At 37.5% G+C, this 52,741-nt stretch overlaps 1 protein-coding gene across 2 annotated transcripts; it reads left to right on the top strand.

The window, feature by feature from the left end:
• The first annotated feature begins 19,182 nt into the window (after nt 1–19,182).
• LOC120085906 lies at nt 19,183–44,581 on the top strand. Of its 2 annotated transcripts, XM_039042195.1 has the most exons (10): nt 19,183–19,486; nt 24,840–25,304; nt 25,471–25,636; nt 26,883–27,047; nt 27,147–27,180; nt 28,087–28,159; nt 40,818–40,908; nt 42,185–42,264; nt 42,365–42,710; nt 44,221–44,581. In XM_039042195.1, the coding sequence occupies exons 1-9, from the start codon at nt 19,418–19,420 to the stop codon at nt 42,698–42,700; spliced, it is 1,479 nt and encodes a 492-aa protein (XP_038898123.1). In that variant the 5' UTR covers nt 19,183–19,417; the 3' UTR covers nt 42,701–42,710; nt 44,221–44,581. The 2 variants fall into 2 exon arrangements, with proteins under 2 accessions (XP_038898123.1, XP_038898122.1); XM_039042194.1 differs by having other exon boundaries at nt 26,883–27,180.
• Nucleotides 44,582–52,741: the final 8,160 nt, after the last annotated feature.

Below are 52,741 nucleotides of genomic sequence, written 5' to 3'. Positions count from 1 at the left end.
AGAGAGAGATGTCTAGAAGAGTCATATGCCATTTTACATCATACGAAGGAAGTGTTTAAAAATGAGAATCCAAGTACAAAATGTTTGAAATCAAACCTTGAAAGATGATGTGCATTTTCGAAGTATATGTTTATGGCATTAGGTCCTCGTATTAAGAGGTTTTGCAAGTTGTCAGCTGTGAATAATTGTTGATGGGTCGGCATTTGGAAAGGAAAATACAAAAGGGACCATGAGTTGGTCGGCGTTTTCATGGATGTTAACAACCAAGTTAATACACTAGCATACGTCATAGTGGATAATGAAATCTGATCATGCATGGAATTGTTTATGTCGAATTTTGAAAGTAGAGCCATTGAGACCGCCCTAGATTTGGGTGTTCGTGTTTCGATCAGAGCCAGTATTATTAGTAAGGTCATAGTCATAGTAGTTTTTCCTACATGGGCATTTCGTAGGTGCAACGGTAACCGACATAGAAAATAATATTATTTTAAAATTTAAGGACAATATGGTTGTTTATAAATGTTTACCGGATATTAGCCCAGGGCATTCCAACATGTCAGAGTTTTAATCACCACTTAGAAAAATTAGGTTGAACACGGGGCGGGGGGAAGGGGGGGAGGGGGGTGTTATTTTCTCATAAATCGATCTTATGTCACACAACCCATGGATGCATATGATGCAAGGTTCAAATCCATGTGATACCACTTCTAGAAATGTGTTAATTAACAATGTTCTTGTAGTATGCCGTGCATTGTCACAAGTTTCCTTGCGTTGAAACCAAGTATAATTTCACCACAAGTTTCTCGGTGTGATTCGAGGTCGAACACAGGGACTGTTTGAAGTTATTGCGTTGTTCTTGTGATCATGCGACTAGGGGTTTTCAATTAATAAAAGTTGTTGTGTACAATAATATAAATGTGCAATAAAGTAAAGTAAGCGGTAAAGTAAATCTAAACTAAGATGATACAAGATACAGGTCTCATGATGCAAGATACTGAGGTCAAGGCTGGCTGTGAAGGTTATGCAAAGATCGTGTAATGCGGTGACAAGACTTATGTACGAAGCATAAACAGAAAAGATAATTAATACAAACATCACAAGTTCCTTAGTTGCGTTAAAGGCATAAATACGGTTCTGTTTTTCCCGTGACGTACACCTTTCAATGATCGGTCACGTTCCCATATCTTTGTGGTGAAACAGGGACAAATGTAATGAACGCAAAGTTGCTTTCATCTCTGGAAGTTCTTCTTGCTTTAGTTAACGCATTCTTCTAACCTTCTCTCGATGAATCAGAATGGCATCTTCACTTCTCCTCTCATAGGTGAAGATGTCGTCTAGCATGCTTTAGCTAAACGTTCTTATTTCTTTAGCACAAATTAAGTTATTTGTTTAATTCATATTAATTAATAAGGGATTAAAAAGACTTTATGAAGAAAGCGATAAACGGAGGAACGGAAATAGACAGAGAAGGGGGTATGAAATCGATCGAGACATTCAACATTTCTATTCAGCGTCTGATACATGATGTGTGAATGAAGAGATTAAGAAGGTGAAATACACTTGATGAAAATAGAGTTAGAAACAATTACAAATGAACGCCAACGTCTTAACGCCGATCTGGATGGAGATTTGCTTGCCGGTGTGGATGGATCGTGCGGAAGGATGAACTTCCCTTTCAGGCTTGCTCAACCGGTAGTAGGGATCTAAGCACAGAGCTTCGCGACGGGGATCTGGCAAGTTTGCACTGAGACTCACCTCTCGGGCTTGTCTCTTTTCTTCCTGAATTTCTTCCGATCAGTACTCAGCTCAGCCTCTCTTTCAGTAATTTAGCAGCAATTAGCCCTCGTATCAATTATATCTATATCCAGTATATTTTTTGTGAATTCTATGGGGGTATTTATAGGTGAAAAGCTTTGACTCTTGGCTGTAGACCCCACTTCTTGTTATAGAAATTATGAAGATGGAGGAATAAATATTCCTTCTGTTATGCAATCAAACCGTCAAATCTGCACAACGGTTAGTTGTACACGTGTCGCAATCCTCCGCCTTTGCATTGCTCATTTGCATCTTTCGATCGGTTGCTCGCATGCGGTGTTGTTTTTATTACCGCATGTGGTTGAAATTCAGCTCGGGATCGACTATCGCATTACGCCGTCATTGCGTTAATCATCTCTTCATTGTTGATTGACGGGTGCAATGTAACAGAGATGCGTTATTCAGTTTCTCGTTGAGCCTTGATCGCAAGCGATGACTTGGTTTCCTGCAAAACAAAGTAAAAATATCTTCTTCTACCATCTTGACGATGTTAGTGGGTGTAATTGCGTTAATTCATAATTATTGTATTTCTGAGCTAATTTTCATACAATCAATGCATATTCCTTCTCTTTTGGCCGCAATATCTAGATAAAGCAGCATAAATAACTTATATTTCTACAAGTTATCAGGCGTCCCCCGTCCTCGGCCCCGCGGGGGAAATTCTCCCTCATCCTGGCGGGGATTCTCCATCGGGGAAATCGGGTCCCCCCAGGGCCCTATTCCTCGTTTCCCCACGGGGATTCCCCATTTTTTTAATTAGATTTTATTTAAAATTTGATTAGCTCACAAAAAAATCCATTAAATAAGTTTATCGAATTCCTCATTTTTTTATTCAAGTGATTTTATTTGAAATTTGACTAGTGCACAACATCTTATACATTCAAAAAAACACAATTTAAAAACAAATCCATTAGATAAGTTTACAACTTGAAATTCAATAAAGTTTGAACAAAGAAGTCAATTAAAGACAAAAAAACGTCTTATACATCCAAATAAGTTTACAACTTAAAATTCAATAAAATTTGTCTTTCTCTCTTCAATGATGACTTCACAATCAAATCTTTCTCCTTTATTAGCATCATTCCATCCTTAGTTGTGAGTATTATTCATTCCTACATTTAAAATGTAATAAACAAATAATGTTACAAAAAAAAAAGACCACAAAATAATGTTAATCCTTGAGCATACCTTAGTCACCACGCCATCTTCATCAAAATCGTCTGCATCTTCTAAAGTGGTTGCTAAATGTTTAACCATTTCTTTTCCCATGCTAGTACTTTATATTATCAAATATTTGTAATAAAAGAAAATATTTATTATTATATTAAATGCTAAAAAGAGGTAAAACAAAATAAATAAACTAACTTGTCAAAACTTCAGTTGCAATCCAATTTTGAGCGCACATCAAAGCCTCTATCGTCTTCGGATGAAGTTTGTTATGATGTGGGCTTACAATCCTACCACAGGTACTAAAAGTAGACTCTGATGCAACACTAGATAATGGGATGGCTAATATGTCTCTTGCAATTTCTTGTAAAATTGGATACTTGACACCATTCAATTTCCACCAACTCAAAATGTCAAAATCGGATGTTCAATGTAAGACAGATTCGTCCAAATATGCATCAAACTGTTGCTTCTGATTCATATTATTGGAATTTGATACAAACAAATCATAATCACTAAAATCATCAAATTCTATATGCTGTGAGGTTCCATCTAAATTTGTAGCGTGATAATTATCACCTTCACCTTCATGCTTCAGCTGATATTCTGTTTCCAAATTGAACAAATTTTTTTAATCCTTTCCACTTCAAGAAAAAAACTATCTCCATAAATTCTAGGGAAGTTAAAACTTAATCAACTTCAATTTGTAACGTGAATCTAAAACTGTAGCTATGGCCATTACCCCATGAATTTTCTTCCAATACTTATCAAACTTTGACATCATATTGAAGCCATGTCTCTTATCTCTTGAATGCCAGAATTAGTCCACTTAGAAATAGCCAATTTCAATTTACAAATTTTTGGGAAAAAAAGGATTGGCAGTGGGATATTTGGATCCAGAAAATATTTCAGTCACGTGATGAAATATTTTCAGTTTCTCACATATCTCTTTTGCTAATACCCAATCTTGATCTAAAGGCAAACACTTGTACTTTGGTTCTCGTTGTTTTAATTGATAAAAAACAATCTTATACTTTAATGCAGTGGCTAACATAAAATATGTAGAATTCCACCTAGTACAATAATCAAGACTCAACATCTGACCATCATAAACGTTCAACTGTCGAGCAGTTTCCTCAAATTTCTCCTACTTTTTTTGTGTATGCACCCAAAAAGACACACTACTACGTACTCTCTCAATTCCATCTCCTATCACTGGCAACCCATCTTTAACAATCAAGTTCAGAATATGAGCACAACATCGCATATGAAATAAACTCCCATCCAATATTAAGTTTCCACACAGACTATCAACAAGTATATTAACCATGGAGTCATTTGTACTACAATTATCTACAGAAGACAATTTTCGATCAATATTCCAATCTAACAGATATTTCATTATTTCTTCATGAAGCATCTCAGAAGTGTGTGGTGAAAGAACATATATAAACCTGATTATTTTGTTTTGCAAAACCCAACTATCATCAACAAAATGAATAGTGACAGCCATATAACCTTTTGTTTGGTGGTTGGAAATCCACATGTCTGTTGTAAGGGCAATTTTTCCTTTGATATCATTCAACAATGTCATGGTTTTCAACTTTTCAATCTCATAAATTTTCAAAATCTCCTTCTTTATTGTCGTATGTCCTTTTGTCCTTTATATGGACATATCTTAATATGATCATGCAAATATTTGGTTCCATTTTTACTTTCACCCTCTAATTTGTCTACTCCATCTATTTTTTGTTTCTTAAAATGGTTCCAAACAACCGATGTCAATCTCCTCTTAAGATTCCTTCTTAACATCCTCACCAAGAATAACACAATTATCAACATTCAAATTATCATCATTCGAAGAGCATGGAGTTAAATTTAGGGTTGGATTTGGGATTGGACTTGGAATTGGACTTGTAGAATCTTTATTTGTAGAAGGTGATGAAGACATTGTTTTCAACCTACCAAAGATTTAATTTAAAAACCCCTCTTTAGTCTTTAGGTCACATCTTGAACTAGAGAATTGAGAAACTTATGTTAAAAGGAATCCTTATAAGAGAAGATGTATACTTATACGTAAACCACTCAATTTGTCATTGATTTTGACATGAAAGATTTTACAAAATAGTAGTATTACAAAAAGTTTCAAAGTTGAGTGAAAAGGTTCTCTATTACTTGGAAAGATCAAAATTGAATAAGCACTATATCCTTTTATCTTATTGTGAGAGATCTTTCTCATTTCAACTTAGCCATCATCTCTCCTTCAAGAGTCTTTTACCATTGTGGACTTTGAAACCAAACATACAATCAAACCAAACACAAACAAATCTTAATTAACACACAAATAAACCAAACACACAAATAAATCTTAATTAACATATTCATACTTTTACCATTGTGGACTTTGAACATATTTATACTTAATTAACAAACAAATGTATCTTAATTAACAAACAAAAAAATCTGAAGAAAAAAACTAACAAATTCATGGTTAAAAAAGAAACTCGAAAGGAAAATGAAAGGAAATTTTTACTGGCTTCACGACTGGGCGGTCGCATTAGAGATTAGAGAACTATTGAACTAGAGCAAGAGTCGGGCTCAACTGGCGGATGACGATGGCTTCACGTCTAAACGGTCGTGGCGTTTTCGGTAGTGGACCCAAGTTTTCTATTAGAAGAAATTTGGACTTTAATGTCGGTTTTAAACCGATATTAAAGGGCTTTAATGTCGGTTGGCAATCGACATTAAAGATAGTGTTATTAAAGCCCTTTAATGTCGGTTTAAAACCGACATGAAAGGGCTTCAATAACACCAATAACACAACCTTCAATGTCGGTTGCAACCGACATTAAATGTCTTTAGTGATTAAAGCTTGTCGGTTGCAACCGACGTTAAAGGTCTTTAATGTCGGTTGCAACCGACGTTAAAGGTCTTTAATGTCGGTTGCAACTGACATTAAAGCCTTTTTTTTTTATTCTTAACCGACATTGAAGCCTGAATCTGTCCGTTTTATCAATTATTGTCCGTTTTTTAAAAGTTCCCTTGCCAAATCCATTTTTTGGGTAAAAAAGTATAACATGACACATCATCATCGAACAATATGGCTATGACATTATTCATGTATGGATTATAAATCTGTTACATTTAATCCACAAATTCTACTATAGAATTATAATTTAAAAGGCGTACAATAATTCAAGCCTTGAAAACATAAATTACAAGTAATACAAAGATCATGATTTTACAAGGGCAACAAAATCTTCCGTGTAAGGGCAACGCAATTTTATTTGCCTACAAATTTGGGAGGGTTTGAGATTAAGAGATGTAATATACGTTGTTGAGATGGATTTCATTATTAGGATTCTTCTTCTTCAGCTCATCCAACAACTACAGAAGAATTGGAAAGATTTAGAATTTAACTTCAACTTAACAAGTAATGTGCCTGAGATTAAGAATTTAACCTTAGGCAGACTCTGATCTAAGGAGAAAAATTAATATTATAACCATAACCACATTTATATAATCATATGAAAGGCCAAATGTTAATGAAACTTCAATCTATCACGTACATTGAAACGTGTTATAATGTGATCAGAATGCAGAAAACATAGGTGTCAACTCATATGTAACAGTAACACAATCAAGATAATCAGCTTCTGTAGATTGCAAAAGTAATCTCCATTCAACAGAATGAATGCATAATCTGATTATATGAAACAGGTTTAGCCAGGTAAATATACCTTATCCGGTGTCATGCCAAGCTCTCTCTTGAATACTTCACACACTTGATTGTAGGGGATACTAGGCATAAAACTAACCTACAAGAACATAAGGACTAGTTTTCAGTATGAAATCCAAAGCAACAGAAGTTTTTGGATCAATATTAAACTGCATACCTTGAAATATGAGGACAATAATGGTGTCGAAGACTATCAATTTCCCAAAGTGAACTTCCTGTACCAATAATTCTTGTAACAAGGATTAATCACCAAATATTAAACCACCATACAATAAACATAAAGCGGCCACCAGTAGGATTAACTCAAAAAGGCATGATTCAAATTGAGCACACATGGACTATTGTGGAACAAACAACCACGACACGTAGCTAACTGTATTTTCAGCCATGAAATTTGACAAGACTTATGAATTAAAACATATTGTGTAAATTATTGGAAAGTAAGTCAAGAAAGCAATTTTGATAAGTGATTGTGATATTAACAGTTCACCACAGGAATACTAATTAATCCACATGTCCTTATCCCCTTCCCTCCAATAGAGAGAAAATCCAAATAGAAGGCATGGAATAAATTATCAAATGTATGATGATAAGAATATAATCCAAGAAATTAAAGGGAAAAAACCACAAATTTACAAAGTCAGAAGGAAAAAAGAAAAAAGAAAAATAAAAAGACAACACTTACTCAAGGCGCTAGATTTAATAGGATCAGTTTCCTCTAGGGTTGGCAACAGGGCCGGTGCAGGGCGAGCAAGAGGGGACTTTATCTGTGAGAGCGAGAGTGGAGGTATGAGCAAGAGCGAGAGTAGCGAGAGCGGAGGTATGAGTGAGGGTGAGAGTAGCGAGAGTGGAGGTATGAGTGAGAGTGAGTGGAGGGACGAGCGAGAGGGCTGCGCTGCAGAGACTATTAGCGAGAACGGGTGGACTTTATAAGCGAGAGCTATGGATTTGGGCGAGAGGGGAGGGATTTGGGCGGAGATATATATCTAAATATATAAATAATGTTTATGAAAACAAGAGAAGTTGATGCACAGGTTATAAAATCTATCTATAACAATTAGATTAAAAATAGTGCTACCTTCAATCATAACCAATATATTATGATTTCTTTCTTCCGAAGGAGCCTTAGCTTGACATCAGATTTCATTCTCCGAAGTAGAAATGGTCTCAGTCTTCCATGCAGTTTTGCTACCATCTGCAGAATTGGAATATCTGAATATGGCACACTTATGTAACAAATGGTGCTGGAAAAAAAATGTCAAAAGAATTACCAACCTTGGCCTTTCTGTTCTCTTGTGTTTCTTCTTTTTCTTCAGCTTGACACTTTCCAGAGAGACATGAACTAACAACGAATCAAACATCAATAAAGTCTTTCTCTAAATCTCTAATGCTCTAGTATTCCTTTCTCACCTAAGAAGTACAGATGAATGACGAAACAAAAAGTGTATCGCATTACCAAAACTCTTAGAACTTTGTGGTTTTTTTAGCTGGTTTATATTCAGAAACACTAAAATGTAGCCAAATAGCATTACCTTAGAAACAGATTCAAATCCTTCACATTACCTCAGAAACAGATTCAAATCCTTCATATTCAAATCCTTTATTACGGCTGGTGACAATCTGCAAGGAAAAAGCTCAAACCTAGATTAAAATTGACGCGAAAAAAGATCTAAAAAAGGTGGAATGAAATTGCAAATTGAATTACCTCAGAAACAGATTCAAATCCTTCATATCTCTACCGATCTCTCTATTCTTTGTTCAATTTATTTTTTCAATCATCGTTGGAATCTTCTCAAAGCATCAACTATGACTCTTGTTGCTTGTTTATCAATGGCATCGAGAGTGCAAAAAGATGCAAAATCGATTTCAAATCGGTACTACATGGACCGATATTTCCAACCTATCTACAGGTTCTGCCATTTCTCGTTGGTTTCACATATCTCTTACTTCTCTACCTCAGAAATAGATTCATCGAGTAGGTGTTTGAAGGAGTGATGATCCAAGAGATTGGCTTTTTTGGCATTTTTGGTCGCCATTTTTGATAGCTTTCGGTTTCAGTTCTCTTTGCCGTCTACGAAGGTTTGTCTGAAATCTGAGAGAGAAAGGAGAGAAACAAATGTAACCTAATATCATTTTCGTAAAGAAACAAAACTGGGGGAGGGGGGGACTGGGAGGAGGTGGGCTGATGATGGGAAAATAGGGTTTAGAAAAGGGATAGATAGGATAGATAGGGATAGAAGCGGGAAATGAAAAAGAAAAATTAGGGGGGGGGAATGGGTTTTGTTTTTTTTTTTTTTTAAGGAAAAAAAAAAAAAGAAAAAAACTGGATCTTTGATGTCGGTTTTAAACCGACATTAAATGTATACCTACAATGTGGGTTTAAAACCAACATTAAAGATCCACTTTTTATATAAAAAAAAAACCGACATCATACATCTGGTTTCACTTTTTCCAACCGACGTTAAAGCCCAAAATTCTTGTATTGTACGAAAGGGAACTAGGGCATTTTCGCCCGTGGCTTCACTTCATGGCTGACGGATTCAAGTTTTCGAAAGGAAAGGTAGGGCGACTGGTTGGGGAGTAGTAGGGAGGGGACTCAAGTTTTTGAAAGGGAAGGGAGGAAAGGTAGGGGCGGGCGGCTGGGGACTCAAGTTACGGTCAGAATCAGAATAGAAGATAAGGGAATTAGGGAAAGGGAAGGAAGAGGAAGGAGAGGAGAAATGGGCTTTTCCTTTTGGGCTTTTTAGTTTTTAATTTTGGGCTTTTTTTTAGACTTTCTTGACTCCAAACTTTACCTATTAATATTATAGACACATATATAAATTAATTATTTTATATTATTCTAAATAAATAAATAAGTAAATATATATATAATCAGGGTCGGGGATAGGGATACTATCCCCGTCCCCGGACGGGGTCCCAATTAATTTCCCCAGTTTGACCCCACCCCTGGTTAAACCGGGGAATCCCCGACCCGAACGAGTCGGGTCCCCGCGGGGTTTTTTGCCAACTCTAGGGACCAACTTCATAGTTTTTTAGATATTGTTGTAATAAAATATTTGGAGGATATTGGTTTTGAAAGGTGGGCACGTGTTTACCAAATAGAATAAAGATACGACAACATGACATCCAATAGTGTAGAGTATTTCAATTCATTAACTAAAAAATATCGATTACTGCCATAATGTGCTTATTGGAACATGTTAGAGGCCTCATCTAGTCATGGTTTTATGAACAGAGAAAAGGCATATCGAACGACGTTACACTCGAACTATTGTGAAAATCAATTAGAAGTGAGTGTGATCAGGGCAGATGATATCGAGTTGAGTCAATTGATTGTTATAGGGTCCATCACGAGATAATTGATTGAACGGTATTGTGAACCTTCATACGAAAGAATACACGTGTAAGGAATTTGACTCACTTGGTATCTTGTGTTGGCATGCAATTGTGGCTGCTCGGGAATGAAATATCCCCATCCAAAGTCTTTTCAATCGATTTTATAGCGTTGACCCCCTTATGGCTTGTAACACTCCCTCCCGAATTCACCTTTGAAACCCAAAATGAGGTGTGAGGACAACATATACCACCTTTTGAGATATGTATTGCCCGAAACTTCTCTTAATTTGACTCAAAATTTAAGAAAACAATTGAAAAATACATCTTATTTGGAAATCATTACTTAATTCAAGTTGAATTAGCGTTTTACAAATATTTCCCATCCAGAATACAACTTAGTAATAACATTTTAGCTCATGGCAAAATTTAACTTATAGTAACGTGGACTTTTCTGTTACCTGCAAAACAAAACATAAAAGAAGAACGTGAGCCTTAAGCTCAATGAGTGGCAACAATTTAAAGAAATTCTTTCAACTCAAACAAATAAAAGCATATCACATTACGAGGTTAATACTCAAATTTCAACCTCAATCGAGTCAATTCTCCGCCCTACCTACACACATGGTAGATATTTAAAGCTAGTATGTATCATGATCATTGTATCTCCCATGTGTACATAGATACTTCTCTATGGGCTCAGAAGCTAGGCGTATCGGCCATCTGACCATCCCATATGAGGTTCCTCTTACAGGATCAGGAACTATGCCTAATGGCCTTCTGACCATCCTGCATGATTCTGCCCCGGGCACAGGAACTAGATCTATTGACCCTCTGACCATCCCAACATATATTCTCATTCTCGTTATGGCTATTCATTCACAACATAAATATAGAATTTAAAAGATATGTTTAGAACCTTAAAAGAATACCGCTCACAGTTTATTTGTTAGAACTCTCATCTCCTCGCAAGTTTCCTGGTTCCTTCTAGCTCATTTTCGAACCCTTAAAATTGGAGCTTCAAATTCCATCTCAAGAGTTCAGGAGCTCAAGATCACTCCACCTAGCTCGGTCGTCACAGAATCTGTGAGCATCTCTTGATTTCCTTCAATTCTGACAACCCTTCTCTTAGAATTTCCTCACAGCAGCCTTTACATAGAAACTACACTCAATTTGTGAGTTTTGGCTCAATAATCACCTTATTTGCACGAGTAGTTTGAGAGAACTTCTCGTTTGAAGTTGGTGCAATAGTCTTTTATGTTGTAAGAACTTCTCCCAACACCTGGGTGTAATCTCAATGCCCAAACATCACTTTGGACGCCTAGGGGATTTTCCTCAACGCCTAATGGACTTTTCTTGAGGCCTACATTGGTCTCCCCTTTCTCTCCTAAGTCCTTTTTTTTAGAGAATTTTCGAGTTACATCATGGAATGAAGGCCCTTCGGGTATTTATAGGCTAAGGGAAGCTTCTTGTCATCAATGCCTAACCCTCAGTGCATGTCATCTGTACTGCATAAAAAAATCTAAACATCAGCCTCATGCATTGTCCAGCATAAGGGTCCTTGACACCACCTACTTACACGAGTTTGAGTTGTTGATCCCAACCATGTCCAATGCATATGCTTCCATTGCATGTCCTAATATGCATCCACCTTCTTCTAGGGTTGTTCTATTCTCCATCTTATAAAGCCATGTATCCATTGTGTTGTCACTCAACTTTGTTCTCCAAAACTCCTCTCATCAATGCATATGTTGAGTGCATGGTTGCTACCTCATGCGTCCAACTTTCCTCACACGTCCCACCTGCCCATTGCTTAGACCTTAGCCAACATTTAACCCTCCTAAGTGTGGATTTTGGCTTTGGGCATCACATAGACTCAACGCATAGTTCACCCTACTAACGCATAGCCCAGCCTAATAGCCTCGGCATCACATGGTCCCACTAGCCTTGGCATCACACGGTCTTGTCATTGCACATCTCACAGCTACACGCTTTAACGCATGTCCAATGCCTTGCGCTCGTATTCGTGCAACCGTGCATTCACCCTCACACAACACTTTGCGTTAACCGATATGCTCTTGCGCATCCGTCAACTCCTTTTCTGGCCGCATGCCCCTAAACCAACACCTGCCTAGCTCATCGCCTTGCCTAAGGCTGTTACCATCGCTCAATCTCATGCCATCATGTAACAACCCACTCACGCTAATGCCTTGACCAGCATCCTCATGTCATCGTATGGCCACTAAATGTTCATCCGTTGCCTTGACGAGCACAACACCACAATGTTGGGTGCCATGCTTAGTCGCACACCTCAACGCATGGTGTCTTCGTGCGTCCAACGTTGTCACCTTGACTTGCACATTTCCATTCCCCATTGTCATGACATCGCCTAGGTTGCATCTTCACATCCATGCTCGCCCACCATCACCTAGCATCTTTTCATGGCCAACACTTAGCCATTAAATGGACTTGTCTAACCTCTAAAGACAAGACTAACGCCTATGACAAGGTCCACGCCTATTCCCATACTCAGCCAAAATTTCCATTGCTAAGGCCATCCCCAACTCCACCCTAGGCTCACCTCATAGCTTCCTTTTGAGTCCAAACTTCAAGCTTGCGCCCATGTATCTCATTATGCGCCCAAACTTATCCCCTAAGCACCTACCATAGCATAGTTTGGATACTTAGCCAAATTTTGGGCTCTTAACCTATTATGCTTCCAACACTCAAAAAATTTTCTCCTTTTAAAGCATAGCTTAGATAACCTTCTTAAGGAATCTTATAGAGGTGAGGGTATCACGTGGTTGCTTATGTAGAGCCTGTAAATCCGATCTGTTACACATCTTAATGGAAGAGACCTCTGGGATATGTTGAAAAGAATATTCTTCATCCAAGAACGGTGGAACAAGTCAGACAACAAAGAGTACGAAGAATACCATATAGAGGAGAACATCGTAGACAAGTAAAATGTGGTAGGTGTAGGAATTGTTGTTGGAATACAAAACAGGCAGCGGAAGAAAACAGGATCATTAAGCATTCCAATTCCTTAATTTTGACATCAAGTTAATCATATTCATAGGGTATTAAGATGGTTTTAAGAAACATATACCTTTGAAGAATTCCTCCAATCTAAGTTGCTCCTCATGAATTCTCAGCTCCAAATCTTCAGTGAACTACCAAGAGATATTCTCTACTATTCTCAACCTTGAATTTGAGTGGTGGAACTCACAAATGGAGTGAATTTGTGAAAGGATGTAGGGGATTTTGTGATGATGAAGAACTCAACAGGAACAAATTTTCCAGCAACTAATCAGCCTATAATTCTACCAAACTGGAGTGTTTTTATTCTTCAACTACATGCATGCATGATTGAATTTAGTCAAAGACACCTCAAACTTGAAGATTGAGTGGGAAAAATATGTAAATTGTAGAGTTCCACCTACTAGTTGGTGAAACATTAGATTTTTCGACTGAGTGGAAAATTCCAATTTTCAAATACAATTTGAAATTTAATTTCAATTAATTATAAATTAATTTAAATCAAAATTTCAGAATTCGATTTCTCACGGTTCAAACTAATGGAAGAGACTGTAGGATAATGTTGACACATTTCCTTCACCCACTCACTTCACCTTGTTATTGACCCATGTAAACATTTTTCGAATGGAGTAGTCGCGGTAAAAGCGACACAAAGTCGAACGTGGATCTCACGGTGTGGACTCTTGAGGATGTGAGAGCTAATAACTATATATCGAATATATTATTAATCTCCCATTGAAGTGTTCTATATGTTTGGGTATCTATTTACTTAGGTACAAAGGCCTAAATTTAAATAACCTAAGTCTATATGATTTTTATCTAAGTATAACATTTATATTTGGATATAACCCTACGATGTCTAAGTGTTTAAATCAGTTTTATACCTCACACTGCTCATGCAAGCTCATCAAATCAGTTAACGATGCTCAATCTTTCGGTTATAATCCCCAGGTAGGAGGTGTTCCATAAACCGTCAACTTAAGTACCCCCAGTCTTAGACAGGTTTAAATCAATTTGAGTTTGTAACCAAATTTTATAAGGTAAATTTATTTTAACGTTTAAAACTATTTGTTAGCCTAAGTGAGTATGTTGTGTATCTTCGTTATGGATTTTAAAGTCTAATTCAATTTTATAACAGCTTACACAACTTTAGACATGCTAAACATCACAACATACAACACAAGCATTCAATATTTAATATAACAATTATCTTAAATAAAAGAAACCCTAACATGCATACTATATATTATAACATTTTATAACTTACTTTCAATGCATGTTATATGCTTCCTACGATGGGATTTTAAATCTACATGGCATACTGTATGCATATATAAGATTTATTTAATTATTACATACATCGCATGTATAAACAATTAAACATAAACTAATATGGTTTTAGTTATGGCATAAACAAACAAACAAACAAAAACTTAATTCTTACAAAACAACTTCAAAACCGCCCCAATCGCTCCAAACCGAACCTAAAGAACTTGAACCGGACCAGAAAAGTTTGAACTAGACCAGCCAAAAACCTTTTGAGGATGAACCGGATAGGACCTCAAAAAAACCAGTCGAACCGGCTGCTCTTGCTCCATGCTCGAAATCTCGCTAAGGCTCATCATATAGTGTTGACGACTATTGTCTAGTGTTTGCTTGATCGTGTAGCGTCATCACCTTGCGTCTTCCAACTATCGTATATACCATCGTCTGCACCGGATAAACTATACGATCGCCTAGCATCTTCCAATTATCGTGCATCACCACCGTCCAGTGTTGGACAAAGCTACATGATCGCCTAACATCTTCCAACTATCGTGTATCACCATTGTCTAGCATCGAACAAAGCTACACGATCGTGTAGTGTTATCGTATAACGTCGGACAAAACTACACGATTGTATAGTGCTATCGCATAGCACTCGTAGCTACACGATTGTCTAGCGTTTATACCTCAACGACGATATTTGAGTAGAGGTTAAAAAACTGAAATCTGCAACTTGGCCTTCTTCACTTGTTTCTTCAATTACATCTTAATTTCGACTCTAATGACTCCAAATAATTATAGACTATTGAAAACATATATAAGCTCGTGAATCAATAGCCAATTACAAATTTAATCAATAAATTAAAGAGATTAAATGCCAAAACTCAAAAAACCATATCAATGCATCATGTTTATATAACTCATGAAAAACACCCACCACACCAAAATTAAACCAAATTGAGTGCTTAAATGATGTTCTAATACCAATTGTTAGAGTATATCAGCATGCAGCGGAAGCAACAAGGATCAATAAATACTCTAATTCATTAATTTTGGTAGTAACTAAAGCATGCTCATCAATCACAAGAGGGTTTGAAGCCATACCTTTGTAGAACTCCTTGAAATCTTGATTCTCAACTGTAATCTTCTCCAAAACTTACTATGAACCACCTCAAGATCTTCTCCACTATTCTCTTAGAGCCTTAGAATGAGTTGTGAGACTCAAAATTAGTTTGAATGAAAGGAACTTGAAGAAGAGCTCACTGCTACAACCCACTTGAAAAACAATTTCTTCAGCACGAAATTTTCTGTAAAAACTCTTTAGATGCATACCCCAATTCTACTCATCTTCTTTATTTGTTGCAAGTCTTTCATGCAAATAAGATGGTTGCATGAGATGTAGCTCATGCTTGGAGTTATTGAAGCCAGAATAAGTGGGTTTGGTGTGAACTAGTTGAAGGTCTAATGGAAAAAATCCAAAATCCCATTTTGTGTTGATTTTCCAATTTTTCAATTTTTACCAAAAGATTTCAAAAATCAAATTGATTTTAAAAAATTGAAAATATTATTAATTTTGTAAAATTAATTTTTTTAAAAAATTAATAAATAATTATTTAAATGATTCAATAAATTCTAGTTAATTTAATATCAAATATTAAATTAATTTTTACACAAATCCACCTTCATATATTTAAATCATATTTAAATATAAATTCTCCTATTCCGTTTAATTCTAATTTGAACGATTCAAATTAACTTATCATGCTACTCTAAAGTTAATCCATTTACGAGCTAGTAGGGGGACCTCGCGGACCTACAAATCGTGGGCTCCAACGATCCGAGATTAATTAACTAAACTCATTACACAGAATTAATCCTCATTTGTTAACTAATGGGTCACTCCACCAAAGCCCATAGTTGAACTCCACTCACTATAGATATATTATGTCCACTTGATATAACCATGATCGGTAAGTCGATCCTTCACAGGTCATTCGTAATCACAGTTGGGTCAAGATCACTGTTTTACCCCTGTGAATACATCTTGTTCCTTAAGTTCCCACTGACCCTCTAATAAACAATTTAATTCATAATACTTGTAAATCAAGTATTTTCTCTATCATGAGAAGGCGAGGTCCTGATTGTTCAATACCTGGAATCAGTACTTAAGAGAACAACCTATCTGCTAATCCTAAATCAGATAGGAGTGAATTCCATCTTGTAGGGCTATGTCCCCAGCTATTCATCCGGTCCTATCCTTAAAATGGAAGGCTTATTGAGCAGTGTTGTTGGATTACTCTCACCCATGTAGATTAAAGGATAAACTCGAACAAACAGGAGTTCATAGCTAGCCCAGGATTAAGATCGAGTTATCCTAGGTTGCTTAAAATTAAATAGTCAGGTTTAACAGTAAACGGTCGTTATAAAGAAAAGTGACTATTTCATGATCCAGTCTATACACAAACTCATTGCATAGGATGCCTCCACTCACATGTCTCTACACGAATGATATGTAGATCACATCATTTGTATTACCTACAAAATGGGCCGCATCCAATAGTGTTACCATGATGAGATACCCAATTTCATCCATATACTTGTTAGACCATTTAGACTATATACCATTAACTTGATCCTGTTTATGTCACCACATAAAGTTAAAGTATTCACACTTAGCCATTGATATGTTTATTGAATTTTCGTAATAGAATGCAAAATCAACAACTTTATTGAATCAATTACTCAATAATAATTTATTGATAAATAGAATGTTTAACATGAATTGCGAGTTTTAGGACATTCTCAACACATACTATGGCTATATTACACTTATATTTTGAGACTATAAACTGTCTCTCTCCAGTACTTTGAATGACACCGAGTGAGAGCATGACCATTGTAATATACGAGGCACAATTACCTTGGTCTTTTGAGTGACAATGTTCCCTGCTACCGATGATAGGATCCCATACATCCATACCTAAATATGAAACAACACATATTCAGAACTATGTTAATGTTAAACCAAAGACAAACTTATGTTAAATAACATCTACCTAGAATGTTTAGGGAAATCCACGCAGAGAGTACTTCATAATATAATTTTGTTCCCTTTCACCTTCTCCTTGTATAGATCGACCTTATCATTCAATGCAGTCTCGAGGGCATCGAGTGTCCTCTCCCAAGGAACTATACCCTAATCTAGATTGTCGTAATAATCCAAGTCCTTAACGTCTAAAAATAGTGTACGATCGACTGTACTCTTATGCTTGTTCTTTCTCATCATTGCAACCTCCGTGTAATACAATAAGGTAATCTTAACAGCATCATCGTCGTTTTTTAACTCAAAATTCTTGTATTATTCTTCTAATAAATTCAAGGGGAATGAGTCCAAAGTCGATCTATTGCCAAAGAACTTGGTTGCAAGTTCTTGTGAGGACTCCTCACCCTGAAGAACTTGTGTAGGGGACCACCACAAACTAGTAATCAACAAAAAATTGTCTTTTGAAAATGTAACGACCTTTCCTCTAACGAAGAAGTTGATCGAGTCAACTCTTTTCGTCTTCACTTCCCTCAACCATATATGGTGGACAAGTGGGCCGTTGAATATAATGTCTATGAATCACCCAAAAACCATTCTCTTGAATATCTTTAACTGCCCTCAAGTAAGCTTTTCTTTCACAATCTTGTCGGCATCCACAATGTGGGCCAAGCTTGTTACTTGTCCGAGAAACTGATCAACTTCACGTATTTTCAAACCTTTTGAAATCTCTAAAGTACCCTTGCATGAAATGAACGTTCAATCTACCAGATAACAAGTTCTTAAAAGAAAAAATCAGTAACCGTACATTATGTTTAAGTCTCGCTAGACTCACTCTTGCTTGGATTGTTGTCGCTTGTCTCGCTCTCGCATATATCATTCTTGCCTATTATGCTATCGCTGATTTCCCTCTCGACAGTCCTGCTCTTGCCTATATCGCTCTCACAAATCTCGCTCTAACTATATCTCGTCTTCATCCTTAATGACGCATAACACATCAAAACCCAAAATACAAACATATGCGACTGATTACTAAACCCCAAAACCCACAGAACGTGTCGGCCGATTCCAACCCAAAACCTAAATTAACACAACATGCACGACGAAGATTAAATTCACTTACCCAGGAGCTTCGAATGTCGGCAGTAGATGGACGATTTTGCCAAGCGAGATTGAGTGACACTTTCGAACAAAAATATCGAGCGACACTTCCACACAATAGCACCATTACGTTTGAAGAGATAAAATAAAAAGCTTATTATATAAATATTTGAATAAAAAAACACGAAATCGAGGCACGATAAACTTCACTTGGACCCTGTTTCCATTGGGCTAGCCTAGTTTTTGTTATTTTTTTTTTACCATATTGTATATATAAATACTAATACCCATTGGTCTTTGTGAATCCTCCAATGGAAACGTGATCATCTTTTCAAGATTTATAGTATAAATGCCAATAGATGACAATTTCTTTTTAAATCGACAATAAATTAATCATTGTATCGTGGACTAAATTTAATATTTATTGAAAGTACATGGATTAATATTGGACAATTGAAAATACAAGGACTAAATTTAAACAAATTTAAAATATAGAGATAAAAATAATATATATATATATTCTTATAATGCGTATATATGATGTAGAATTAAACTTCAAACTTCAAAATTGATGATTAACCTCTTGTTTCTTTTTATTGTTATTTTTTTGAAATAAAGAATTTGAAAATAATTTAACTTATAAAAAAGGAAAGTAATAATCTAGTCCCGACAGAATTAACACGGTTGGCGGGCAATTTGTTTCTTATGGCCACTCGAGAAAAAACCCATTGCAATCTACAACAAACTCACTCTCTTCCGTTGCGCCCTTGATCACCATTCAGCTCTGCATTTCGAGGTATCTGTTATTCGTTCAATTTCAGGGTCTCTGCATCTTAGCGTTGGCCTGTTTCCGGTAGAGATTCAATCGTTTTCGAAGGGTTTCTCTATTCGTTTCATCGATTTCGTGGAGTTTGATGGAGGATGCTGCAGCTCGATCTCAACGCACCCAAGAATCGACCTCAGTTTTTCCGGATCATCCCGAGGTGGTTTTGTTCAATCCTTAAACGATATACTTCAGCTACATTCTTACGTTTATCCCATCCGTTTGTGGAAATTATCATCGGCATTCTGTTCTCACTAGCATGATTTATGATATGAGCATTATTTTAAAATGTTGTTCCATGCGTTCTTGCACTTTTCAACCTGGATGGACGGTAAAGTTGAAGAATGATAATCTTTAGATTTTGGAGGAATACTTTTCTTTTACTTTGTATTCAATATATATTGATATCATCCTTCCAACTTATATACACAGTGACCTTCAATGTGGGCACAAAATAATACAAAAGGAATAAAAGAATAGGTACACATGGCTTGCTTTGGTTGGTGGTACTGGAATCATTTCTAACTAATTTACAACAGATTTGGTGACTCATGTTTTGGATATTCTTCCACCTTTCCTTTTCCTTTTCTGTTATTATTTACCTCCCTAACATCTCCCGCAAACTGGAGGGTACTTCAAATACTCCCAGTTTGGATCTGAGTGTGTAGAATTGAGAATTGTTGAGTGGTTTGGTGAGGCAATCAACTAGTTGATCTCCCGATGGAACATAGGTATGACAATCTCTCCTTTTAGGACATGGTCGCGAACAAAGTGGATGTCAATTTCAACATGTTTAGTTCGAGAGTGAAATACTGGATTTGCTGCTAATGCTCCTGCTCCCAGATTGTCACACCATATAACCGGTCGAACATTTGTCTTTAGTCCCATCTCACAGAGTAGTTGAAACCAGAGAACTTCGGATGTAGCATGTGCCAGTGCCCGATATTCAGACTCTGTACTCGACCGTGTGACTACAATCTGTTTCTTTGACGACCATGAGACAATATTGTTTCCAACAAATGTGCAGTAGGTAGCAACCGATTTTTTGTCATCAAGGTTGGAGGCTCATTCAGCATCTGAGTAGGCAGAGACAGTTAAGTTCGGGCTTGGTTGGAAGTAAATGCCAAAGTGTTTGGTGCTGCTGACATACCGAAGTACTCGCTTAGCTGCCTGCTAGTGTACATCATTTGTTGTCTGAAGGAACTGACTGAGTTGGTTGACGGCATATGTGATGTCTGATCGTGTGTGTGTTAGGTACTGAAAGACGCCTATGGTGTTGCGATAGATATATGGATCAGAGACTGGCTGACCATCATTCTTGGATAATTTTCTGCCTTGTACACTAGGTGATGGTATTGGTTTCACATCTGTCATGTTCAGCTTGTGCAGTAAGTCATCCACATATTTGGATTGGTCATCAGTAGACCAGACTCTATGTAGTGAACTTGTATGCCTAGGAAGTAGCGGAGTTTCCCCAGATCCTTAAGTGCAAACTGAACATCAAGAGTTTTGATTCGTTGCTTAGTTAGTTTGGGATTGTTACCTGTGATGATGATATCGTCCACATAGACAAGTAGAAATATTACTGACGCCATCGATCGATAGATAAATAATGAGATGTTTGGGTGAGACTGATGGAATCCCCATTGTGTTAGGACAGAGCTGAGGGCAGTGTTCCATGCTCGTGGAGCTTGTTTTAGGCCGTAGATGGCCTTATCAAGTTTGCAGACATGGTCCGGATATTGAGGGCTGACATATCCAGGGGATTGACACATGTATTCATCCTCTGTGAGCTTACCATTTAAGAATGCATTGTTGAAGTCAAGTTGTCTGAGGGACCAACATTGTGATACAACAACACTGATTACTACCCGAATTGTTGAAGATTTCACTACAGGGCTGAATGTCTCAAAGAAGTCCACGCCATGGTGTTGATGAAAGCCCTTTGCAACCAGTCGGGCTTTATACCGTTGTATTGAGCCATCCACATTTTGTTTTAATCGAAATATCCATTTGTTGCCAACTACATTGTACGATGGAGAAGGTGAGACCAATGTCCATGTCTTGTTTTCATGAGAGCTGAGTATTCCACATCCATAGCATTCTTCCACTGAGGGGTCGCGAGTGCAACTTGGATCCGTGTGGGCTCTGTTTGAGACTAGTCAGTTGCTCTGCTTGTCATCTAGGCTTTGGGTTTGAATATACCAACCTTTGCTTTGATTATCATGGGGTGAGTTGGGACACGTGAGGGACGGGAAGAGATGGCAGTTTGTGGTGAGGTAGCCAAGGACAAGTTGTCCGGAGGATATGGCACAGGTGGTATATTGGAGCTGTCATGTTGGTTCGGGCTGGCTTGATTTGTGGGCCATGGTGAGTCCTGGTTGGAACTCGAAGGTGGGGAGGAATGTGGGTTTGTATTGTGGGATGATGTAGGGCTTGGAGATGATGTGTGGCTTTTAGTATTTTGAGCGTGGTCGGAAAATGACATAGGTGTAGGATTCATTTGTGGTGATGGTCGTGACTGAGGTAGGCTATTGAGCACTGTTTGGAGGCTTGGAACTAATGACTCAGCTATCGCGGGGGCTATCGCCTAGGCGATCTTGCTAAACGATGGAAGCTCAGTGATCGTGGGGTCTGTCGTCTGGGCGATTTTGCTAAGCGATCAGAGCTCAGCGATCGTTGGGTCTGTTGTCTGGGCGATCTTGCTAAGCGATGGGAGCTCAACGATTGTTGGGTCTGTCGTCTGGGCGATCTTGCTAAGCGATGAGAGCTCAGGATCATGGGGTCTATCGCCTGGGTGATCATGGTAAATGATGGGGATGCAAATGGGAAGTTGTTCTCATTGAACTTCACATGTCTACTGGTATAGATTCGGCCCGATGGACTTAGGCATTTGTACCCTTTGTGGTGTGAGCTAGGTCCAATGTACACACATTTCTCTGAGTGTAGTTAAGCACATCCGAATGTCCTGAGATTGAAGAAATCAATGTTAGAACCAAACATTATATTGACGGGTGATTTACCTTGCAGTACGGTTGTAGGCATGCCATTGATTAGGTAAGCTGCTGTGGAGAATGCCTCCCACCAAAATGACAAAGGCATAGACGCTTGTGCAAGTAGCGTGAGTCCAGTTTCGACTATATGCCGATGCTTGCACTCTGCTCGGCCATTTTGTGCAGAGGTGTATGGGCACGATTTCCTGATTAAGATGCCTTTTGATTCACAAATGCGATGAATTTTGTCATACTCTTTTCCATTGTCCGACTAGAGCATTTTAATCCCCGACTTAAATTGAGTATTGACAAGTTTTGTAAAGTGATTGAATGCAGACAGTATCACTCTTTTGTCTCATGGGATATATCCATACATATCTATTGTGGTCATCCAAGAATAGTATATAGTACCGATACCCGTCAGTAGAGGCGATTGGGGCTGGTCCCCATACATCAGTGTGTATTAGTTCAAACTTGTTTGATGCTCACTTGCTTTTCCTAGTTGACATGAGTCACAAAATTCATTTTCTTCATTAGATTTGAAAGGTAAATTACATTCTCTAATGATATAGTCTAATGTCTTAGTCGACGGATGTCCTAGTCTTCTGTGCCAGGTAGCTCTTGACTCAACTACATTTATCCTAATTCCTGATAGAACAAGTGCAGTCGGGTGATTATTTTTGTATTGAGCAGGTCCTCCTCTCTTTGTATTGCCTTTTAGTACTTTAGCTCCTTTCAGTCGGTACAGTCCTTTGTCAAGCTCCCCTTTCAGCAGTTTTTTGCCCGTAGCCTTGTCCTTGATGACACAACAATTAGTGTGAAATTCAACAACCACAACATTGTCATGAGCTAGTTTGGATATACTAATCAAGTTCTTTGCAATATTAGGCATACATAGTACATCATTTAGTATAAACTCATTTCGTCCATCAGACAAGTAAGATTTACAAGTGTGAGAGATATGCAGTTTTTCACCATTACCTACAATAACCAGTTCATTACCTCGATACTCAGTCGGATTGTTGATGTTGTTGTAATCAGGTGTAACATGATTCGTAGCTCCACTATATATATACCAGGTAGGATCAGCTATTGTTTCCGGTGTGGCCATGAAGGGGTTGGAAGTCTGTGAAGCCGTGAATACAACAATGGCATTGTTGTTGGGGCCAGTCGATCCATGATTGCCTCTGCCTTGACCGGTGTTCTGAGAAAATTCTTTATCAAATCGATGATAGCATACCAAGTCTGAGTGACCGTATTTCCTACAGACTTGACAGGTTGGTCGATTTGAGTTACTGTTTCGTCCTCTTCCATGCCCTTGACCTCCATTTTGTCCATTAAATGGATTGTGGTTTGGATTGTTCCCTTTTGAGTTGTTTCCCTGTTGCCGATTTGCATTGAACTGTGACTTTCCTCCATTTATGTGCCTGTTGAAACCTATATTGACAGAAGGATTCTGGACAAAGAAGCTATGCATTTTGACAGACTTTTGATGTTTTAAGCGTTTTTCATATGAAAGAAGTTCGGAATGCATATCTAACCAAGAAATACCTGGTTTGCCTTGTATCCCCACGACTACCGGATTATACTCTTCGTCAAGGCCGAGAAGAACTTACGAGATTAATGCTTTGGTTGAGACAGGGCTTCCGGTCTGAGCAAGGTTGTCGGAGTGTAGATTCATCAACTTTAGATACTCACTCATCTTCTGACTCCCTTTTCGTGTCTGCTGGAAAACTTGTCGTAGGTAGTCTTCTTCAGCTTGGGATTGAACTCCAAACAGCTCTTGGATGACATCTCACAGTTCTTTCGTGTTTTCATATCCCATGAGTTGGATGGCTACGTCTGGAGCCATCGAGTTGTACAACCATCCTAGCAATAGTTGGTCGACGGCCAGCCATGCTTCATATTGAGGATTCAGGCACCTCTCTACTGATGGGCTTACTCTGTCATCACTGATCACTTGGGAGCTGGAGGTTGTTTGGACGAACATTGGAGAACAGGGGATCTGCCCCGAAAGATGTCCTTCGAGTCTGTAGCTGCGTAGAATAGGTAGCGCGAGTGTCTTCCACAGCATGAAGTTGCCGCATTCTAGTTTTGTGGTGGTGAGCTGGTTAAGCAGTTTATTCAACAGTGGTGTACTGAACTTCACAGGTTCGGTACAGGAGGAACTTCCAGCGAGTGTGGCATTGGCCATAGTGCTCTGATACCAAGTTGAAGAATGATAATCTTTGGATTTTGGAGGAATACTTTTCTTTTACTTTGTATTCAATATATATTGGCACAATCACCCTTCCAACTTATATACACAGTGACCTTCAATGTGGGCACAAAATAATACAAAAGGAATAATTAACTTGCTAAAACACATCTTCATTTTTTTATTTCAGTCTATTGTTGATTGATTTTTGAATGGTTAAGTGCCTTAGTTCAATTGGTATTTGCTTTAACATATCCATACTTTTTTATTCTTGGGTTGCTAAATTATTATATTTACTGAGAATGATCTTGGCTTTTCCTTAGAAACACGATGAAGAGGAAAAAGGTATAGAAACATCCTTATTGCAACAGCTTAGACGGGCCAAATTATCCTCTTTGCAAATCCCAGTAAGGACTCTGGAGAGTTCTTCGTCCTTTTTGAGGTTAGATAGTCCATCAACCTCAAGTGCTAGCTCTAGTAGGGGAGGATTGCCTCCTAGACCAAATTTGGTAAAAACCAAATCTTCAGTGAGAAGCTTGCTTTCTCATAAAAGCTTTGGAGCAAAACGATCTTTCCCAGATGGTGACATGATCACTCCCATTTTACCAGAGGTCCAACGAGCAAATAGATGTCCAGACAAGCCGACTCCTCTGAGATCTTTTTCTCTTAGCAGACTTCTTATCACCTCATCTACAAAAGCTACACATTCTTTACCAACCACGCCAATTTCAAATTCAGATACTGAGACATTGAAAGCAACAAATATGGAGTGCCAACCTGATTTCCTTGTAAGTATGAACATTTTCAAATTTCTTAAATTTCATGAAACAGCTGTAAATATTCACATATTTTTTTGCTGGTAGAATGCGTACAGATATGCACTCCTGATACCTACAACTTGTGAATATTGCATTATTCTTTTCCTTCTGAAAGTGGATTTTGTTATTCTTTCAGAAAACTGAAGCCAAGCAGCAGATTGCTCGTTCATTATCAGCTCCTCTGAATGTTAAGCCTAGAGTTTTAAGGCGATTAGATTCAGTAGGTTTAATTCGAATAGTGTCTGCAGGTCCACAATATCCAGGGGCTGGAGACGCTTCTGTTTCTCAAACAAAGGAAATCGGTAAATAGTATAATTAAATTTATAGTGACTCTTGGTGTTTCTTGTGAATTACACCTTCCCATTTGATAACCTCTCTGTCTTCTACTTGCATGGCTACTTTGAGGACACGGCCTCTCTAAATGTATGGAAAAGAACAATTTCACTGCAAAATCACCGAGAAGTATAGAACTTAGCAATAAGACCAAGAAAACTTAATAAAAATAAAAGCTTCTCTCATTTTGATTAAAAAAAAAAAAAAAAAGAGAGAAAAAACATGGAAACATCTGATTGCTTCCAAGAAATATCATAGAGGTTTTATATCCTAGATGCTCAGTTTCTTTTTATGATTTTTGCCGTAATAGAATTCTTAAAGCAACATACCTGTCAACTAATTTTTAATATAAAAATATTAAAACTGTAAATGGTTTGTTCAGTTACAACTGTACTGATTTGACTTATATTACTACGTAACTACATTTACCTACATAAAATAGTAATATTACGAGATGAAAACTGAAAACAAGATGGTAAAACTCTTGACCAGCCCACTCCCTCTTGTAAGGGAGATTTTAGATCTTCAAATCCTCTACTAGAGGAGGGTGATTATTTTTATGCTACAAACCTTTTAAAATTTAGATAATATTTAAATCACAAATCACTAAATGTAGTACATAAGCAAAGTTGAGCTATTTTTATTTCTTCCTCTTAAAAGCATCATATTTAAAAATATTTTGTTTCTTGGGTTGTTAATCAGGAACTAGTCAGCTTTGTAATCTGTTAGAAGGCAGGTTCGTCTTTTGACTGTCTTTTTGGCCAAGGAGGGACTAGTATGCTAATAGCTGAAACACCTTTTTGATGTGACTTTGGAAGAGTTCAATATTTAAGAAATTTTATTTTTGTATGGGGAAAAAGGAGACAAAAATACAAACATGTGTGTGTGTGTCCAACTCAATGTTGGTGTCCTTTATGATGCCAATTTAAACACTGAATTATACTGCCTTAAAATTGCTTGAAACCAACCTAAAATTGGAACAGTTTGCTGACTGTAATTATGCCGCTCCCTTTTGCTGCTAAATACCTGGTGTTCAACTATCATTCTCTCCATGTAATTTCTTATTATTAGTTTGCTTCACTGCAAATATTCCCAAGAAGCAAAACATCTGACATAATGCTCTGTGGGATTCCTTTTCACCTATTGACAATGATGTTTGCAGTTGGATGATTATAGTTTTAAAACTGACATGCTGAAGTTGGATTTTTGCCTTAGAAAGTGAACCTCCTGGTGATGATATTCCTGAGGATGAAGCGGTATGCAGGATCTGTCTTTTAGAGTTGGTGGAAGGCGGGGATATTCTTAAAATGGAATGCAGTTGCAAAGGAGACCTAGCTCTCGCTCACAAAGAGTGTGCAATTAAGTGGTTCAGCATTAAAGGTAACAAGATCTGTGATATTTGCAAGCAGGATGTTCAAAACTTGCCAGTGACTTTATTAAAATTACATAACACACCCCCTGTTATTAGACGACCCCCAGTAACATTGCAGCAGAGGGAAGCCAATCGATATAGGTTAGTTGGCTTCTTACTATGACAGATCTTTTCCTCTTTTATTTGGACATGAAGATAATGTGTCATCATTTAAACTTCTTTTATGTTTTAGCTCGTTTGTTGAGATTTCTCGAGGAAAGAAGGGACTAGGACAGTTAATGTTAGTGTTGTTTTGACCAATTTACATAAATGTTTAATTTATATAAGAAAAAGATATGAACTTAGTGGAGAAAAGAAGATGTAGGTAGATCGGATAAAGAGGTTTGGGGAGGGAGATGGGAACAAAGACGATAGATGATGGAAACATTGACTGCAGATAATTCATAGAATATGAATTTTAGTGAAAAGACAGGATTATTTGAACAATAACACGAAACAATCTGCTATTCTTTTTTTCTTAAACAATTTGTGAGGCGGAGGTTTGAACCTTTGACCTTTTGGTTGAAGTTGACACTTCTGTGTGATACTTGTTTAATTTGTTGCCGATGATGTTTTTCAATGCTTGATTACTCCTCAAGCAAATATCATGCATTATATGAAGGGGAAAACAAGCTTTTAAGAGATAATTGTGTATAATTGCTGCTAACCTACCTAATTAAGATTGAAAAACATCATTTCTTATGCATCAAGGTGGTTTGATTTTTATAGAAAAAATTGATAATATATTTTATTCATTTCTTATGCATCAACTCAGAGACGTTGAAAATTTTGGTCTCCCAAATGCATGTGGTGTAGTGTGTAGAGTAATCATTCATTTGGTTTTTATTTTTGTTGGAGTCCCAAATTACTCCACATTTATTTTTCTTTTCAACAAGTGGTGTTTAATTTTCTTTCATCTAATAATATTCATTCTTCTTGAAGGCATTTTTAGCACCAATACAAGGAAATGCAATGGAATCGTTGTCTCACTTTCTTTCATTCTCATAGGATTTGGCAGAATATACCGGTGCTTGTGTTGGTTAGCATGCTTGCATATTTCTGCTTTTTGGAGCAACTTTTGGTACGGATGTATTCCGCTTATTTATGATACTTATAGATGATCAGACCGACTCTAATTCAAATAAGTTGTGCAAATGTCAATCAGATACTTTAGATCTTATCTTTGTTATATTTTAAGTCACGTGAATGTGAATGCCATCTACTCCTTCACTCTTCTTGCTGCTATTTGGGCTAGCTCATCTCCAGTATGGGGGAGTCAGGATGTGTCACTTTATGGTGCTGTGGCTCTATTTCGTGAGTTCTCGACACTCTCTTAATCTTGGACTCTTGGCTAACATGCATTCAAAATAGACCCAAATTGCAACCATTCTTTTTTCTCAGTTAGTAATTGAGTGGGGTGGGCTTCTCATTTGGCTGACCTTCACTTCCTTACCAACTAATAGCTCTTCTACGTCTCTCCTCTTCACCTACAGCTACAGCTTAACCTAACCATCATCTCCACCAATGGCATGGAATTACAAGCGGCAGCAGCAGACAGTGTCATCACCAAAAGGAAAACCTTCATAATTGAAGTAGATGGCAACTATAGAGGGAGCCGGATGCTTATTAAGAACATTTAGAAGACCATAAACTATGCTCACCAGCAATACCGTATTTCTTGTATAGCACCATTTTGAAAGGAATTGCCTCCGTTAGGATCTCAAAAGCCACTTAATTAGAATGGGGAATATTCCTTTCTCTAGTCTAGCCAAAACCAAGATCAGCTTGAATTTTAGACAACAGAATTCCAGTTCATTTAGTTGCAGGTGGCGGGCACTATTTGCATTAGCTTCCTCCCAAAAGATACACCTCCAAAGGTTGATGAATATTCTTGTTAAGACCACCCCAAATTACAACCCTATAAGAAAATTTGAAAGATAAGACCACCCTAAATTTCATACTTATTTTTTTGGGTTAGTTGCAAACATAACTCGGTATAAGTAGATGTAGCACAATGCAAAAGGATTTGCAAATATAGCAAAACTTAGATCCAACTCTTGAAGTCTATCAGTGATAGACTATATCGCTTCAATGAAAAGAATTGTTTCCTTTTCAATAAAAAAAAAGTGAGACACCATCGCTTATAAGAGTTTATTAGTGATAAAGTCTATCATTTCTAGATTTTGCTATGTTTTCAATTTTTTAAAACTGTTGTTGTACACTTAATTATTAGCCTCTACTCGTTGCAATTACCCTATTTTTTAATACACCAAAATATAGGTTAAAAAACACTTATGGTCCTTGAACTTTCATGAAATTAGCAATTTAGTCCCTAAACTTTATTTGGTAAAGATTAGTTCCTGTACTATTAAATTTATAACAATTTAGTCCTTGAACTTTAGTAAGTAATGATTTTTTTTTTTTTTTTTTGAAAAGGAAACAAGTCTCTTTATTTATTACGAAAATGAAGTGAGACTAATGCTCATAATACAAGGATACGAAAAGGATCAGTAGGTACACCAGGACATTTCAACTAGGTTGACACCCCCTTAGCACCCTCATCACTTCCGACTTTATTAAGTGTAAAACTCTTAGGTTTGAGAAAGAATTAGGATGCTTTATTCATTCACCAAAGATATGAATATATACAAGTGTACAAAGTATAGAAAAGAAAAATATCATAAAATATTTACAAGAATGGAAAACCTAACTATAGAATTATAACACTCCCCCTCAAGTTGGAGCATATATGTTAATCATGCCCAACTTGTTACATAGATAATCTAAACGTCTTCCATCCAATGCTTTCGTGAAGATATCTCCCAATTGTTCTCCAATCTTCACATATCCTGTAGATACCAACCCTTGTTGAATTTTCTCACGTACAAAATGGCAATCAACTTCAATATGTTTAGTCCTTTCATGAAATACTGGATTAGAAGCAATATGAAGTGCTGCTTGATTATCACACCACAACTTTGTCGGTGTGGTGATTTCAAATCCCAACTTAACAAGAAGTTCATATATCCAAATCAATTCACACACACATTGTGCCATTGCTCTATATTCTGATTCTGCACTTAAACGTGACACCACATTTTGCTTCTTACTCTTCCAAGAAATCAAATTACCACAAAAAAAAACACAATACCCTGAGGTTGATTTTCTGTCTTCTTTAGATCCTGCCCAATCGGCGTTTGAGAAACATTCAATATTAGTATGACCATAATCCTTATATAATAAACCACGTTCTGGAGCAGCCTTCAAATAACAAAGAATCTGTTCCAATGCAGCCCAATGATCAACTGTAGGGCATGACATGTACTGACTCACAATACTTACTGAATAGGCTATGTCGGGTCGAGTCACTATAAGGTAATTAAGTTTTCCTACTAACCTCCTATATCTTGAGGGATCAAAAAACAAAATGCTCTCCCCTCTCTCCTTCTTTTCTCCCTTCCCCTGCATCCCCCCTTCCGACCACCCCACCGGAGCCCACCATGCCTTCCTCAGCCTTCCCTCCCTCTGATCGCCTCTCCCTCCCCTCCCCTTCTGTTCTCCCTCCGACTCCCTCCCTTCCTCTGACCTCCTTTCCTCCCTTGTTTCAACCCTGCTTTCCAGCTTTGGCTTTTAACTCTTGCCACACCAAACCACGCTGGTATTTTAGTTCTACAGTCAGCCTCAGACTCCATGGAGGTGAAGAGTTGCAAAATAGGTGTTCATTTCTTCTGTATGTGGAAAGTGAGCAATAGATTTTTCATAGAAGACTTGAAAAAAGGACAAAAAGTTCTTTTCTCTCCACTAATGGCGCAATGGCTAGAGGGTAACTTGAAGAGATTACTGTATGGTTCATCTTTCAAATTTTTCCTCCTTAAAGAAAGGGTTGATCGGTGTGTCATTTGCCTCTCCAAATTCCGGGAAAGTAGGGGCTGGTTCATAGAATGTGCAGTCTGGCCCTCAACGGGAGGAAGAAAAAACATTCACATCCCTTTTGGGGATGACACTTCAGGCTGGCAAGAATTCAATGATATGGTCAGCGGCTGCCTCAAGAATTCCTTATCAAACTTGTGTTCTTTTGAGAACAAATCCCCCCTTCAGCTATAGACAAGCCATCACTGAGATCCCCTCTTCAGTCGCAGACTTCCCCAAGGAACCAGAGTTTCCCTGTCTCCCCTGTTTCGGTGGTCAAAAAACAGAATAGGTAGCATCAATGGGTGATCAAGCAAGCTGATGTGCTCCAACCTGACTTTTCTAACCTTTGGATTGTCTCACGTCTTTTTCAATTTGATAATTGGCTTGATATTTGTAAGGCACTCAGACCACTTTCAATCTAATGTTATTATCAATCCTCTATTTGCAGAAAATGCCCTGGTAACAATGGATTAAGACTCATTGGATGAACTAAATAATTTCTCAGGCAAGTGGCAGAAATTTGGCTCCTTCCATCTGAAATTCGAAAGATGGAACAACTCCACCCATGGTAGACCAACTTATGTCAGGGGTTATGGGGGTTGGATCTCTATCAAGAACTTACCCCTCGATTATTGGTGTAAGCAGACCTTTGAGGCCATTGGAAAATACTTTGGGGGATTAGAAAGCATTGCTATGGAAACACTTAATTTGATCAATGTTTCAGAGGCCAAAATTAAAGTAAAGGAGAATCTTTGTGGTTTTATCCCAACAACAATTGAAATATCAAATGAAGAAAAAGGATCAATCTACTTGAATTTCGGAGATATCTCAACATCCAGCCCTCCTAGTAAGGTCAGGGGTGATTTATTTGAATCTGACTTTACAAATCCCATTGATTTAATTCGGATAAATGAAGTTAAATGTGATGAAGGCATTTATTGTGATCCATTAAATTCAAAATTCAACTTCCTACTTCCCTCCACCTGCAACATTAAATTCTCTAGAAGTCCAGGAGTCTTTGTGGATAATAAAGAAAGCAAGATGAGAGAGATGGAATCCAAGGCCAAGAAGTCAAGAGGCCGCTCGACCTCTGAGCCGCCCCCTCATTCATATCTCACGCCTCAGCCTTTTGATCTTCCCGAGCAACCACCTTCAGAGTCATCTGCAGAGGACAAAGATTTAATTAAAGGAATAATTACAAATGGTCGTGACCCTTCAACTTCCCCTAAAAAAGGCGCCAAAAATGATTTATTGATTGGAAATAAGTCAGAGGGTCGTGACCCTTCAAATTCTTCTCACAAAGGCGCCAAAATTGATTCGGGGAAATCTGGTCCGATCTTTTCTACTCAGAAAGCCGGTTCGTCTCCAATCAAGTTGAGAAGTTTCTTACTCAAGATTTTATCACAGAGAAGCTGAAGGCTTCAATCTCTATTCCTTCCTCCCACAGACGGCTCCAAAAGGTGAAAAGGATTAAGCCATTCAAGCATCACAATTCTGCAAAATCGAATTCATTTGGGCTGCGACCTTTTCCCAGACACTTCATCAGAAAGCACACATCCTTTAAAAACCCTTGGTCAGCCATCTCCAACCCGGATATTCTTGAAGTAAGTTGTGTTAACCTACAAACCAATCCTCAAACTTTGAGGCCTGATAGGGAGAGTCCTATCCAACCTTCTCTACACTGCACCTGAAGTGATAAAACCTCTACAGATAGCCAATTTTCCAGCCGTAATAAGTTTATGTTCCCCTCTCCATTCTCCCAAGACTCAGATGATGACTTGTTGGCTAGTGTGAGCAGTGAGGAGCCGGATATTAATGATGTTGAAGATAAAAAAGAACTCGATGACAATCAAGAAGGCATGGACTTCTCCCTAAGTTAGCTCTTCCTCCTCCCGGATGAACATTCACAGGTTAGTGAAAGCATTTTCCCGACCCCCCCTCTAAATTTGTCAGTTGTACCACAGACCCTACACTCCATCATAAAAGAGTGTGATTTCATCTTAGCTTGATCAAAGGGAAAAGTGTTGAAGAATCCTCGGTGGGCCTTAATGAAGATAGTTACTTGGAACACAAGAGGTTTAGGGGATTCCTCAAAAAGATTGCTTCTAAAAAGATTTCTGAAAAAAGTCAATCCGGATATTGTCCTTATCCAAGAAACAAAAAAAGATAGAATTGAGGGCTCATTTATCAAAAGCCTTTGGAGCTCAAAAGAGGTAGGTTGGGACTTGGTGGAAGCTAAAGGAAAATCGGGAGGCATACTCACAATGTGGGATGAGAGCAAAATTCTAGTCTCTTGCAGCTCAAAAGATGAATTCTCCCTTTCAATCAAATGTCAAACGTTAAACAAAAAGATTTGTTGGATAACAAATGTATATGGCTCTTGTGATTACCGAGAAAGGAGAAGATTGTGGGCAAAATTATCCTCTCTGGCAGAGAAATTTGATGATCCGTGGTGTATTGGTGGAGATTTCAACAACATTCGAAGAAGGCACGAGAGATATCCAGTTGGTAGAGCAACGAAGGACATGAATAATTTCAATAAGTTCATCAGATTAAACAACCTGCTGGAAATTCCACTCTCAAATGGACAATTCACTTGGTCTAGGGAGGGTAATGGTGCTTCAAGATCTCTTCTAGACCGTTTTCTTGTATCAAACACATGGGAAGAAGTTTTTGATAATTCAAGGGTTGTAAGACAAGCTAGAACCATGTTAGACCACTTCCCTCTTACCTTAGAAGCAGGAGCTTTTGAATGAGGACCTTCACCATTTCGATTTTGTAACAATTGGCTGAGCAACAAGGATTTCTGTAAATTGATTGAAAAATGTCTGAAAATGAAGAAAAAACATAAATGGGCAGGTTTTACTCTCTCCACCAACTTAAGAGAAACAAAATCAGTCCTAAAGAAATGGTTTCATGACTATGAAAAAGAGAAGAAGATGAAAGAGGACAACTTATTAACAGAAATTCATAGAAAAGACTCTCTAACAGTGGGAGTATTCCCTCAAGTCAGTGATGAAGATGCAGCCTTTTCCTTCAAGGCAAATCTCCTAGTCTTTTACCAACTAGAAGAAAGAAGCCTCATTAAAAAATGCAAGCTAAAATGGTTAAAAGAAGGGGATGAGAACACTTCTTTCTTCCACAGATTCCTATCTGCCAGAAAAAGAAAGAATTTGATTGCAAAATTGCTTAATGATCAAGATATTCCAACCAAATCCACCCGGGATGTTGAAGATGTTATTTTGGCCTTCTACTCATCTTTATACTCAACAAGTAACGATCCTTGAGTCATTCCCATCAACCTTGACTGGTCAAGAGTCTCAAGAAGTCAAAATGAGCAGTTGCTAGTAAGTTTTTCTGCTCTAGAAATCAAGCTAGCAGTGAAAGGGCTAGGAAGGAATAAGGCACCAGGGCCGGATGGCTTCACACCAGAATTCTTCATCCATTTTTGGCACCTTCTGAAAGACAACCTTATAAAAATGTTTGATGATTTCTACAACAATGGTAAGCTCAATTCATGTATTAAAGAGAACTTTATTTGCCTAATTCCAAAAAAGACTGATGCAGTGAAAGTCAAAGACTTTAGACCAATCGGTCTCACTACCCTCTTGTACAAGATAATAGCAAAAGTCCTAGCTGAGAGGCTAAAAAGAATCATGTCAAGCATAATTGCCCCCACTCAAAGTGCATTTATTGAGGGAAGACAGATCCTAGACCCTATCCTAATTGCAAATGAAGCAGTCGAGGACTATAGATCGAAAGGAAAAAAAGGATGGCTTCTAAAGCTTGATTTGGAGAAAGCATTTGATAGAGTGGGCTGGTCATTCCTTTAAAAAGTCCTAATTGGGAAGAATTTCAACTCAAAATGGATATCTTGGTTTTTGGTTGCATCACCAATCCAAAATTCTCCATCTTTATCAATGGAAGGCCTCGTGGAAGGATAGTTGTATCTAGAGGAATTAGGCAAGGAGATCCCCTTTCTCCTTTCCTTTTCATCCTTGTGGGAGAAGTCTTAAATGCCTTAATCAACCGGTTACATGAGAAATATCGTTTTGAAGGCCTTTTGGTTGGGAAGGATCAAGTCCACAATTCAATTTTGCAATTTACCGATGACACCCTTATCTTTTGCAAATATGATGATGATATGTTAGAGTCTCTTCGGGCTACTCTTGACCTTTTTGAATGGTGTTCTGGATAGAAAATTAATTGGGAGAAATCATCTCTTTGTGGTATAGACCTTGGCCAAGACATGCTGAATAAGTGGGCAGAAAAGTTCAATTGTAAAGCAGAGCACTTTCCCCTTCTCTATTTAGGACTTCCATTGGGAGGTTACCCGAAAAAGATTGATTTCTGGCAGCCTGTTATTGATAAACTTCAAGGTACTCTTGATAAATGGAGAAGATACAACATTTCAAGAGGAGGAAGAGCAACCCTTTGTAAGTCGGTACTCTCAAACCTCCCCACTTACTACATGTCTTCCTTCTTGATTCCTATTAAAGTGTTGCATATCTTAGAAAGAATATTGAGGAATTTCTTTTGGGAAGGCCACAAAGGGGGTAAACTTAATCATTTAGCCAAATGGGAACTTGTGACCAAATCTATGAAGAAGGTGGCCTCGGTTTGGGTGGCTTAAAAGAGAAAAATCTAGCTCTTTTAGCAAATTGGGGCTGGAGATTCCAGCTTGAAAGCTCTTCCCTTTGGTGCAGAATGGTCAAAAGTATACATGGCAGTAGCATTTTCAGGGGTCACACCTCAGGTAAGGCAGTGGGCTGCCTTAGAAGCCCATGGATAAGCATTTCAAGAGCTTGGTTGAAGGTGGAAAATCTGTCGGTGTTCGTTTTGGGCAATAGGCTTAATATTGGCTTTTGGTTAGATGTTTGGATGGGCAATCTTCCACTTTCATCCAGATTTTCCAGATTATTTAGACTGGCCACTCATCCAAACAGCTCTGTGAGAGAGCATTGGGATCACACCACCAACTCTTGGAGCATCTCTTTTAGGAGGTACTTAAAAGATGAAGAGATTACTGAATTTCAAGATTTGTTAAGTCTCATTTCTAACCTAAAGGTGCAAGATTCCTTGGACTCAAAGGTTTGGTCTTTGAAACCCAATGGAGCCTTCTCGGTTAAATCCTTAACCAACTTCCTTCGCAAAGCCCCCCGAATTGATCCTCTACTTTATGAAGCTATTTGGAAATCAAAAAGTCCAAGGAGAATAAACATAGTCCTTTGGATAATGGTTTTTGAATCCCTAAACTTCTCAAGTGTGCTGCAAAAGAAGCTTGCCTCCCACTACCTCTCCCCCAATATGTGTGTTTTGTGTAAGAAGAATGGGGAAGACCAACAACAACTATTTTTTACCTGCTTTTATGCACAAAGTTGCTGGTTTTCGCTCTTCAATATCTTCAATTTGAGCTGGTCCTTTGGAGCAGATTTTAGCCTAAATGTGCTGCAGCTGTTGATAGGGCCGGCTGTCAAGAAATCGCACCAGATTCTGTGGGTCAATACTGTCAAGACTGTGTTAACTGAATTATGGTTTGAACAGAACCAAAGAGTCTTGGTTTGAACAGAACCAAAGAGTCTTCCAAGACAAGGAAACCCCATGGTTCTCAAGATTTGAAGTTGCCAAGTTGAAAGCCTCTCTTTGGTGCTCCCTCTCAAAATCTTTTGCAGCATACTCTAGCCAAGAAATCAGTCTAAATTGGCATTCATTCCTTTCTCCAGCTTTCTGAAGTTCTCATTGCTTTGTTTTTAGTTGTCTTTTGTTGTCTCTTGTTACGATTTTCCAGTTTCTCTCGTTATCATTTCAAGTATTGTTTCCCATTGTATCGCTTAATTTAAAGGCTTTTCTAGAGTTAGGATGTGATGAGGAGTGCTAAGGGGGTGTCAACCTAGTTGAGATGCCCGGGTGCACCTGCTGATCCTTATGAATTCCTTATAAATTGAGCATTAGTCTCACTTCATTTTCTTAATGAATAAAGAGACTTGTTTCCTTTTAAAAAAAAACTAACCTCCTATATCTTTCAGGATCTTTTAGCAATTCTCCATCTTTTGTGAGTTGTAGGTTGGGCATCATTGAGGTACTATATGGCTTAGTCCCTAGCTTTCCTGTTTCATTCAACAAGTCAAGTACATATTTTCTCTGTGATAATAAAATTCCTTTCTTGCTTCTTATTACCTCAATTCCTAAGAAGTATTTTAACATGCCCAAATCTTTTGTATGGAATTGACTATGAAGAAAGGTCTTTAGAGACTGGATACCTAAAGCATCATCACCAGTAATTACAATATCATCCACATATACGACTAACAAGATGACACCACCCTCAGATCTCTTAAAAAAGACTGAATGATTTGACCTGCTCTTCCGCATTCCAAAGCTTTCAATCACTGACTAAATTTACCAAACCAAGCTCGTGGGCTCTACTTTAATCCATACAAGGATTTACGAAGGCGACACACCGTTCCATTCTCCCCCTGAGCAACAAACCCTGGTGGTTGCTCCATATATACCTTTTCTTGAAGATCACCATGAAGAAATGCATTTTTAATATCAAGCTAATGTAAAGGCCAATGATTGATTGAAGCTAATGAAATAAACAACCTCACAGATGCCATTTTTGCTATAGGAGAAAAAGTATCAACATAGTCAACGCCATAAGTTTGTGCATAGCCTTTCGCTACGAGGCGCGCTTTTAACCAAGCAACAAAACCATCAGGATTGACTTTAACTGCAAACACCCATTTACAACCGATAGCCTTCTTTCCTGCAGGGAGAGAAACTAAATCCCAAGTATAATTATCATCTAAGGTAGTCATCTCCTCCACCATTGCGACACACTAACCAGGATGAGACAAAGCCTCATGAACAGTTTTCGGGATGAATACAGACTCTAAGGATGTAATGAATAAATATGTGGAAGGCGACAAATGGTTATATGAAACAAAAGAGGAAATAGGATGAGCACATGTACGTTTACCTTTACGAAGAGCAGTAGGAAGATATCATCACCCGTTTCTGGATCCAATGACGAAGAAGACTTTGGTACAGGGCATGGAACTGGAGGAGGTTGTCGTTGAGTATAGACATTAACGATGGGTGGAAAGTAGAGGCTGTCTCTTATACACATCTAGATGTGTATAAGAGACAGAAATAAGACTTGAGTGTATGAGAGAAATATTCCTTAGCATTATCACTCCGTAGGATTTTAAGAGCACCACTAAACTGAGTTTGAATTTCAGCATGGAAGTTACGAAAATGAGAAAGTAACTCAGAACGACTTTTCATTAAATATAACCACGTAACACGAGAATAGTCATCGAAAAATGTAACAAAATACCTAAACCCTCCTTTGGACTCAACAGGACATGGACCCCAAACATCAGAATGGACTAATTCAAAAGGAGCATTAGCTTGTTTATTGACTCGAGGATACGAACTCAAACGATGAAATTTAGCAAACTGACATGACTCACAATCGAAAGAAGACAAATGTTGAAGTTGTGGACGAAGACTCTTCAACATAAAGATAGACGGATGACCCAAACGACAATGCTCTTTAAAGGAAGACGACACACTAGAGCATGTGATGGCCGTGGGTGTTTGTGGTTCAAAGATGTAAAGACCTCCAAATTCCCGCCCTTTACCAATAGTCTATTTCGTCGTAAGATCCTGAAATAAGCAATAACCAGGAAAAAAAGAGATACAACAATAAAAATCACGAGTGAGTTTACTGACCGAAATCAAATTAAATGAGAAATTTGGTATATTTAAAATTGATGACAAAGAAATTGATTCAGTGAGATGGACGGTTCCTGATCCTAAAACAGGAGTGGAGGTTCCATCAGCTATAGTGACATTAGGTGAAGAGGTAGATGTACAAAGGATAGAGAATAAATTGGGGTTACCTGTCATATGGTCTGTAGCGCCAGAGTCAATGACCCATTTTGACGTGGAGGAAAGAAGGCATTTAGAAATGTTACCTGTCACTGCGATGGTCGTAATGGGAGTAGAAGATGATGCCTTCAATGACTCTTGATACTGCTGAAACTTAGCAAACTCCTCTGCAGAATTCGTAATTGACTTGTCAAGATTATCAGGAGTAGAGGCGACATGTGTAGAGGGTGATGGCATCCTCTAACCCTTATTCAGCAATCTTCTACATTCACGTTTCGTATGGCCAGGTTTATAACAATAATAGCAAACAACACATCCTGGATTTGATCTCCATGAATAGTAGTTGGATCCATTCAACTTGTGTTCAGTTACTTTTGACAACATAGGAACAATCTCTGACATTACTGGTTTCTTATCAGCCATTATCTAAAAAAAATAGACACCGGACAGCAGAGAATTAAACCCTAATTTACTCAAGAGATGTCTATACAAGCAGTGAGTATATCTATATATCCCAAACAAACACACCACCAAGAAGAGCCAATAACATTGAGGAAACCCACAGAAGACGGACGAAAAATGACGGCGCACGCGCCTACATGCGCCGGTGCATGGATGGATGGCAAGATGGAGCAACGGCGCGTGAGCCTCACGCGCTGGTCAGATGGTAACCGAACTTTGGGGTTTTGTAGATCAGCGACTGGGCTCCTCGTTGGACTAGGCAGTGTCGAAAAAAAACTGTTTTTTTTTCCCCGACAGCGGCGGCTAACGACGGCGAACGAACCGAAGACGGCGACTGTGAGCAAAAGTGTAAACTCACCTCTCCACAAAACCCTAGACGTATCACAAATGGGTTCTAAATTCTCAAACCCTAAGGTTCACAAAACCCTAAGTTCGTTTAGAGGGCTCTGATACCATGTAAAACTCTTAGGTTTGAGAAAGAATCAAGATGCTTTATTCATTCACCAAAGATATGAATATATACAAGTGTACAAAGCATAGAAAAGGAAAATATCACAAAATATTTACAAGAATGGAAAACCCTAACTATAGAATTATAACAGTAAGTAATGATTTAGTCTATATACTTTGCAATTTGTAATGATTTAGTCCCTATTGCGAAAATTTTCATCATAATTAAGTGTCAAATTTTATTATGTAACAACTTAATCTTTATAGTTTACAAATAAATGTGGGTTCTTGATTTGTTTATCAATCTACACGTGTATAAATCATACTAATATTTTTCACGATGGGACTAAATTGTCATAAATTATAAAGTATAGGGATGAAATCGTTACAATTTTAAAAGTATAGGGACTAAATCTTTATCAACTAAAGTTCAAGGACTAAATTGTTACTTTCATGCAGGTGGAAGAACCAAAAGTGTCTTTTAACCCCAAAAGATATTATGACTGTTAGGCTGATAGTTGATGCTTTCTTCCCAACTTTCCTGCTACTTTTCTCCCTAAATATTATCCTAGAACTTAGTTTTTAGTTTTTATTTTTATTTTTATAGAAAATAATTTTATTGATCAAATGAAATCTACCAAAGGTAGAGCCCATCCAAAGAGATGAACTCCATCAAAGTTGGTAGAACTCTCAGTTAAAATACCTAAGGAATCTCTATCACGATTCCTAGTGTTTGGAAGTCTCCTTTATGGAGTCACTGCACATGATAACGGAAATTCGTTTTTGCATGCATGACTTTCCTTTGAAAATGATAACTACTGTGTATATATTGAAAGAATCCCTCTTTCTTAGCAATTAGCTTTTGGATTTCCTACAATTTTTCTCACAGCTTTGGTTCACTTTTTTCCCTCTAATGTTTAAATCCTCATGGTGCTGGTGCTTCCTGCTCTTTTATCCTTATTCTCAGTCCCTATCTCTCGAAGCAAATTAATTTCCACCATTGAATTCTGTTTTAACAGGTACCTGACATGGGTCCTCGTGCACTTGCCATTTCCTTGCCCTTTTCATGTGTTTTGGGTCTTCTTTCATCTATGACTGTTTCCACGATGGGTCAGTTACTGTTATGGATAAATATATTACATCGTTCCAGCATTCATTATCTTGCTTAACTCTGTATTCTAATTAAATGGTGAAAGAATCTATGGAGCTGTATGATATGAGGTTTATTTTATGAGAATATGTAAACACCTTAATTGTAAGCTCCAGAAAAGTGAATTGTTTGAAATGAAATCAGTTGTATAAAAACAACTTGGGATTCTTGTAATTTTGTTCTGTATATGATTTTATTAATTGAGATTTGGGGTATTGTATAGGCTCCAATTGAGACATTGTGAGAAGGGGGTAGAAAGAAATGTGACCTCTAAAAGTTCATTAGGATAGGCCCCACCATGATAGGACTAGGAGGAATGATGTAGCCTTGCATGTGTCCCTCCCCCCCAAAAATGGCATGCCTTCCTCTGTTGGTCTCCAATGAGGAAATTCAAGGCTGAATGGGCATTGCAGGCCCATTGCAGCCTTCCCATTGCTTCACTCAACTCACGGGTTACTGACAGATGCCAACTCAATCAGTGAGTTGAGTTCTCACATGTCTTACTGATACACATGCTCTCTTTCTGATTTTTAAATGCTAAAACAATGCTCCCTCAAAGACTCTGCTGGCGAAATGCTCCATCAGTACCCTACTGCAGAAAATAAGCTCAAGAGTACCAAAACAGTACACTCACATAGGAATGTGACTCTATGAGTACTCAATTGCCGCAACTATCAAAACATGGGCATTAAGGGGGAAACATATTAGTAAATCACTTCCATTACGACTAGCATATTTTCATCCCAAAAACCAAGCCAATTCTTTTGAGAGTTATTGGTATGGTGCATGATTGACCCTCTCTCTCTATCTCTAATTAATAGGTGACGAAAGTTGTATGAAAAAAGGGGTGAAACAAGGCCAAAAAAGAGCGGCCTAAAGGCCTGGTGTATGGTGGCATGGTTCACCTCATACCTTTGAATTGTGTTTTGCTGGTGTTGATACATACAAATAACTACTTGATAAGAACGTGCACTAGTTATACAATAATAGTAATAATAATAATAAAATACTTTACTTCGTTTGTGTCTTGACTCGAGAAAAGGAGAAAAAGATGTTCAATAGTTGGGCGATAGGGAAATTGCCAAGGTTATTGGGTCGATTTTTCTCTAATTAGCATCACATGCTATGTGTGATAGCCTGTTAATAAGGTCTCTCATTCTTGCTTAGATTATAAAAGTTCTGACTTTGTTGTACTTTCATTACCCAATAATCTTTTTGATATTTCAATGTTGGCAGCGAGCAGAGCTTACATTTGGGCTTATGCCTGTTTCCAGTTCGCCATAGTCATCCTGTTTGCTCACGTATATTATGCAATAGTAAGTATAAGCATTTCCTATTGCTTTCTGCCTATTTTAGTCTCAATATTTTGAATGCTCTTGATCATCAACCACTATTCTCTCTTCTTTCAACATGCAGCTTAATGTAAACGCCGTTCTCTCTGTTTTCCTTTCTGCAATCACCGGATTGGGGCTTACTGTTAGCATAAAATCACTTCTTATAGAGTATCTTAAGTGGAGAAGAAGGCGACAATTGAGACCTGCCAATCAACAGACGGGAACAAGGAGTTGGCCGCAAGTACAACAGCAGCCATATGACATTGACAATCATTACCATCAACAACATGAGCAGCGGTTGCAGCAAGAATGCCATCAACCACATTCCCAGCAGCAAGCTATTGAAAATCAAAATATGGGGTCATCAGAGAGTTACCAGTCAGCAAGGAACAACGATTCAGAGACAACAGCTCACTGAGGTGCCAAAGGTTAGTGCCTATTTGGGACTATAAAAATGGTTTGTTTCCCCCTCTTTTTATGTGAGATCAATTGGTCTCCCAAGGATGGTGTTTACCACTCTTAGTCCAGAGCATGAGTTGGCTTAATGGTCAATGAAAATCACGAATATGACAGAGTTTAGAGGGAATGAGTTTGAACTATGGTGTTGGTTTTCTTGAATTATTTGATAGTGTGACCTCAAGCTCATAATACAAAGAAACAAAATAACCAAAATGATGAAAATACAACCAAAAGAAGTCCTTAACTAGACAAAGCCAAAAAAGTAAAGCAATTACAATCAAAACAACCCATAATGGAACAAATTGGCTCTTGAATGAAAACCACTTAATCTACAGTTATGAGAACAACCATATGTAACAACAAGGACCATGCAAAGTAGGGAGAAAAAAACCAAAACTTCAAAAACCAACGGAGTCTGAGACTTCAACAATGCTTCAGAAATCTTGAGACAAAAGATCCTTCCAACCTAAAAATCTTCCATTTCATCAATGAAAAACCTTGTTCCCTTTTATATATATATAGATAGATAGATAGATAGTTAGATAATGTGACCTAAAAAATTGGGCTCAAATGAGATTTAACCTAGTTTTCCAAGATATGGTTTACTAACCCTTTTCAATTTATTTGTTATAGAAAATTTATTTTTTATAAAAAAAAAACTCTTACATTTTATTTTAGTTCTTTTTCCTCCTCTCTCGAATCTTGTTCTAGTACTCTCTCCAAATGCTATATTTTCCCTCTTCCTCTTGCTCCATCACTTTTCTTCTTCCCATCCTCCATTGTTGACCTTCTCATTGCCAACAACTCTTCTACCATTTGCAACCCTCTCACCGCCAACGAGGGCACTTCTAGATCTGAAATGTTTAGATCTCACATTTCACAATGAAGCAGAGGGTGGGGTTGATTAGACGGGTGGGAGTGCCGAATGGACCTATGTGCAGAGGAAGTAAGAAAGTGAGCAAGAACAAGAGCATGAGGGAGTGATAAAGAAAAATTGAGAGCAAGAAGTGCAAAGGGAGCAAGAAAGTGAGGGGGAAAAGAAAAAAAATCGAAAAAAAATTGGTGATGCTAGCAAAAAAGTAGAAAACTTTGTCTGGTCAAATTTCAGTTGAGCACAGTTTTTTAGTTCATTGTTATCCATCCAAAAACCTCCAGCTTTCTTGACTAGCAAATGTAGTAGGGTCAAACAATCATAATCGAGGTGCAAGCAAGTTGTCTTGTACACTTATGGATTAGAAAAAACCCCATAAAAAAGGATGGTTCTATAACTTCTATTTGTATCCACTTCCGTTCTAATTGCAGTCATTTTACTATTCAAATAAAAACAAATGTTCCGAGAAATTTCATTTGTTTATATGAATTTCATTCTAAGAATCCATTGGAACAAATTAAAAGACAATGAACCATTGAAATAAGACTCTAGATTTACAATCTTAACCTTATTTTACTATTTGTTTTTATTGCTTTGTCCAACCGCAGCTCAACCTATGATCCATTTTATTTCTCTCTCATAAGACGAAGTGATTCAAAAATTCGTGCAAAGGAGCTTATAATTATGTCCAGAAGCTTGAGCCATCAGATGGAGATGGTAGCGAAATCAAAAGACAATCAATAGAAAGCTAGAGTCAAAGGTTTGGAAATTGAAACAATTATTTTGTTGAGTTGTTCCCTCTTCTGTAGGTGATGGAACAAACTCGCGAGCAAGATTTCTAATGGATGCCAACACGAACATTCACATAACTCATCTGACATAAATTTGTACTATCGACTTCAATGTGAATGGTTTGATCCCCACTTATCAGGGAGAGAATGTGATATGCGATTTTGTTTTTGTAGTTCATTTCTAAGTGATTATTTTCAATGTATGTAAGAATTTTGGTTGTGTATTGTGTATAATCATAGGTCTGTGCCGATAGTTGGTGGTGGCATATAAGTTTTGTTTAAGAGTTTTTCTACGAGTTCATAAATTTTGGTGTGTTCTTATTGGAACTATTTGTAATTTGTGTGTATATTTATGTAAAAAAAAAAAAGTATTTTGATTTTAATTTTCACATTCTCAAGTATTTCAAATGTAATTCAATGTGTTTACGTGAATTAATATTTCTGGACATATTTTAAAAGATTATAGATTTGAATTTTATTTCCACAAACGTAAGGATGAAAGATTGAAACTTCAACATGGAAGAAGACAATAGATATTTTATTGATTGAGCTATATTGTAATTGACAATTAATAGTTTCATACTTAAATATTATACCAGACCTTTTTTTAGAAATGTTAAATGTGACATAATTAATTCAAGGTTAAATTACAAGTTTAAGTCTCAAATTTTAATGTTTATGTCTAATAGGTCTTTAAACTTTGAAAAATATCTATTAAATTAGAAAAAATGTCAAATATATTTTCAATTATGTATGTGGTAGATTCTTGTCATATCCAAAATTTGTTTCCAAAACTATCAAATCTATTTGATGGGGTTCTTTTCATCCTTCCCTCATAATACCACTTCACCATCGATCACCCAAGAGTATTTAGCCTTGCAAGGTAGTCTTTGTTGATTCACACAAAATTTCACATGTCTCATGTTACTTGTATTAGAGTGTAAACTAGTTGATGCTTTTCGGCTAACGGAGCCTCACCATCTAGGATGCAACATTCCACTACTTCGCCTACCAATATGATGCTTGTATTACTCTTCCACAATCCCTATTTTCACAGTTTAGGTTACTCTCATTTTGCTCCCACTAGTAGGGAAATCACTTTTTCTTTTTTTTCCTCTTGCTACTAAGATGTTTAAATTGAAATTTGTGTCAATATTATAGAGTATTATTATTATTGTTATTTTAATTTCAACAACATATAGGGAAATAATTTCAATTATAGATGTTTAACAAATATTTTCAGCAGTTTTATCATTTAAAGCTCTAAACCTCTATTTGTCTCTAGTGTTTATCATGACATTGATAGATATCTAGTAGTGCTATCAAAAATATTTTCAACAATTTTGCATTTAAAACAATTACTCATATTTTTTTCGCCCCCCCCCAAAAAAAAAAAAAAAATTAAGACCGCGAAGACTTTTCATAGGTGGAAAAGGGAGGAAAAATTGTATGACACTTTTGGCATGTGAAATACCATTTTTACCCTTAATATTAAATTATCTCTTCCCATGTACTACCTATGTTTCTTTTGCTCTTCACTTTCAACAATAACAAAAAGAAAATTCAAAGTCATTCAAAAGTAAAGATGCTTTAATATTTTGCTTGCTTTATAAGCATGGTTGGAAATAACACGAAAAATCGTATGAAAATGAGTGGTCATTTAGTTATAATGGAGTTGTATCGATAAAGATATGACTAACAAAATTATCCTTCGTGCTAAAAAAGTGTGTGATCGCTGACATTAGCATATACGATCGCTTACATCAGCACATGCGATTGCTGACATCAGTGTATGTGATCGCTTACATCAGCATACCGATCGTTTAGTTTTCATTATTCAATTTTGTTTTGGTCATATCTTAACCATATATGTACTACCCACGTCTCTTTTGCTTTTCACTTTCAACAATAACAAAATGAAAATTCAAAGTCATTGAAAATTAAAGATGCTTCAATATTTTGCTTACTTTATAAGCATGGTTAGAAAGAACATGAAAAATTGTATGAAAATGAGTGGTCATTTAGTTAAAATAGAGTTGTATCGACAAAAACAAAATTATCGTTTGCGCTAAAAAAGTGCACAATCGCTGACATTAGCGTATGTGATCGCGTACATCAGTATATGCGATTGTTGACATCAATGTATGCGATCACTTACATCAACATACGTGATCGGTTAGTTTTCATTCTGCAATTTTGTTTTGGTCATATCTTAACCATGCATATAAACTGAATAAAAACTTAAATAATATTTGACTTTATTACTTTAAAAGTAAATTTTATCTAAGCTTAAATTTTATAGTGCCATTTATCTTCGTTATTATTTTTAGCATTTTGCTCAATCTATAAGCATAATCGTAAGAACACGAAAAAAACGTATGAAAATGAGTAGTCATTTAGCTTAAACGAAGTTGTATCGATGAAAATATAACAAAAACAAAATTGTAAAGCGATCGCGCTCCATGATGTCAACGATCATCCACCATGATGTAAGTGATCGCTCACTACGATGTCAGCGATCGCCCACCATGAAGTCAATGATCGCCCACCTTTTCTGCACGAACAATAATTTTGTTCTTATCATATCTTCGTTGTTACAACTCTCTTTTAGCTAAATGATCACTTATTTTTATACGTATTTTATGTTCTTTCCAATTATATTTGTATATCAAGCAAAATGCTAAAAATAATTAATATAAATGGCATTATAACATTTAAACTTAGATAAAATTTACTCTTGGAGTAATAAAGTCAAAGATTATTTAATTGTTCATTCAGTTTACATGCATGGTTGGAAAGAACACGAAAAAACGTATGAAAACAAATGGTAATTTAGCAAAAACGGAGTTGTATCAACAAAGATATAACTAAAACAAAATTGCAAAACGAAAATTAAGTGATCGCATATGTTGATGCCAGTGATCGCACCCTTTTTCTGCACAAATGATAAATTTATTTTTAACATATCTTTATGGATATCTTTAGTTTTAAATGATTTTGAATTTTCATTTTGTTGTTTGAGGGGAAGGGCAATACAAGGAAAGAAATTATATAATAAAAGTAAAAATGGTATTGCACATCTAAAAAAGGGTTGACAACAAACCAATTTTTAGAAAGAGGTCTAAGTTTTTTTTAGGGAAAATTATACGGACGACCCAATTTTAGGGTCCAAAATGTCAAATGACCAATTTTTAAAAAATAATGTCAATTGACCCTCTGCTTATGGGATGATATTACAAAAATGCCCCTCTAGTATATAGCGCTTAAACTCAATGGTCGTCCCACTCCGCTCAAAATTAGGGAAAACAAATTTTTGTACGTGCAAGTGTTGTTCATCTCGCTCTGCAAAATGATCACTGTCGTAATCGAAGTTCTCTACTAGGTTAGTGAATTTAATTTTTGTCTTCCATATTGTGTTGCGTCTGTTTAGGTTGGTCTCATTTGATCGGTTGTCACATTCATAACTGGTATCGCATCGATCTTTATTTTGGGTTTCGATGTGTTCTGCATTGGTTGAGGACGAAGAAGATATAGTTAGATGACAAGTTAGTAGATGAGTTTTGCGAGAGAAAGATGTGCTAGAGCGATTTGAGCTAAAGCGAGATGTGCTAGAGAGATTCGAGCTAAAGCGAGATGTGCTAGAGCGATTCGAGTTAAAGCGAGATGTGCTAGAGCGATTCGAACTAAAGCGAGATGTGCTAAAGCGATTCGAGCTAAAGCGAGATGTGCTAGAGAGATTCGAGCGAAAACGAGATGTGCTAGAGTGAGATGAGCGAAAGCAAGATGTGCTAGAGCGAGATGAGCAAGAGCGAGATGAGCGAGATTAGCGAGAGATAGCGAGAGCTAGCGAGATTAGCGAGACTTTTACAGTATATTTTGTTAGTGATTTTTTAGTACGGACCTGTTAACTGATAAATTGAATGTTCATTAAAGAGATGGCGTGAGCGAGATTAGCGAGAGCGAGATCAGCGAGAGACGAGGTGAGCGAGATTAGCAAGAGATAGCGAGAGCTAGCGAGATTAGCGAGACTTTTACAGTATATTTTGTTAGTGATTTTTTAGTATGGACCTGTTAACTGATAAATTGAATGTTCATTAAACAATGCATGAGTAATTTAAGATGTTGAAATCTTTGAAAATTCGTGAAGTTGATAGGTTTCTCGGGCAAGTAACTTTCCTGGTCCATTTTGCCAATGCCAACAAGATTGTAAAGCAGAAGCTCACCGAAAGGCAGTTAGAGATGTTCAAGAGAACAGTTTTTGGTCGATTCCTAGACAGTGAACTTGTNTGAACTTGTATTCAACAACCCTCTAATCCACCATATGTTATTGAGGGAAGTGAAGAACTTAGGAATGGACTCAATCAGTTTCTTTGTCAGAGGAAAGGTCGTCAAATTTTCGAAGGACGACTTTTTGTTGATCACTGGTTTGTGACGGTCTTCTACGCAGTTGGACGGAATGAGGAGTCCTCACATGAACTTTTTACCAAGTACTTTGGTAGTCGGTTGGCCTTAGACGCATTCCACTTGCATTTGCTTGAAGAAGAATACAAAGAATTGGTATTTGAAAATGATGATGATGCAGTGAAAATTACCCTAGTATATTACACAGAGGTTGCAATGATGGGTAAAACAAGCAAAAGAATGTTGTGGATTGTACCCTATTTGAAGATGTTGAGGACATAGACTACTACAACTCTCTTGATTGGGGTATAATCATTTGACAGACGACATTCAACTCCCTGAAGATCGCATTTAATGACAAGGTTGGTCTATACAAGGAGAAGGTGAGGGGAAATAAAAATTATGTTGTGAAGTACTCGCTCCGTGGATTTTCCCAAGCATTCCAGGTAGATGTTCCTTAACCTAACTTTATCTTTGGTTTAACATTAACATAGTTATAAATTTTGAGTTGTTTGGATTTAGGTGTGGACGTAGGAGATCCTTTTTTCAATAGCAAGAAACGTTGCCACTCGAAAGAGCAAGGTAGCAATTTCTCGTATATTACGGTGGTCATGCTCCCACTCGATGTCATTCAAAACACTCGAGAGAGACATTTTTTAGTCTGAAAATGTAAGTGTAATTTATGTAGCCATAATATGTTTATTCGGTAGTTAAATGTACACTAACCATCTTACTGGGTTCCTTAATGCACACAAACGTCAAAGAGGGCTTTGTCATGTCCGAGGCCGAGAAGGAGTTTCGAGATGCCCTAATTGATAGACGGGCCGTAAGACAAGCACACTCCGACACCAAGAGTTCAAGGAGCTCTAGTAGTCCAAAAGTGACGGTGGTTCAGATAATAATGGTTCAGAAGGTGGGGAAGGTGAACAGGAGGGTAATTCAGAAGGTGGAGCGAGGGATGAAGAATCTGATGGGGACCAAAACATCCATCAGCCTACTTACACTCCTAGTGAGGATATGTTTCATAATGTGTTGGTGGTTGGTGATGTACGTCCTGAGTTTGAGGAGGAGTGTTCTGTCCTGGAGGATTCGGGCTGCAGGGAGGGAGCCAATGTTGAACCTGATGTATATGCCTACCTGCGGAGCATTGACAGCTCAATATCGAGCTTGGATGCCCGTGTATCGAACCTAGAGACGGACGTGAGAGACATGAAAGCACAATTGTCAACTATTTTGTCTCTATTACAGTCGATGAAAGGTTCCACGATGGCGACGAGGTCTCCCACTCCACAGACAGGCCAGGATGCCACTATATCCCCCATCCCAACTGTACGTAGGTCACCTACCCCACCTGTACGTAGGTCACCTACTTCACCTCCACCTTCACCTAGGTCTGTCTCTTATACACATCTAGATGTGTATAAGAGACAGCTCCAATCCACAGACGGGCCAGGATGCCGCTATGTCCCCCATCCCGACTGTACGTAGGTCACCTACCCCACCTGTACGTAGGCTGTCTCTTATACACATCTAGATGTGTATAAGAGACAGGTACACACCTCCCATTGAACCAAAGAAGAAAATAACAAAAGAGAAGGAAGTTAAGGTTCAACTTCCTTTGGATCGTCCAAATATTAAGTACCCTCTCCCTAGGGTACCTACGATGCAGTTTAAAGCGACGATCCAATACTTCTTGGAGCATGAGGTTCCAACGGCTATATTGAAGGAAATGGTGAACTGGATTGGCGATGAGAATATGGACAACGAGGTTCGAGAAAATGTAGTTCAACCATTATCCAAAACTTTTTTCCAGGAGTTGACTGAACCAAGTTCATGGGTTGAGTGTGACATAAGTTTACGATCCTTTTCCTTTTTACCAAGTACATACAGTTATAAACCCTTTCCTAATGTATATCTTGTTCTAGATGCAGACCCTAAATATCATTTTTGAGTTCATGAAAGAAAAATTCTATAGGTGACCAGACATGTGTATGGTTCGCTTCACTATTTTGCCAATTGGAATAATGGTAACCATTTACTGCACTTTTGAATAGGAATACTTTGGTTGACTATTATGTGTTTTAATATTCTTTTCATTGTGTAGAGTCATCTAAATTCTCGAGATGGGGTCTACAAACATATTAAGAACAAGTCGACCTTGGATGGTGTTGTAGCATGGGTAGATGAGACGTTACCGGATTATATCATGGGTAAATTTGATGTCAAGTGGTCAGATGTGGACTTCGTATACACGACAACAAATATTGATCAACATTGGATGTTGATAGCATTGGATATGAGCGGCCAGTTGTTCGTATTTGATTCACTGCCTTCCATGACATCGAAGAAGAAGCTGAAGTCTTTCCTTGAACCGTTGACTTATACCCTACCTTCGCTTCTTCACTACTGTGACCTGAAACATTCGAAGCTGGACATCGAAACATCTCATTGGAAGATAGCCCGACCTACCTCTACGAATACACAGCACAGGTTGTTAGATTGTGGAATTTTTGTTGTAAAATTCTTAGAACATTTAGTGACTGGTAGTGACCCATCTGTAATAACTCAGGATAAGATGATTGACTATAGGATGCAATTGGCATGTCAATTGTGGACGAACACTCCATATTATTGACGTACATGTATATTATGTATATTATTGATGTAATTTAGATTTTACTAACATGTTATTTAAATTGTTAGTGTAGAACTACCATGAATACAGAAGATTCATTCATGAATAGCGAACAAGTTAAATTAAACTTAAATAAGTGAGACATCTGAAGGGGTTCATTAAGCCAACAAGTTAAATTAAATTATAAGTAATCAGAATTTAATTTAAGTTTAATTTAAGTAATCAAAATTTAAAAGGGATTAAATTAATTTAAATTAAACTTATAAAAGGGATTAAATTGTTAGTGTAGAACTACCATGAATATAGAAGAAGATTCATTCATGAATAGCCAACAAGTTAAATTAAACTTAGATAAGCGAGACATCTGAAAGGATTCATTAATTACACTTATAAAAGGGTTTCATTGCCAACAAGTTAAATTAAAAGCGAGATCGAGATGTGCTAGAGCGAGATGAGCGAAAGCAAGATGCGCGAGAGCGAGAAGTTTCCAGAATGGTTCAAGAATAGCCAAACTCTAGTAATCAAACTTATAAAGCGAGATATCTGAAGAGATTTATGAAAAAACAAACTCTAGTAATCAAACTCATAAGCGAGACATTAGAAGTTTCCAGAATGACAAGTGGCACATAAAAAATTACAGTTTTGAGGATTAAAGTGGCAGATAGAATGTTACAGTTACATAGACAAGTGGCGTTTAGACAATTACAAAGACAAGTGGCACATAGACAACTACAATCGACCGACATTTGAATCATTTGTATTAGAGTCACTGGGTATCCCGGTTGTCAGCGGTTCACTGCAGTTTTGCCGATTATGCCCATAGTTTCCACACCTACAACATTTTATTTGTCTGCGTTGTTCTCCTCTTGATGGTATTCTTTGTACTCTTCGCCGCCTGACCTGTACCACTTTTCTAGGAGGTTTAATATGCTTTTCCATATATCCCGAAGGTCTCTTCCATTCAGATATGTGACCGAGTGGATTTACAGACTCTACATAAGCAGCCATGAGGGAATCAACGCTATAGAATGGATTGCAAGACCATGGATGGGGATGTTTCTTTCTCGCGCAGCCACAATTGCATGCGAACATGGGATACCGAGTGAGTCAAATTCCTTGCATGTGCATTCCTTCGTATGGAGGTTCACAATATTGTCCAATTGGTAAACACGCGCCCACCTTTCAAGACCAATATCCTCCAAATATTTCGATACTGCACCATTTTGACGAGTACGTAGTTGGTTTCAGTGTGCTTGGAACTCTGACATGCGAAATACCCTGGCTGCATCCTTGAACATTCCA

This window comes from Benincasa hispida, chromosome 9 (assembly GCF_009727055.1).
Source record: "Benincasa hispida cultivar B227 chromosome 9, ASM972705v1, whole genome shotgun sequence".
Taxonomy (NCBI): domain Eukaryota; kingdom Viridiplantae; phylum Streptophyta; class Magnoliopsida; order Cucurbitales; family Cucurbitaceae; genus Benincasa; species Benincasa hispida.
Note: the sequence above shows the minus strand (reverse complement) of the source record. Positions and strands in the feature narration are given on the sequence as shown.

Coding starts and splice junctions, on each gene's coding strand:
- LOC120085906 (XM_039042194.1), top strand. CDS start 19,418: ATGGAGGATGCTGCAGCTCGATCTCAACGCACCCAAGAATCGACCTCA. Junction 27,181..28,086: donor AGGGAAGCCAATCGATATAG/GTTAGTTGGCTT, acceptor TCATTCTCATAG/GATTTGGCAGAATATACCGG. Junction 42,265..42,364: donor CTCACGTATATTATGCAATA/GTAAGTATAAGC, acceptor TTCAACATGCAG/CTTAATGTAAACGCCGTTCT.